The sequence below is a fragment of the Podarcis raffonei genome, chromosome Z (assembly GCF_027172205.1).
Source record: "Podarcis raffonei isolate rPodRaf1 chromosome Z, rPodRaf1.pri, whole genome shotgun sequence".
Taxonomy (NCBI): Eukaryota; Metazoa; Chordata; class Lepidosauria; order Squamata; family Lacertidae; genus Podarcis; species Podarcis raffonei.
The window spans coordinates 44,915,562-44,987,650 of record NC_070621.1 but is presented as its reverse complement, the minus strand read 5'-3'; the positions used below and the strand labels follow the sequence as shown (position 1 = coordinate 44,987,650).

General features: G+C 43.4%; 1 protein-coding gene and 1 long non-coding RNA gene across 4 annotated transcripts; both read right to left on the bottom strand.

Annotated features, from left to right (window-relative positions):
- Positions 1 to 24,110: 24,110 nt before the first annotated feature.
- Positions 24,111 to 32,095, bottom strand: LOC128406635 (uncharacterized). The gene is made up of 2 exons (XR_008328560.1): positions 27,531 to 32,095; positions 24,111 to 24,659 (listed from the first exon to the last, which is right to left on the bottom strand). It is a non-coding gene; the product is annotated as an uncharacterized LOC128406635 (long non-coding RNA).
- Positions 32,096 to 38,035: 5,940 nt separating this feature from the next.
- SLITRK4 (SLIT and NTRK like family member 4) lies at positions 38,036 to 45,939 on the bottom strand. 3 transcript variants are annotated; one of them, XM_053373898.1, is made up of 2 exons: positions 45,451 to 45,939; positions 38,036 to 41,759 (listed from the first exon to the last, which is right to left on the bottom strand). In XM_053373898.1, the coding sequence occupies exon 2, from the start codon at positions 41,695 to 41,697 to the stop codon at positions 39,190 to 39,192; it is 2,508 nt and encodes an 835-aa protein (XP_053229873.1). In that variant the 5' UTR covers positions 41,698 to 41,759; positions 45,451 to 45,939; the 3' UTR covers positions 38,036 to 39,189. The 3 variants fall into 3 exon arrangements, with proteins under 3 accessions (XP_053229873.1, XP_053229874.1, XP_053229872.1); XM_053373899.1 differs by lacking the exon at positions 45,451 to 45,939 and adding an exon at positions 45,285 to 45,366; XM_053373897.1 differs by lacking the exon at positions 45,451 to 45,939 and adding an exon at positions 44,191 to 45,183.
- Positions 45,940 to 72,089: the final 26,150 nt, after the last annotated feature.

The following is a 72,089-nucleotide window of genomic DNA, read 5'->3' as shown; positions in this document are numbered from 1 at the left end:
GTGCTTTCACTGAAAACTAAAGAGCCAATGTTGTGCAGTGGCGAGAATGCTGGACCAGGGAGACCAGGGCTCAAATACCTATTCATCCATGGTTACTATGGCCTAGTCATTATATCATACCTTCCAATATTTATCTGGCGAAAACAGGGGTGTCCTATTCAACAAAAACAACAACAATTCTATTATTTATACCCTGTCCATCTGACTGGCTTACCCCAGGAACTCTGGGCGGCTTCCAACATACATAAAAACATAACAAAACATTGTGTTTTAAATATTAAAGACATTTTAAAAATTCCCCATACTGGGCTGCCTTCAGATGTCTCCTAAAAGTTGTATAGTTACATATTTCCTTGAATCAGGGATCACATAACTCCATACCCTCCAACATTTATCCGATGAAAATAGGGACATCCTAAGGAAAAGCAGGACATTCTGGGATCAAATCAGAAACTGGGACAGCTTCTGTAAATTTGGGTCTGTCCCTGGAAAATAGGGACACTTGGAGGGTCTGTTGTTAATGGAGATAACATAAAAATAGATGCTATATTAGGGGAAATAGCTTGTAGAAATGTATATGTAGGCAAAACTACATATTTAAAAGTGTGTCTCTTAGGAGAAATGTGCTTGAAATGCATATGGGTTTAAATGGATTTTGTAGGTGGAGGGGAATCTCAAACTGATTCTGAAATGGGATGAACTGAATGTAAATTTTGAAACTTAAGAAACTAAAATCATCAGATCCATCCACCCCTGGCCTCAAACAGAGCATACAGAAAATCCCCTTATCCTCACTTTAGTACCACAAACACAGCAAAAACAACACGGGAGGCAGCAGTTATGTGTGTTATTGCTACCCGACTGCTGCTTTTCAGAGGCCTATTCATATATTAGGTGTGGAGAACCTTTGGCCATCCAGAAGTTGCTGAACTACAACTCCCATTATCCCAGATCATTTCCCTGCTGAAGGGAGCTGCAGCCCATCAACATCTGGAGGGTCAAGTGGTCCCCACAAGTGTTGTACAGGTAATTCTCAGGGTTGTGATTCTGGTCATTGCATGTATAAGCAAAAGTTGTAAAGCCAGAGCACCCTTCATAATATATTTTTTAAAAAACCAATAGAAAACAATTTTTAAAATGTTTTTTTAAAAGCTCTGGTTACAAATGTACTCTTGCTGGATGCTGCTGCAGATGACATGAGGACCAGGGGGTTGACAGGTAGCCAGAAGAAGTGCCTGTCTGTGGTTCATATCCAGAAGCAGGTTGCCCAGGCACATCTGTTCCTGCTGCTGCTGGTTTCTATGTGAGTAACATGGTGATTGGCAGCTGCTGCTGTTGCCTCTTGAGTTCATCAAACATTTCTTTGTACGGCCTCAGAGTGTCTGTAATCCCATGGATGATATTGAGGCTGTGTTCTATGGAGGGCTCAAACTCTGCAACCAGTCATAAAGCACACAAATTGTGTGCTTTATGACTTGGAAGAGCTGAGACAATTGCTGCATGTTCCAGCTATCTTGCTCATGCTCGTCGTCCTCATCCACATCCTTGCATTCTGCACTTTATCTGACCAGATCTTCAAAAGCCACCATCCACTGGCCTTCAATCAGCTCTTCCACTTCTTCCTAGATGAGGGCAACAAAACCACCACCACCTACTTGCCTGGCCATATGTAAAATATCCTCTACCTCAGTGGCAATGCTTAGAAATCCCTTGAAATTGTGTATGCATTCCTTTCACAAGTTTAGCCAGCATACACTCACTGTTTCAGCCTTGATCGTATCATCTTCTGCACCCAAGGCTTCTGCCCATTTCCCCCCTGCTCTCACAGCCACCCCTTTTCCTGTGCTTGCCATTTTTTGCACTATTTTTGCATCATGAAAAAAAGAGAGAATAAGATCTGGCAATGCATATAAAACTGTAAGTTGCAAGTTACCTGTACAGTGGTACCTTGCGTTAAGAACTTAATTCGTTCTGGAGGTCTGTTCTTAACCTAAAACTGTTCTTAACCTGAAGCACCACTTTAGCTAATGGGGCCTCCTGCTACTGCCGTGCCACCGGAGCACTATTTCTGTTCTCATCCTGAAGCAAAGTTCTTAACCCGAGGTACAATTTCTGGGTTAGCGGTCTGTAACCTGAAGCGTATGTAACCTGAACCTTATGTAACCCGAGGTACCACTGTATATGAATTCATCTAATATTCTTCTAAAGCTATCAAACAGAGTGGCCCATAAGTAAAGTCATGACAAATATAGTTATGCATACTTTAACAGCTGGTTGTTTTCTCTGCTTAAATTCTCTAGCCCACTATAGTTCTCTATAGAGCCCAAGTCCCTCCTCCACCTTGAGCAAGAGATTGGCTGCCAAGCCAAGTTAAATTTGCAGCATGGCTAACTAAACTTTAAGATTTCAGCCACCAGGTTTCAGGGCCATTTTGTAAATCTAGTGCATGTAGTGCAGGCCTTGACCAACATTAGTAACCATGAGAGAGATGATTGGAAAATGAGACATAGAGTGAAACTGTTTTGTGATAGATCTGCACATCATGACAGACCCTCCAAGTGTCCCTATTTTCCAGGGACATACCTGATTTAGAAAAGTTTCTGATTTGATCTTGGAATAACCCACCTTTCCTCAGGATGTCCCTATTTTCATTGGAGAAATGTTGGAGGGTGTGGAGTCATCTGACGCCTGAGCCATCTGAAGGCAATCCTGTATAAGGAAGGGGTTTTTTTAAATGTTTTATCATGTTTTTATATAAATTGGAAGCTGCCCAGAGTGGTAAACCAGTAAAATGTGTTGGGTATAAATAGCAAAATTATCATTATGGAATTGGACGTCCCTATTTCATTGGAGAAATGTTGGAGGGTATATCATGATTTCCTCACAAGTGAAATTGACAAGTTATTTAGTAGATCAGCTTTGTTCTGGGAATGCCTGCCCTACTGCTTCTTTCTGCTTCCTCTGCTCAATGTCACTTTTAAGTGATCAAGAAAGCTTAGCAGTCAGAATGCCAATTGAGTGCTTTGAGGAGCAGGCCATACATGATTAAAAGGGAAGGCAGATTTAGTAAGCACAATGTGTGATGTGAGGGGTGCTTTTCTCCCCCTCTCTCTTTTCTTTTTTTAGCTCTTGCCTTATTGCTTCTTATTTCTAAATCCCTAAATTATCCACCCTGTTTCACGTTGAGATAACATTCTCTCCCAACACTGCTACTGTAGAAATGTTTGGCATGGCAGGATTCAAACTTTCTAGTTTCAGGGATTCTTTCCATTTCAGCATGTCTGCTAAGGACCCACTGCAGGCTGCAAAGGATTCTGGAAAGTGCTCAAAGGCACAGGCTCCATTTATGTTTCACATTGAGCAGGAGTCCTAGAGCACACTCAACACTCCCCTGAGATGGCACATTTTTTAAAATTCAGCACTGTCTGCTTAAAGAAAACCTGGCCTCAGGTGGAGGACTGCCAAGAAGTGATACAAGAGGAGCATCTGTGCTGGGCCCAGACCCAGCAGGGCCCTGGATTCTGAACTTTAGTTGTTGTTGTTTTAAAAAGTAAATCTTTTTAGAACAAAAGTTATGAAGCAAAATGTGCAGACACCATTCAGTATGATTGCTTTGTGAGACATGAGCCTACACCTGCCTTTCATTGTTTTTAGCTTATGGATGAATCACTTAGCTTATGGATGAATTAAAGCTGTGATTGCCTAGTGCTACAAAGGGAAGACCCCAAACCAGCTTAAAACTGATCTAGGAAGTGTCATTTCCAGAAGGTGAAGAAATAACTCCCAGGTTCATTTTAAGTGTGATTTTGGGTCTTCCTTGATGCATGAGTCACTCTAGATATTATCTCTAGATTCAGAAAATTGAGAAGGGAAACCTGGTTCATTTAGGACAAAAAATTGCAAGCTTTCTGCAAATTTGTCTTCTCTTTTGCATGGAGTGGGGTTAGAAGCCTCAATTTGTATATGGCATAGCAAACACAAAATCCTATTAGCACACCTCTATGTTATTCTTTGGGACGCGGGTGGCGCTGTGGGTAAAACCTCAGTGCCTAGGGCTTGCCGATCGCAAGGTCGGCTGTTCGAATCCCCGCAGTGGGGTGAGCTCCCGTCTTTCAGTCCCAGCTCCTGCCCACCTAAGCAGTTTGAAAGCACCCCTAAGTGCAAGTAGATAAATAGGTACCACTTTATAGTGGGAAAGTAAACGGCATTTCTGTGTGCTGTGCTGGTGCTGGCTCGCCAGAGCAGCTTCGTCACGCTGGCCACATGACCCGGAAGTGTCTGCGGACAGCGCTGGCCCTCGGCCTCTTAAGTGAGATGGGTGCACAACCCTAGAGTCAGACACGACTGGCCCGTACGGGCAGGGGTACCTTTACCTTTATGTTATTCTTTGGATTTTGTTCTTTGAAGTTTGCAAGAGAGTTCAATAGTAAAAAAAAATGCGGGGGAAGTACCAAAATAATTTTTATTTTTTATTTTTTTAAAAAGCTAGTTATCTTTAAATAAAATACATTTAGAGATGCATATATGTAGATAAAAATGTATTTTTAGATTTGTATTTTGTGATAAAAATACATATTTATGTACATATTTAAACATGCATTTTGTAATTAAAAACAAATAACTTAGTATTAATTCAGGGAGTGAACTTATGAAAAATTGCTTTGTTTTTAAATTTTTAAATATGTTTCAGTTCTTGTTTTTAATTGCATTGTTTCTACTTTCTGGTTTGTCGTCCTCAGCTCCTTTGGTAATAAAAGTGTTTTTAGAATAATGATGATGATGATGATGATAATGACGACGACACGGACTAGGAACACAGTGATCTGTCCATCCATACTTGGAACTAGGGATGTAAGCAGGTGTCACTTTATGTCCTGCCCGGTATTTGTCACATGCGGCATTGTTTCCATGCCGCTGCAGTTCACCTTTTTCCAAATACTATGTCATATAGCTCACTGTCTGTGGTGGCAAAATCACATAATTTATGTAATCAATTAATTACACATTTTAACATATTTATGTAATTAATTAATTAAATGCATTGCATTGTCATTACACTATTCAACCCCATTCATCTTGATGCCAAGGAAACAAAATGCAAATGTAATCAATCATGCATTGTTTGTGAACTGAAAGGAATGACAATAGCCAACACATTTCATATTCACTGGATTGATTCTGTTCTGGACATGGGATGAATAAGCCAACACCAGCCATTCCCACCCTGTTTCCATTTTTGTTGGAAATCCCTACTTAGAACGCAGTTTGTAAAGCTTTTCCCTTTCTTACCTACAAAACCTCCATTGATTCCTCCTCCTATTCTATAATGCCAATGCAAACATTAACGAAAGAATAATAATTCCAAGATCTTGGTGGTTAACTTTGTTTTTGTCTATGTTTTTTGAGTTGTTGAGCTTCTTTGGCAAAATCATCCAAAAATGCCATTTTTGAGCTATTTTTAAGGGAAACTGGCAACAACAACACTGCCAACATGGGTTGCCATACGTTTGGATTTTCCCAGACATTTTGCTGATTTCCACCCGGACACTGCTTCCGACCACAGTATTCTGGGTATGTCCAGGAAATTCCGGACGTACGGCAACCCTAGAGGGCCAGCCCAAAGATCACAGCCCAATATCTAAATACCAATGCCCTTAGCAATGATCGTAACAGCTTTGTTGTTTAAAAAGAAAATCATCTGATAGCCACTGGTGTTGTGTAACCTGTATTCTATGTAGTTTCCCTATGCAGCACTACAAATCCTCCAATGGGGCTGTGTGGTGACAGTCTGGCATTTCATGTTAATGGGAATATAAACACACAGTTGTGGGAAGAGCTGTAAAACACTAAGGTCAGAGGGAAGGAAAATGCAGAAAATACAAACAGTGATGATCACAGTATTAACAGTGGTCATTCGCAAAACATTCTGACACTGGCAAGTTAATTAACACCTTTAGTGAAACTTTAAAAAGAGAAGCACTTTATCCAAATTCAAGGCAGAGGTGATAGAACAGAATGTTTTGATGAATTGTAATTCATCGGTTTCACCCTGGAGTCTCTCTTTTAAGTTGTTGTGTTCAAGAATGGGCACCTTCAATATTATTTATTTATTTATTCCATTTATGGATCACTTCCCGTGAGACATTCCTAAAGTGATTACTAAATATAATTACATAGTAAAGGTAAAGGGACACCTGACGTTAGGTCTAGTCGTGGATGACTCTGGGGTTGCGGCGCTCATCTCGCTCTATAGGCCGAGGGGGCTGGCATTTGTCTGCAAACAGCTTCCGGGTCATGTGGCCAGCATGACTGAGTTGCTTCTGGCAAACCAGAGCAGCACACGGAAACGCCGTTTACCTTCCTTTTGGAGTGGTACCTATTTATCTACTTGCACTTTGACGTGCTTTTGAATTGCTAGGTGGGCAGGAGCAGGGACCGAACAACGGGAGCTCACCCCGTTGTGGAGATTCAAACCGCCGACCTTCTGATTGGCAAGCCCTAGGCTCTGTGTTAAAACAATTGTGCATATATAAGCAAAAATTATATTTAAAAACCAAAAATTATTACAAAAGCAGTTTCAAACATCAGCAGCAAAGTTCAGTTCAGATGCCAACTGGAATAAATATGTTAGAAGGTTTGCTGAAGGAAGAAAATGTTTAGCAGGCACTGAGACCAGACAGAGGGAGCCTCTCTGTTCCACAGTGGGAGGGCGCTCCAAAAGATAGGTGCCCCTACACTTAAGGCCCGTCATTTCTGAAACCATGCAGGAGGGACCTCCTTGGAGGATGGCATCTGCAGGAAGTCCTCTCCTGCATAACACAGTGATTTTCTGGCTGTGTAGATGATGATGATTATATACAGAGCATCCTGGGAAGCAGAAACGTCCTCCCACGTGTTCCTGAACAGTGCCAGATTTATGTATAAGCTAAACAAGCTAGGGTCCCACTCTCTTGGGGCCCCCCAAAAAATTTAAAGGAAGAACAATAGCTGGATGTATGTTTCCAAAATATGAGATAAAAAACAAATAAAATAAAACCTAGATACAGCAAGTGTTTTGTGTTGTGTAGGTCCATAAATTACCATATAGCATATATTCAACACAAAAAACAGTGACAATTTGTTTTTGACAAAGGACAGCTGGACATATAAAGGGCCCCATTACTTCAGTAGCTTAGGGCCTCATCAAACCTAAATCCGGCCCTGAGAATAGTGCCATTTCTGGTGTCAGATTTGTGTCCATTTAACCCAGAGGCGGGGTAACTTTTTTGATCCCATGGTCACATTCCCTTGTGGGTAGCTTTTTAGAGGCCACATGCTGGGCGGGGTGTGTGTGGCAGTGGGCAGGGCCAGAGGCAAAAATGAGCAGGTAAATGGATGTGATACTTCTTTTTAAATGCCAAGGTGCAAAGCATAGGAGCCAACTCCTAGGGGTCAGAGGGTGTCTGGTGCATCACATCAAATCAAATATCTTTAATACGGTCAATGACCAGCAAGCAGTGCATCACATCATTTGATCTTACTTCCCCCTCCTCAATATTTTATTCAAGTTGGCACCCCTGGTGCAAAGTCACATACAGTAGTACTTAATTCATTCAGGAGGTCCATTCTTAACCTGAAACTGTTCTTAACCTGAGGTACCACTTTCGCTAATGGGACCTCTCGCTGCTGCCGTGCCGCCGTCGTGTGATTTCTGTTCTCGTCCTGAAGCAAAGTTTTTAATCCGAGGTACTTTTTCTGGGTTAGCAGAGTCTGTAACCTGAAGCGTCTGTAACCCGAGGTACCACTGTACACAGAAAGAAATCCATTCAGGCAAGCCAGTTCATAGGCACATTGTAGTCAGGCAAAAGCACTCACAAGGAGTGTGTAACAGGACTAGTGGAGGTGGCTAGCCACAGGATAGGCAACACGTAGACATTTCTCCCCACTTAGTATACTAAGACTACTATTACTTCTAGAATACTTTAGTGAAATTAATATAGAGAAATGCCATGGGTTTGCCCTTCTTATAATTGTGTCACAGGAGTTAAAGCACTATGCTAGGACATCAAATCCTTACCAACCATGAAACTCACTAGCTGGTCACTATCACACCCAGTCTGTTGCTGGGTTGTTGTTGTTGATATAACTGCTGTTAAAAATAAATCCAAACATACATGCCAGCAACACATAATCACTTAGGCTTTTGTAAGCAAATGTTCTAAGAGTCAAGGCAAATTTACATACCCTCCAACATTTCTCCTATTCAACAACAACAACAACAACTTTACTACTTGTATCCTGTCTATCTGATTGTGTTGCCCCAGCTACTCTGTGAAGCTTCCAACATATATAAAAACACAATAAAACATTAAACATTAAAATACCTTCCCTATACAGGACTGCCTTCAGAGGCTAGGAGTCAGATAACTCCATACCCTCCAACATTTCTTCAATGAAAACAGGAACATCCTGAGGAAAAGTGGTACATTCTGGGATCAAATCAGAAACCAGGACTGCTTCTGTAAATTCGGTACTTCCCCTGGAAAATAGGGACACTTGGAGAGTCTGCATTTATGCAAACATATCCAAAAGGGTCCTTTAAACTGGGGCAATTGAGCTCTGTTCTTCACAATTAACCTGCAACAGTAATTAGGTATAGCAAATGAAAAACCCTTCCTTGGAAGCTGAAGCAAGTTCCAGAAGAGAATGGAATCTGGAGGTGAAACAATGGCAGTGTATACACACATAGCAGCGTGTTCCTGATCAGTTGGGATTAGAAATGAGAAGTATTGTGGTTATCTGTGGAAGCAGGATGAAATTAGTGAGGTCTGAAACCTGCAGGAGATGTTTTCTTTCTATTTCCATGTTCCAAACCCTGAAGCAGATGTATCTTCCTGTGAACAAACAATCTGCCTATCTGAGCATTCAGTGTTTAAATTCAGTGTTTCTACCATCCTTTCCACATTGTCCATTCCTCATTTCAATTAAAGGTCCTCGGTGTTTGAGCAGATAGCAATGTTATTCTCAGACACATTGTATCATGAGGTTTGTTGCTTTTAAGACGATATGCCCACTTTCAGTCCCACACATGTATGTTTTGCTTCAGGTCGCACTGCATCATGGTTGTGGCAGATTTAATACTTCACTATATTCCTGCCAACCTAGCAGTTCGAAAGCACGTCAAAGTGCAAGTAGATAAATAGTACCGCTCTGGCGGGAAGGTAAACAGCATTTCCGTGCGCTGCTCTGGTTCACCAGAAGCAGCTTAGTCATGCTGGCCACGTGACCCGGAAGCTGTTCGCCGGCTCCCTCGGCCAATAAAGCGAGATGAGCGCCGCAACCCCAGAGTCGGTCTCAACTGGACCTAATGGTCAGGGGTCCCTTTACCTTTACTTATACCTCTATTGGCATGCATGTACACTTCACTCTATGTGAAGCTTGATATTTTTCTGTTTGATGAACTGCAAGATCACAGTTTGGTGTCACATGTCTTTGGCCAAGACCCTAGAGCCCACCACCATGATTTGAGAGGTACAGGCCAAAGTTTCAATTGGGTTTAGCACTGATCTTGCTCTGGACCCCTAGAATGCTTTGTTTATTTATTTTCTCGGCTGGAAGGCATTCTTGAGCTATGATTTTGAGCTATGTTCTTTGGACTACAGGCAGACAAGATGTATCATGTTCATGGGTGGTGGTGTAAAAGTCTATGGCTTTTGCATGGATGCAATGTAGCCTATCACACAAAAGAATGAATCACATCTACTGCTCTCTCCACATTTGCCTGTGGCCCTGCCCATCCTGCAGGTTCTAGAATATTGTTCATGAACGAATGTGGCATTCACCCTGAAAAGCATTCCCCACCCCTAAAATAGATGGGCCTGACGCTCAATTCTCCTGCTATATGATGGATGATAGGCAGGTTTTCCATCAATGGGTTTGTGACTTTTCCTTTCCTTTTAAAACCAAGAAGTCTTTTCAGATAAATCTGATCTGTGGGCGTAAGCGCTGGGGAATTCAAAAGCTCTTTATTTATTTTTTTAATGCTCAAATGCATTCCAGGAGGTTGGCATTCTGATATGTGCTCATTTTGTTTTACAATAGTGTTTTGAGAGGAAGAAGCTGTAATAAAGGAACCTCCTGGATTTATTGCCTGCGCTCCTGAGACAGCATCTCTTGTAACAAAGAGTTCGACCTATTTGCTGCAATGACTCAGGGTGCTGGGGAGGAAGAAGAATGAAGGCACCTTGGATCCTGTTTAATGACATGACTTGAAGTCATGGTTACTTCTGCTCTGCTGCTTCTCTGGTGACATGGAGCAGAAAAACCCAAGCCCCCCCCAAAAAAAAGATTCTCTGAGAGCAGGTGTAGTAGGATATGTCTATTTCCAGACCATATCCATTTCACGTGTGTTCTTCTTAAGTCTGCGCCATCCCTGTTTCTCCGTTACTGAAAATATTTCAGTATACATTTTAGTTAGGGATGGAGGACAAATCTGCATAACTCAGATCATGAACTCACTTTTATCTGCTATAGAATCTGCAGTCCTGTAGATCCCATTGTGAAGCAGTCTGAGGGTTCCCGTGCTCCAGCCTCTGTCCATTAACAAAAATCATTTTTTAAAGCCTCAGAAATTATACATCCACTCATAGCTGGCACACAGTTCTTGCCATTGCACATTTTGAATAGAATAGAGCAAGTCTCCTTGGGAGCAACAAGACCTGATGCAATTATATTGTTTTCGTGAGGAATTGTATGGTGAGCGTGGGCAGCGTGGTTTTTCTTCCACTCCAAGTTTTAGGCTTGTCCCTATGCAAAACTTTGGCAGACTGGATGGTAATGTGTTCAGGCATCCCCAACTTTTTCAGTGAGGAATTTGTGTGCATTTTAATATAAATCTCCATTTTAGAAAACATATTTTTGGTAGGCTTCTTCTTGAGTTGACATATGCAACACAAAATTGTGTGTTGTCTTGCAAAAACAAACAGAAAAAAGGATAAGGTCCATGTAGATCAGGTCAGTTTGCTAAAAAAAAAAAGTGGACTGAAAAAGAACTATCAAGTATATCTAGGTAAAGGTAAAGGGACCCCTGACCATTAGGTCCAGTCATGACCGACTCTGGAGTTGTGGCGCTCATCTTGCTTTATTGGCCAAGGGAGCCAGCGTACAGCTTCCGGGTCATGTGGCCAGCATGACCAAGCCGCATCTGGTGAACCAGAGCAGCGCACGGAAACGCCGTTTACCTTCCTGCCGGAGCGGTACCTATTTATCTACTTGCACTTTGACTTGCTTTCGAACTGCTATGTTGGCAGGAGCAGGGACCGAACAACGGGAGCTCACCCCATTGCAGGGATTCAAACTGCCAGCCTTCTGATCGGCAAGCCCTAGGCTCTGTGGTTTAACCCACAGCACCACCCGCGTCCCAAGTATGTCTACTTAATGACAAAAAGTGGAGTGCTCACAAGAGACTTTTAATTCTATACGTATTTGGTTTGCAACTGTGAAACAGAATGCTGGACTAGATGGGCCTTTGAGCCAGATAGCCTCTTCCTATATTCTTATAATTCGGAAAAGAGAGAAGCACATTTTGGGTTGTATCTAAGAAAGCACCAAGTCACATTCCCATGAGCACAATGATTCCACTTGCACAACAGGATCCCCCCCCCTACCCCAAACCCGGCAACTCTATTCAAGGGTTTCCCCCAATCCTCTGGATTTGGGGAGGTTTTCAGGATGCGCATATGGTGGAGGAGAGGGAGGAGAAGCAGAAATACTTGCACTAATGGGGCACATTAGTTGGATACCACCCACTGTCCCAGGATCAGGAACCATGTGCAGTGATTTTTTTCCCAATTTGAAAAAAAGAGACTAAATAGAGGATGTTTGAGAGCTTGGAGCAGGAGTCAAAAAAGAACAACCATTGCAACTTGGAGGCTGAAGTGCCTTCCCTTCAAAGAAAGACAACAATATTATATATTATTGTTTTTTTAAGCTTTTGGGAAAGGAGGAGACTTGAAAGAGGTAGAAGCTGATAAATTCTGAATGCTGTAGAACACACACACACACACACACACACACACACACACACACCCTTCTGTAATTAGAACAGCCCCACTGGATTATGCCAAAAGTCAACCTAGTGCATTACTTTGTTCATAAAGGCCAGTCAGATGCCTCTGGGAAGCCCATAAGCATGAGCAAAGGACACGCCCCCTACTTGTGATTTACTGCATCTGACAGTGGAGGTAGAAGTATGACAGCTTCATGCCCTACAGAGTAAATATTATACATAATTCAATAGGATGTGTGATGACCAGGTTCTTACTTTTTGTGTATTTGGGGTTTTTATCCATCAACCTAAAAAAGAAGAAAAAGAAGATGGAGACGGAGACAGTGGTGGACATACATTTGGGGGCCCCTGAATCTTGAACTGTCATGGGGACTGCTTTGTAACCAGCAGTGAGGTTTGGGTAACTGCTGTTATCTTTTTTCAAATCGGTTGTTCCACAACAGATCACCACACCTTTACAACATCTGTGCTGCTGACTGTCAAACTTTAAGATTGTTGAAATATATAAATAATAATAATAATAATATCAATTTGATTAACAAAAAATGAATCAAATTGGGTCTACTAGATCCAAAAAATTTAAGCAATGTGGACTACAGTTACTTCTAGGGTCCCTCTGAGATTAGGCGCCCTCAAGCGTAAGCTTCATTAGTTTCATAGTAGATCTGCCCCTGGCCATAGAGAGAAGAGGAAGAGGAGGAGGAGGACTTTGGATTTGATATCCTGCTTTATCACTACCCAAAGGAGTCTCAAAGCAGCTAACATTCTCCTTTCCCTTCCTCCCCCACAACAAACACTCTGTGAGGACTGGTGTTTTGCAGATATTAGACCAGACATGTGGACAGAAAAAACAATCATTTGAGGGAAGACATGGGTTCCTTGAGCACTCACAGATGGTCTGTCTCCTGATGAAGACAGAGAAGTCTTTATTTCAGTGTTGGTCCTTAAATTTTGTTTTAATTTGTTGGAAGCCACCCAGAGTAGCTGGGGCAACCAAGTTAGATGGGCAGCATATAAACAACAACAACAATTATTATTATTATTATTTACACTGATTGGCAGCAGCGGTCCATGATTTCAGACAGGGAATCCTTAACCATTCTCCCCCTCTCTGTTTTATTCTCACAGCAACTCTGCAAGGTAGGTTAGGCTGTGAGTCAGTGATTGGTCACCCACGGAACTTCACAGCTAAATGGGGATTTGAGCCCTGGTCTCCCTAACCAATGTCTAAAACTCTAATTATTACACACCCTGGCTCCCAGTTTAGGTTGATGCGTCAGATGCAGCCACTCCTGAGAAGGTCAGATCTGGCCATGGTGGTGCATACCTTGGTTACATCCACTTCTAGATGGGCACAATTTCAAGTGATTGCAATTATATTTAAAGTTCTATCTGGCTTCCGCTCAGGCCAACTAAAACAAACTAACCTTCTTCACTTCCAGCTTGTTTGCTCTTCTCTCTGCCTCTCCGCCAACCTAGACATAACTGTTTGGGATGCTAGAGAAGACCTTGGGCTGTATTCAAATAAGGGTTACAAAGTCTCAAAATCAATATGTCATGCACATCAGTTTGAATGGGTAAGCTCTGTGTAGAACATTGGCTGCAACCCATAATCAGTAGCCATGCGTAGATTATGGAACCCCTTGCTTTGGTAGATTCATTTCCCCCTTCTCTCCATGCCTTCTAGCTATTACATTTTCATTCTAGAATTTGAATTTAGAACTGAGTGCTTCCGAACGGAAAACAAGAAGCATAGAAGCTGTTTCAACCTTCTGTACCTATTTCTGTTTTGCCGCTTTTTAATTATTTCCTTCCTGTTTCAAAAATAATGCACCACACATATTTATTGTGGTTGCTGTTATTAATTATTTTGTAACTACTGCATATGGGGTGGTATAAGCTGCCCTGAGCACTGTGAGTACTTAAGGCATTTCCTTAAATAAACACAAAAGGAACTGTCGTCATTGGCAACTATTCCTGCGGGCTGTGCACACACCATAATTTAAAGTACATTTAAAGCACATTACTTCCCCCACATGCTACGGGTGCTGGGAATTGTAGCTCTGTTAGGTGTAAACTGTATTTTAAATTCATGGTGTGCACACAGCCTTGTTTTCTTTATAATGAAACAGGTGCCCAGCTGCAGGTGTTGGTTGGTAGGTAAAAAAAAGGTAGAGGACCCCTGGACAGTTAAGTCCAGTAAAAAGTGCATCATATACATGGATCAGACCACTACACAGTTAACAAAACATAGTAGGAGATATTTTAGGATAAAACTGTCCAAACGTTATGAGGTATGAAAATGGCTTTTAGGACCTATGGTGACATAATTTCATAGCGTCAGTCAAAAATCTTGCCACATTCTCCACAATGTCATTCCTACAATTGTTCAGCAGATAAGACACCCTGGAAGAGTCAGTGTGATAAATCCCCTCCTTCAATAAGGAGGCCAAATATTTGCATGTTCAGACCCAAAGACCTCCCCCTTAAATAAACACACATTTGACTCAAATTTTAGTTTTGGTTTGGTTTTTTGGCAGAATTTAGGCCACAACTTTATTGATTACAGAAAGTGAGTGGTTGCATAGTGTCAGGGAACTGCCATCGGTTCAGGAGGGAGAGAGGAAAAGTCGGATGGATTACAGAGAGCCCCCAAAGATCATGGGAAGCAGCTCCTCCTCAGCGGAGGAGAGTAACCATGCCTCCAGTGGAGAGGAGCTGCAGGGTTCGGAGGAGGTGAGGTGCTGCCAGGACACCTTGCCTGGGCAAAGCGGGGAGGGGAGAGGTCCACCGTTACCCACGCCCTACTTGCGCAGTAAGGTTTCATGCAGAGAGGGGAGGCGCAGACTGGGCGTCAAGAAATTACTTTGCTGGGGAAAGTTTAAGCCCCGCCCACTCACGGATTCTGCCAGTGAATGAGTCAGCCATGGGAGAGTGGCACTCCAGACAGATAAAGCTTATTTTGCATCAAAAGCAAGGCTTCACAGCCGAGCAGGGAGGTACTTGCCTGCTTGCTCTCGAGCAACCCCTTGGAAACCTAACACATAGGCTCTGGTTCGACTAGCTCCCTGCACCCTTGCAGGTAGTGCTGACCCAGAGCTCTTATCATAGGTCTGCCAAGGGTGAACACCTGAGGTAGGTGGGAAGCCCAGGAACGGACTATGCCCACACCCAAGATGCCCCCCTGGACACAGGCACGGGCACAGCCCCCTCTCAGGGGTTGACCAAACCAAGCTGAGTCCCTGGATTCCTTTAACAGAATACCCTTCACATAGGGATGGCGAGACCGCTCTCCCATCCCTATCACCTGAACCAGAGCCTATCCACAACCTTACAAGATGTGACAATTTGCTATGCGGCAGGCAAAACCCAAATGGCAGCAGCCAATCAGCCAAGTGGGGAAATTCCTGCCGTGCCCCAGTCCCAACGACAGACAACACACGACGGCATAGCAAGGTCAATCACAAAATGCCCTAAATATAGGGAGAGGTGGGCGGGTGTTCTGATGCATGAGCCGAAAGAGGAAGCTCTGGGTCACATGCATATAAAGGTCCCTCAGCCCATCTAGACAGCTCCCCATTAGCCAGATTAAACCCAGCAACGAGGAACCTACCAGTCGGGTGTTGTGGCTGTCCAATATATCCACCCACAACCAGAAGGTCAGTCTCCAGGTCTCGACACAACACATGCCCTCTTCTAGGGAGGACACATTGTATCATATATTTTTTTCATAAAATGGGCAATAAAATAAAATGTGTGTTATGGATTCGACCTGATTTGTGCCACAAGGGCAGTGTGTTTCAGAATATGGTGTGGTTTTTTTTATAATCTTACTTGCAAAACTGCAGATGGTAAGACGTTAAATCTTGCTTGAGAAAGAGCTCTGCGTAGATGGGGATCATAAAGCTCTTGCAAATATGGAGTGTCCTGGCCTAACGAGGGTAAGTCCAGTCAAATTCGACTATGGGGTTGTGGTGCTCATCTTGCTTTTCAGGCTGAGAGAGTCGGCATTTGTCCACAGACAGCTTTCAAGGTCATGTGGCCAGCATGACTAAACCGCTTCTGGTGCAACAAGACACCGTGACGGAAATCAGAGAGCATGGAAACACCATTTACCTTCCCTCCACAGCAGTACCTTTTTACCTTCTTGTACTGGTATGCTTTCGAACTGCTAGCTTGGCAGGAGCTGGGACAAAGTGACAGGAGCTCACCCCATCAGGCAGATTCCAACTGTTGACCTTACCAGCTTAATGGACTTGGTGGTTTAGACCACAGTGCCACCCATGTCCCACGGTTGGTTGGTACCTTATAGTGGCATGAGGTGTGAAGTGTTCACTTATCCTCAGTGCTCTGTTCTATAATTAGTATCATTGTAGTTGTAATATGGTTGGCTGGAGGTACACTGGAGAGAGCAGAGTAGTAAGTACAGTGGTACCTCAGGTTAAGAACTTAATTCGTTCTGGAGGTCTGTTCTTAACCTGAAACTGTTCTTAACCTGAAGCACCACTTTAGCTAATGGGGCCTCCTGCTGCCACTGCGCCGCCGCTGCACAATTTCTGTTCTCATCCTGAAGCAAAGTTCTTAACCCATGATAATATTTCTGGGTTAGCAGAGTCTGTAACCTGAAGCGTATGTAACCTGAAGTGTATGTAACCTGAGGTACCACTGTATTTTGCATTTTTGTTTCATGAATCCTGGGCTTCCACCAGAGAGGTGACTGGGGTAGAAGTGAAGGGAGTCATGGGGAGGTATGAGTCTTTCATGAATGTAAAGCAAAGCAAAAACCCACATGACTCAGTTGGTAGAACATGAGACTCTTAATCTTTGCCCCAAGTCCAGGGGGTTGGATTTGATGATCCGTGTGGTCCCTTCCAACTCAACAGCTCTAAGATTCTATGATAATGACCAGCCACATGTGAGAGTCAGTAGGAAAGGCCTTGAAGAAACATAATGCATTTTCCCAAAGGAAAATAAAACAGGGTTAGGCCTTGCGTAATCTTATTGTGTTCATTAGAATAAATTTGCACTAAAATGCTAATGAATTTTCATGAGCATTTTTTAAATGCAAATTCCTGCAGATATCTGGTGAAATGAATTTTAGGTTGGGGGGGAAATGAAACAGAGAGGATTGAAACTGATTGATACTTTCACCCTTAGACTCTGGATCATACCACTTCAAACAGCAGGTGAAGAGGTTTAAAATCTGGATGCTTCTCTATACAAAATAAAAATAAAATACATGGAATTCTAGTGTATTGGGAATGCTTGCACAATCTCCTTGACATGCTAGCTGCCTGTGCACCTGAAATTACTATTGCAATTATTATTATTATTATTATTATTATTATTATTATTATTATTACTACTATTATTATTAATTTTGCTTTAATAGAGGAACATTCAGTGGCAGGAGCCCCTATATAGAGTTGGAAGTGGAATAGACCAGGCAGAACTTGACCATTGCATTTCCTGTTTCAAGCAATTAGGCCATAGACTCCACCAGGAGAACAGCATTTTCTTTGTGTTTTAAATACATAATAATCTGGGTACTAAATTAAATCAATGCGATCAGCTAATCTGTATAGAAATACAGGACGGGGCTGCATCAGCCTTGTGCACTGAATTAAATAAAACCCACATCAATGCATCCTTAATTATACTACCAACATTGGTTGATGCTACACTAAAAACTGACCTTCAGTATCACATTTTGCTGAAGAAAATAAATGCATTTTAAAACTCTAGGTCCTAGAAACAAACGTTGGCATCTTGTAGCCATTTTAAGGGAGAAGTTGTTACTGCAGTGCCATCTTCAGAGCATTATACAAAGTAGATTTTGATTCTCCCTCCCGCCCATAACATTGGAGGTTTATTGTTGTTAGTAGTAGTTGTGTATTTAAGATTCTGAGCTGTAACCCCAGGAAGAAATGAAAATCCAGAATCTGTCCCATTTGATTGTAAATGGAATACCAAACTGTTCCAGTGGTGGCAGGGAGGGGATAACTGGATGTATCACAGACATCTGCAGAAATATAGTCTATAAAAAGTGGTGGTAGCCATTCTAGAAGAGAGGATGGAATCAATTTTCAGTGACAACTTTTCTTGCATTTGATGAAAAGGAAGGATGATGTGGTCTGCATTTAATTGCATTCCCCATTTAGCTGAACAGTTAAGGGCAGAGGAATTCTGTTTCTATTCTTTGCACCAGTCTTTATCAATACATCAGAGTGCTTTAAGAAAAGAACAACAGGACCAAGCGTGCTTACTAAAGTATTGAACAGTGAGAACTGGGTTAAGAAAACCATTAGCTTATGGAAACCAGTATGGAAGTTTATGTTTCCCATAGCAAAACTATTTTGAGGGGGTGAATTGTACAGTATAACCGCTCACCTTCCCAGGGGGGCGGAGTTGCAGGCTGGCCACGAGCACTCCCCGTGTACAGTGGGGGTGTGTGGCAATGCCGCCTATGTCATTGAGAGTCCCGGCTGCATCACGCCCCATGGTTGACCAATCTGGTCGACTAGAGGGCGAGGCTTACCTGATTTAAACATCCGCGTGGCCAGGGGCTCAGTCTGTACTAATAACAAACTTGTTCTCAGAATATGGATTCTTACTTAGTCAAACCCAAACAACACTATCTACATGCATAAGAAGTGGGTTTAAGCAGACCATGGTGGATCCCAAGGGTGGCAGTAGGAAAATAGAACTTGTTAAAAGGTAAAGGGTAAAGGGACCCCTGACCATTAGGTCCAGTCATGACCAACTCTGGGGTTGCGGTGCTCATCTCGCTTTATTGGCCGAGGGAGCCGGCGTACATGTGGCCAGCATGACTAAGCCACTTCTGGCAACCAGAGCAGCTGACGGAAACACCGTTTACCTTCCCGCCGGAGCGGTACCTATTTATCTACTTGCACTTTAACGTGCTTTCGAACTGCTAGGTTGACAGGCACTGGGACTGAGCAACGGGAGCTCACCCTGTCACGGGGATTCGAACCACTGACCTTCTGATCAGCAAGTCCTAGGCTCTGTGGTTTAACCCACAGCACCCCCCACTTGTTAGGGAGTCATTAAAGAGGTGCAGTCTGAAAAATGCCCATTGCAGATGCTCAGCAGGCACAGAACACTGACTTTTGGGGTGGTCATGGAAATATATAGGGAGGGGAATGGAATGGCGAATTCTGAAAAAGAGCATGGATGGGTTGCATCCTGAGCAGGACCACTCCACATTGTAATGTGTTGTCACAGGTACCAAGGCTTTTGCAAAAAACAAACTTGGGGAAGGGCTGGAGCTCTGTTAGCAGAACATCTGGCTTGCACACAGAAGGTCAAGTTTCAGTCCCTGGCAGCATCTCCAGGTAGGGCTGGGCAACACTCCTTACTTGAAACCCTGGAGAGCTGCTGCCAGTCAGTGTAAATGTTACTGAGCTAGGTGTACCAACGACCCAACTCAGTATAAGGCAGCTTCCTCTGTTCCTAGATGAGCCTGTTCACAGCTGCAGTGCAGAAAGCAGGTCACATATACACATATTCTGGTAGGGATACTTGTGAATTTGTAAGCTCTTGTAACTCACACCAATAATTTCTACCCATTCCATTTTAGACTACATTGAAAGATCTTCTCTATTTATTCAGTTAATCTACACTGTACAAGTTTGTTCTGCACTGCCTTCTGAAGCAAGATATGTTAGTAAACTCACTGATGGCTGTTGCCTAATGATTTTTCATTACAAAATAATAACCTCCTCACAAGTGATCTGCGCGGAGTAATATTCTTACTATTTGGGTCTGCAAGTCAGATCTGCAAAATGATGTCAGTCACACTCTGGAGTCTTCCATGTGGCTCCATCCCATTCCCCTTCCAGTTTTCATTCTCACCCACCAGTCCATGTTCATAGACCATGCTCATTTCTCACTGGGCTGTTTTCCCCCATAGACTTTTTTTTTGCATCCCCCCACTTTTTTGTTAATTATTTGGAACCTTATTATTGTTCTATCATATTGCAAAGCTGTTTTGTACTGATTGAGAGAATGGATGGATTAATTTTGACTTTCTCTGAGTCTGCTGGTGCCTGCCTCCACTGCACTGTCTGGACAGCACCATTTCAACTATGTAAGTAACTGCAGTCAGACTTGCATGTTGGAAAGAGCAGGGAACTCATGAGGCAAGAGAGGGAGAATGTTAATGTATGTGCATGCAATAGAGGATTTGGAACCTATTCAGAAAAATAAAAACATAATGTGAATCCTGCTATATCAGACCAAGTATCCATCCACTCCAGTATTCTCATATTGACCAAGAGGATGTTTTCAAGAAGCTCAAGAACACAATATGAATGCAATAGCACCCTCCTGTCTCCCTCCCACCTCCAAATAAAATCATCTTTAATGGATTTTGAATCTTAAAGTTCCATTAACTTACCATGGCGATAGCTGGAAATTAGACATCTTCTTCCCCTATGAATTTGTCTTATCCATTTTAAAGCCCTCCAAACCATAGCCACCAGTACATCTTGTGAATAAGTCATTTATTTAGTCAGACCTAAATCTGCAGCTGATCAGTGTAGATCTTGGAGAAATCTGACTCAAAACAGATTTGGTTGAGATGCATTTGGAATTGCCCAAAGTTTGTTGGATAGAGTTACCAACTTTTGCAACAGCTTGCTAGTTGTTTGGAATTAGAAGTACAGAGGCTGCTATTACACTCAGGACTTGTTTGCAGGCCTCATGCAGGCTCACCACTGTCAGAATAGGATGTTGAACTAGAGTGAGCCTATGACTTGATCCAGCAAGTCTCTTCTTTTGTTCTTGGCTCCTGGAGATGTATCTTTACCATACATTAGTTGGTGGGAATATTTACCCTCTTGTGGAAAACAGTAACCTGTTGATTTCTCTGTACATCATATTGCTGCTAAAGGAAATGAAATTCCTTTTGTATCCCATTGACAATGCTGTCCAGTTGGCAGTATCATTGTCTGTGGTCTGTTGGATCTCCTATGGGAAACTACCTTATACAGAGTCATTGGACCCTTTGGCTCAGTATTGTCTATACTGATTGGCAGCAGCTTTCTGAGGTTTCAGACTGGAGTCTCTCCCAGCCCTACCTGGACGGATTGACCTTGTGGGATAACCAGCTTCAGATAACCAACGTGCTTAAGTCTAATTAATGCATGAAGCGGTTAAAACCATAGAGTAAGCTGATCTGCCAGGCTTAGTGATGTCCATTGCCCTTACCTTGGGAGGAAATAGGTAATCAGGCCTATTGTTATCCTTCAGTTTAACTGAGAAGCTCAGCGTGTGAAGAGGTTTGAATTTGGTTGGTGCACCTCAGACCTTATTGCTCCCACAAGCCACTCGAGCTCCAATACCAATAATATAGTAACTTTTGCCACTTTGGAATTAAGTTTTACTGCCTGTGCAGTTTTTCTGAATGCTGTATGGAAAAGCACATGAATCTGACCTTTGTAGAGTTTGTAAGCAAACCATTTTTAACTTACCAAATGTATGGTCTTTTTCTATGCTAGGGGAAAATGGAAACTTTTGAAAGAACTTGAAAGGGCATATTATTCCCATGCTTTACTTTGCTGCATACTTTGTGATTTTAAATCTCTGCTGGGGTTCTTTCAGCAAAGAGTACTTGCCCCAACACTTGAATCTCAACATCCAGGAATTCTCCTTTTATACCTATATTTTCCTCACCATGAACAGAACCTGGGACCTTCTGCATGCAGGTGCTCTAACACTGAGTTACAGTCTTTCTGAATCTGGCTCAACTGTATTCTTCTCTCACTTGGTGATTATGCAAAAGTAAATGTTCATGGGAGAGTCCTTCCTTCCTTCCTTCCTTCCTTCCTTCCTTCCTTCCTTCCTTCCTTCCTGTGATAGCTGATTATCCAAAACCACCTTCACCCATAAACCTTCAGCAGCATGGCTGGAAGCCCCTGTCATCTAATCTGATGGAAGAGAAACTGATGTGATGTTGATATGCTGCCAGTGGGATAGTAGTGCCAATCAAATAGAACAGACTTCCAAATACATCAAATTCCATGCAAAGTGAAGACAATTATGTTCAAAGTGCCCTAATTGTTAAGGACAGATGCTTTGCCACCCAACAAAATATTGTTGTTGTGTGTTCTCCCTGGGGTGGTGGGGAAAAGGTACAGGATCAGAACAACCCAGTTTTGTTTTCCCATTGGTAGGCAAAGCACTGGAAACACAACATTTGTTTGCTTTATTTACAGCTACTGGCCAATCATGCATTTATTGATTGATAGGTAGCTACTGGCTGCCATTCAGCCACTGGAGTGACACCAACTGGCCATTGTTGGCTATTGGCATACAGTCCCCCTTTTAAAGGAATAGTTGACCAGCAACTCTAAGGCTACAATCCTAACCTGACTTACCTGGGAGTACGCTCCATTCAGTTCAGTTGGACTTATTTCTGAGTAGACATGGTTTGGATTGCATTATTGCATGCTCTTCTTTACTCAATTCAGGCTAGTTCAAGCATATACATTTCCCTCTTCCTGACAGGGAACATTGTCAGTTTTCGTGGCTAAACCCCGAGAAGAAAAGAAAATGTGCATAGCAAGAATGGGCTGAGGACATCCATTCATCTCCTGTGCCTAATCTGTTTATGAACAAGCAAATGCTCTCACACAAGCCAGTGGTATCCCTATTGTGAAACTGACTGGTTGCCAATAATATTTATGATTTGCATAGAGCTTTCATCTCAAAAAGCATATTACAAATATAAATGAGGCCTCACAACACCCTCTTTCAAGCATTTGAGCATTATTATCCTTGTTTTTCAGATAGGAAAATCGATGTCGGATGTTTCTGCCGGCTTCCTCAAAGCTACAGAGAGAAAGAATATGTGTCAGAGACAGGATTAGAAGAGAGCGGAGATGGATATTCACAACAAAGTTTGCAGCTATTAAATTTAATGGATTTTGAAGGCAAAAAGAAAAAATCCATGCGCAAAGTCCTGTTTGATTTTCTGAGTCTTGAAGGTGAAGGTTGAATGAGGATTTCCCATACACAAGGGCAGAAGAAGCTGCAAATTCTACAGGAATAGCCTTGAATGGTTGGAATGAAATCATCCACCATATGCTGAGTAATTAACACTGTACATGTCAATCAACTCTCCATGTCAGTGACTTTCTTACAAAACCACCATTATTGGAAATACATCTATTTGTTTATTTTGCTTCCAACAAAGATATTTCAAAGTCTGGAGAATACAAGGAACATAGGAAGGTGCCTTATACCGAGTCAGACTATTGGACCTTCAATCTCAGGAGTGGCTACATTTACTGGCAGCAGCTCTCCAGGGTTTCAGATTGGGGTCTCTTGCAGCTCTACTAGGAGGTGGCAAGGATTGAACGTGGGACATTCTGGCTGCAAATCAAATGTTCCACCACTGAACTACACCCTTCCCTGAAGCTGAAAGAGAAAGGTTTGCTTGAAGGCTCAAAATATATATACAGTGCTGACTACCGTTCAATGGGCAGTCTGGGTATGCTTAAGGACTTGATTATGTTTGGCAGGAGTTTTTAATCTAAGGAAAAGAAAAGCAGACCCAACCCAATATCCATGCCATCTCCTTTTAGTGCCTTTCTGTTGGGTGGGTGTGGGGTGTGGGGGTACTGAGAATGTTTTCACCCAAATATCTTCCTTGATAGAGATCACATGTATGATTCCTTGTGACAGAGCTTTCCCAGTGGTGATGGGACATGGAATTTCATTTCATTTAGCAAATAAGTGCATGGAGAAAGGCAAAATCTGAAGGGTAATTATGTTCCTAACCACACATTAATCTAGGGGATACAGATCAGGTGAGTTCATTTCATATCAGAATTCATGAAGATCTAATTCCTCAAGTATTCCTAGGGATACTTCTTAAATTCTTATCTGAAATGCTCCCTGGATTTTGGAGCTCTGAATTATCCATTCTTGCTTCCAAAGCAGAGGACTCTGTTGCATGATGATGATATAAGAACTCAAGAAGATCTTGCTTGGTCAGGACAGTGACTCATCTAATCCAGCATCCTTTTCTCACCATGGCCAACCAGCTTTCTGTGAGAAACTTACAAGTAGGATTTAAACCCTCTCTCCTCCTGCTGAGCACCCTTGCAATTTCTAGCAATTGGCAGTTTCTGCAACCACACTACTGCAATTTCTAGCATTACTGCCTCCAGCCATCAAGGCAGAGCATAGTCACCATGTATTGGTCTAAAATTTTAAAGCTATACAAGGTACCGGCCATTACTATAGAATATGTGCTGTATAAAGAAGAGTTTAATGATGATTTCCCAGTGTTGTCCAGAGTGCCCTATGCACAATTCAGCTCAGGCTTCCGTTCCTTCCGTTCATTTCTGTCTTCATTTCCCCTCTACTTCAATGTACCCTTTGGTATAAAGCACTGCAGAAAAGCAGTCTGGGGGCAGGGGGTACATAAAATTGCCACAATGTTATTTTGTTCTGGTGCTTTAGTAACAAACATCTGCAAACATAAGCTATTGCCGAAGGATCCTTCATTCTGCTGCTGCTGGTCCTATTGGGTTTGCCATTTGGCTGGAGCAGGGAGGGCTGCTGCTTGTGGGAAGAAGGTCCCCTGTTAAAACTGGAGAATTAGTTGTGCAATAATAGCAAACATTTATTCAAGCGTCTGGAGGACTAATGCCATTTTGTTTTATTGCTTACTTCAATTTATGGGCCACTTTTTAATTTTATTCTTCCTCAAATGGCTTATAATCAGTGTTAAAACATACTGTATTATGTTTTATGGCATCCTGATATCAGGCTGTAGGAAGGGAGATTTCTGTACGAACAGTGGGGTTCTATAGATATTATTTGGTCTTTGCTTGTGACCTAGCAAATTTCTAAAAGCATTTTCCTTCCACCCAAAAATGTGCAATAGCTTAGTGTATGTTTCAGGTTTAAATATGGGGAAAGACATTTGAACTCTGAGTTGTCTAAACATATAGGCATATTCCCTTCCTTCCCTCTTTTTTGCCCAATTATTATTGGGTAGAATCAACTTAAAAAAAAACTAATCCCTTGAAACCTTGTGTTTGCTGTTCAATAACAAAGGGTATCATGCTATGATGGGATTGCAGAATTCTTGCCGTTCTGCCAAGGAGCAGGGAGATAGGCTTCATGCAGGTTTTTCCCATTGAGTTATCTGCAAAATCTGTCAGGGAGCCCTATGTTTTGCTTATCTACCCAGTAAGAAGTGTTTATACACCTGTGGTGCCTGCTCATACAGGTCTGAATGCGAAAGAGACTAGATAAGCAACGCCAAGTCAAGGGACATTAAAGACCTTTGCTGAGCCATATGCTGGCTCCCTCGTCTTGAATTCACAAGGCATAAAACCATTGCATCAAACAATAAATGAGAACACTTGGAATTCAGGCTGTCAAGTACTGAGAATTGCCTGGACTGAGCGGTGCAACTATGTTTTATCTTCAACATAAGATTCTTAAATAAGCAAGAAATTTGAGATACTAAAATTTGTGAAGAAATTAGAATCAGAATTTAAGCATAACAAAGAGGTCCTGGGACCCCGATTCCCCAAGTCACTACTTCCACTGCTAGCACCATCAAAGATTAGAGCAGGCATAGGCAAATTCGGCCCTCCAGATGTTTTGGGACTACAACTCCCATCATCCCTAGCTAGCAGGACCAGTGGTCAGTGATGATGGGAATTGTCTCAAAACATCTGGAGGGCCGAGTTTGCCTATGCCTGGACTAGGGTAACCAATCTGAGCTCCTGATAAAGCTGGGAGAGATATTTGTTTGCTTTGCAAGCCTGCCTAACTTGCTCTGAAACAGCTGTCCCTTGAAATCAACATTTTTTCCAACCATGAATTTGTGCAGAAAGGCATGTATTAGGAGAAAGTGTGCCTGGAAATGCAAGTACCAGGAAGAATAAGCATACAAAATGCATTCCATTAGGGGAAACTGATCACAAAAAAATTGGGGAGGGGGAGGTTGCATTAAAAAAAAAAACACCATACAGCTTTGCATGCAGATTTTGCAAGCTGATGTGGACATTGGGTGAATTTAAGACTGGGAGAAAAAAGACACCAAGAGACACCAACACAAAGAGATTATTCCATCCCTTCTCCAAGAGCTGAACAGTAAGTACAGTAGAACAGCATATTGAATGCTCTACCTCAAATTATTTGGTCATTCATATTTATTGCTCTCTGCATGTAGGGCAATAAATATTAGAATATCTGCATTACATTCTTTTCTGGAATGATTTTGTTGTTGCTGCACAGATCAATATTTAACTGCTCAGCTTTGTAAAAAAAGAAAAGCAGCAGCAGCAGCTTGGCATTCAGACCATGTTCAATACATATCTCATTAAAACAAAAAGATAAAAACACTTTCCCCAGCTTTGGCAGAGCTGCAGTGGTATTTCCAGCTCATGATATTTTTTTGCTACAGACAGTGATGCTAGTGTTAGATGTTCACTTAGGACTGCTAATGTTCCAGCTTAGGGTTGTGGAAATTTAAGGCCTGAAGCCAAATCTAGCCCTTCAAGCCTCTCTTGCTAGTCCTTAGGACTTTCCTCATGCCAAACCTCTAAAATTACCTTGCTTTGAACACCCCTTGAATATTTTTTGCCTTTCTGGAATGTGTCCTCAAACTCTGATAACACCTTTTGCTTGCCTGGTGGATTTGTGAAATATTTGAGTGTGACAGGTTCCAGTGGATTGAGTGGATGAGACCAATAGTGGGTCTGATGTTCAAGAAGGCAGATTCTGCATGGGCTGTAGAGGGAAGTCAGGAGCAGGTGGACCTTGTCAACCTGGGAAGATAGCCCATTTGGGAGAAAGAAAACTCTGATCCTAAACCTCTGCTGCCTTGTGGGATATCTTCAGGAGAAGAAAATGCTAAGGAGTAAACCCTACACAAATCCAGAGTAGAGTCCCTAAGACAGTTGGATGGCACATTGTATGCTTCCTTCTGGCAATTCCTGCCATCAAGCCAAGCTGGTGCCAGATGTATTGCTCTGCTTTCCTTTGGACCACATCAGCAAGGTGGAGATGAGGGTCATGTCCATCTGGGCAGCTTTCAGTCTGATGAGGTCAATTTGGTGTTGGTAACACCGTAGTTTGACTTCACCCCTGGAGATGCACTCCATTTTCTTTTGTGACCAACAGATGCCAACAAGAAGAGTTGGGTTTGTGGGTAGGCATAGAAAACTAGTCTATTGTACACAGGTAAAATATGCATTTGTTGCTCCATCCACCCCTGCCTCTGGACCTACCCAGAACTGGAATGTACCCCCAAGAAGGTATCTCAGAAAGGGTTGTGGCCCTTGGATTGAAAAAACATTCCCCAACCCTGTTCTCACTAGTGAATGTCAACAGTTAAAAAAGAAACCCAAGACTTCTTGGATTTTGAGAAAAATCCCATCACAGAGGATGTTCTAGCTGATCAAATTTATGTTTCTTTCCTATGTACACTCACCTGTCAGTATGCTGCCTTGAGCTCAATGGAGTTTATTTCTCAGTAGACATCTAGGATTGCCCTGTTGATGAAACTGAGGGCAAATGAAGGCACAGTGAAGGCTAATGAGGCCAACGGCAGTAAAGGTGAAGAAGAAAAATAATGTCAGGAAGTAGCAGCAGCAGCCAGGGAAACAGAAGGGTATCAAAACAACACAGAAACAACCAGAATGTTCAGAAATTTGTTTTGTCAGCAATTAATTCAGATGAATCAGATAACCTAATTGCAAAGAAGATGTTGAAATTAGCAATTATCCAGTGCCTGCAATACAATGTTGAGCTCGTTTTGATTGTCATAGTCTCTCCAAAGGAATACTTTAGTGATGGGATCCTCAACCTTTTGGGGGTCCAGGGGCTCAACTGGATATCTGAAAAAATATGTGGTTGGCACCAGCAAATACTCATTTCACAGAAGAAAAACAGTAAATGCTCAAATCTCCCCCCGCCCCCGCCAAGAAGCACCCAGGTAGAACACCTATACACACCCCGACACAAATAGAACATACACAAAATAAAAGCAGGCAACATCACTGAACCAAGAACGAAAAAAGAAAGAAAAAAGCCACAACCCACTAAGGGGCAGGGGGGGCCTTCAGGAGAGGTCTACAACATCCAATGTATGCTGAGATGCCCTCTCAGGGACCCACAGAGTTGCACCCTAAACCTGCCATTTTCTCCCACACTCCACCTTGAGACATTGACTCAATTCAGACTTTTTGGTTTGGGTTTCAAACCAGCATTCTTCCCCCATCTTATCCTTAACATTTGCTTAGCAGGAACATAGGCATCTCAGTGACTCAGATCACTGGTCCATCTAGCTCAGTATTGTCTACTCTGATGGGCAGTGACTCACTGAGATTTCAAATGGGATATTCCCTGCTAGTCCCATCAGGGCTTGAATTGGGGACTCTCTGCATGCAAAGCAGGCCCTTTGCCTCAGAGCTACGGTCCTTCAACATATTCTCACTATTTTGCAATGTTTTGCTTGCTATTTTGCAACATTTTGATTAGTCCTAATAAAGGCATTGCCTGAGCATGGATTTTAAATGGAAGCATTTAACACAACACAACACTTATAGAATTCACTGCCCCATGATATAGTGGTTGCTACTAGGCTTTAACACTTGGTGCATGCTAAATACCATGTTCCCCTTGCCCCATCTTTCCTAGAACAGCTGTTGGTCATGCATTTTACTGTATCTGATCACAGCAAAGTTTGAACTGTATTCTAAGCTGATTTAATTTGCTGGCAGCCATTGCATGCCTTATATCCATTTGTACACCACTTAAAGATTTTTAGATGTTCAACGGCCTATGAATATAGTTAATATAATAAATAGATGCTATCAACAGCAAAAGAAGGATGGGGAACTTGTGGCCCACCAGATGTGGAGGAGGAGGAGGAGGAGGAGGAGGAGGAAAAAAAGAGGATTGTATTTCTGTTCGGCAAGCTCATATAAAATATATATTTATGCAACGTGCAAGATCTCAGCGAAAATGAAAAAGAACACAGCAAGCAACATCACAGCAAAAATACACCAAAGAAACAGAAGTACTGAATGGTCATCTGCCAAGCAGATTATAAAAACAGTAAATCTGTTTTCATAAAAAGCCTTGTTGAAATAACCCAACCTCAACTTGATGTGTAAAACTCATTACCGACAGCCCCAGCTTGATTCCATCAGGTAAAGAGTTCCATAACACCAGTGTCACTGCACTAAGCAGACCATTTCTTGTTCAGGATAGCCAGAGGCTGCCGGGCATGATCAGACATGCCTCAGTGGCACTATGCAAAAGCTGTTCAGAATAAGGTGATCTTTTAAAAATATACTGATCCCAGGTTGTTTAGAGCTTGGTAGTGTGCTGGCAGCCAGAGCAGTCCCTCAACACAGTTGTTATATGTTGATGGCAGCCAGCACTTAAGAGTTTTTTCTGCATTATAGCACTCTGTCTTGAGACTGCCAGTGCATGAACCACCGGCAACAGTCACAGCTGGCTCACCAGCTGAAGGCAGTCCAAGCCACAAGGAGCAAAGTCAGATGCAGAAGTAGACACAGATTGCATACTTGCTCTTTCAATCAGAGTGCAACCCTGTCCAGAAAAGGCATCTAACCTATCCCCCAACATGAGAACCACTCATTCACAGTGTTTCCCTCTAGCCAAGCTATGTAATTTTAATTGCTGGCCATCATCAAGCAGTCCTCTGCATCTAGGCACCAGCCCAGATGCTGCATGGTCTAATCTCACTCTGATGTAATGGGGAAATAAGAGCTCTGTGTAATCAGCATACTTGTTATACCTTGTCCCCAAACTCCTAATGACCACTCCCAGTGCCTTCATATAAATGTTACATCTCATCCTGTTATACCCCATGACACAAATGCCATTGGGCCAAGAGGCACACACTCAATAATGCTGCCCTCTGGACCCAACCCCATAGGCAGGATTGGAGCTACTGCAAAAGAGTGCCTCCAAAATCCACCCGAGAGAGGCTGTCCGGAGGTATACCATGACTGAGGGTATCAAAAGCCATTGTGAGGTTGACAAAAAGTAACATGGTCACTCACCCCTGGTCTCTTCCCATACAAATTTCATCCTTCAGGATGACAAAAGCTGATTTGCTTCTGAAACCTGAACCTAAACCAAAATGGTACTAAATCATGGTAGACTCCCATTATCTATAACCATTGGTCATGCTGTCTGCTTGGATTACTGGGAGTTTGAATCCAGAAACATCTGAAGAAGCACAGCAGGTTTCCCTTCTCTGTTTCAGAAGGACTGGATGGATTCGCAAGATAACAAGCCTATCAAAGGCTATTAGACATGACAGCTAAATTAAACCTCCCTCTTCAGACACAGCATATATCCTAAGTATCAAAAATTGGGGGCAGATAGCAAAAGGAGAGCTTCTGCCTTCAAGCCCACCTAGGATTTTCTAACTTGGCTACTTTGAGAAGCAGCATGCTGGACTAGCACGGACTTCTTGCTCTTCTGCGGCAAGACTCTTCTAAATGCTGGCTTTCTGCCCAGGACCATCCCAGAAACATATATTTCCAGCAATATCTGAAAACTCGGAAATTAGCAGTTGATCATGGAGAAAAAGCTGACATAGCCACAACAAATTTAGCCTTCACTGGCATATTTTCTGTTTGAAATTCATAAATTGGATTAAAGGTTGATTTTCTATTGCAATTCGATCTATCTAGCTATCTAGCTATCACTGTAATAAGGTCACCTAGGTCTCTAGTTGATTAACCACCACATAATAAAAACTAAAAATAACATTAAAACAATACAAATAAACTCTCGAGGCAGAGATCTTTATCCCCCTCACTTCCTCCTTCAGATGGAAAAATGTTGAAACAAAAATGTCTTCAATTGTTTCCAGAAACTTCAAATAGTCAAAGCCTGTCATATCTCAACAGGGATGCCGTTCCACAAAACAGAGGCAGCCACACTGAAAGTCTTTGCCTGAGTTGCTGTGGAGACAGCTTCTGATATTTTAGTGCCTTCAAGGAGAGTCTCCCTGGAAGAACACAGAGACCTTCTGAGCATATAAGGAGCAAGGTGGCCTCTCAGGTTACCTGGTCCCAAACTATATGGGGTGTTGTATGTTAGTATACTGACCCCATAGAAATGTCTACAAGACTCCCATGAAACATAAATACATTACACTAGAATACAAATTCCAGCCATTTCAGGCCCTGTACGTTATATTGTCCAAAGAACAATGAGACATCAGGAAAATATATTCAAAGTCTAAGCCTAAAAGTAGCAAGAGACCCTCAGCAGTTGCCTCAGTTCAGGCTTTAAAATCCCCACAAAGAAATATAAATGCTGTGTTGGGAATTTATGACTGATTTGCTGCAGTGGGGATGTCAAATCTGACCAAATCTTGGTGGCAGACTATTAGTAAAGGGAAGGTAGTTGTTTACACGGAAAATGAAGGTTCCTAATTCAGTTTTGATTTATACCAACAAAATTCCAAAATTTTCCAAACTTCCCCTGCCAAAGCAAGTGATATAAAGGAAGTCAAGCACCCATTTTTTGGCCTCTTTTACATTTCTTAACAGCTGGCTAGCAAAAAGAGTTATAACCCTGTATGGGGCTGGAGGGTTAAGTTCATGAGACCAATGTAAACAAATTATATTAAATGCCATATCTCTGAATGCTGGGTATACAGTGGTACCTCGGGTTAAAATCTTAATTCATTCTGGAAGTCCGTTCTCAACCTGAAACTGTTCTTAACCTGAGGTACCACTTTAGCTAATGGGGCCTCCCGCCGCCGCTGCCGTGCCACCACCATGCGATTTCTGTTCTCATCCTGAAGCAAAGTTCTTAACCTGAGGTACTATTTCTTGGTTAGTGGAGTCTGTAACCTGAAGCGTCTGTAACCTGAAGCATCTGTAACCCGAGGTACCACTGTATTTAGATTTCCCCTTCCAAAAGTGCTGAGAGTGGGCACCTGTTTCACTTCTGTTTCAGTGTATCTGAAGAAGTGTGCATGCACACGAAAGCTCATTCTAATAATAATAATAATAATAATAATAATAATAATATTTTTTTATTTATACCCCGCCCTCCCCAGCCAAGGCCGGGCTCAGAGCGGCTTACAAGCAATAATAAAAACAAGATGAATGATTACAACTTAAAAACAAAAATAAAAAACAACATTAAAATAATGGAACATCAAAATATTAAAATGTAGCCTCATCGCAGGAGGAGAAGGAAAAGAAAAAAGAAAGAGAGGGAGGGAGGGAATCAAACTGGCTCCAAGCCAAAGGCCAGGCGGAACAACTCTGTCTTACAGGCCCTGCGGAAAGAAATCAGATCCTGCAGGGCCCTGGTCTCATGAGGCAGAGCGTTCCACCAGGCCGGAGCCAGAGTTGAAAAGGCCCTGGCTCTGGTTGAGGCCAATCTAACTTCCTTAGGGCGTTTAACAAACTTAGTTGGTCTCTAAGCTGCTACTGGAAGGATTTTTATTTTTATTTTGTTTTCACTGTTGTATCTTGGCAGCAATGTTGTTCCACAGAACATGAGCAGCCATACTGAAAGCCTTGCTCCAAGTTATTGTGAAAAGGGCTTCTGATATCTTTGGAACTTGCAGAAGTTCTTCTGCAGGCTTCAGTGACCCTACTAGGTATCTAAGGGATAAGGTGGTCTCTCACATAACATGGTCTTGAGCTGTACATGTTAGTGCCAACATCTTGAACTAGGTCTGGGAGCAAACTGGCAGCAAATGCAAATCCCATGCTGGCTGTAGGTTGACACCACAAGCAGCCTAGCCACTGCATTCTGCACTTCCTGAATATTCCATGAGGAATGATTCCACGAGCAACAGATACAACAAGACACTATGCTGGATGAACATCTACAAAGCCTGAGCCGAAATCCATTGAAATTCATTTAAACTGTTGGTGGCTATAGGTTTTTCTTCAACCTACAATGGATTTTCTGTTGGGATTGATTTACTTCTTTAGATCTATTCATTTGAGATATAATCTCTTTCATGCACATCAAAGGGGATCTATTCTTTTTCCATTTCTTATACAACATATATTTTTTCTAATATTTATATTTTGCTATGTACATGGCTGTGGTACATTTCAACATTAGACTTTAGAGCATATGACATGATTCAAAGTGTTGGTGCTGACCTTTAAAGCCCTAGACGGCCTTGGTCCAGTATACCTGAAGGAGCATCTCCACCCCCATCGTTCTATCCAGACACTGAGGTCCAGCGCTGAGGGCCTTCTGGCGGTTCCCTCACTGCGAGAAGCCAAGTTACAGGAAACCAGGCAGAGGGCCTTCATGGTAGTGGCGCCCGCCCTGTGGAACGCCCTCCCACCAAATGCCAAAGGGAACAACAACAACTACCAGACTTTTAGAAGACATCTGAAGGCAGCCCTGTTTAGGGAAGCTTTTGATGTCTGATAGATTACTGTATTTTAATATTTTGTTGGAAGCCGCCAAGAGTGGGCCAAGAAGCCCAGCCAGATGGGTGGGGTATGAATAATAAATTATCATCATCATCATCATCATCATCATCATCATCATCATCATCTCCCCTACTCATATGGATAAATCAAAATGAAGACAAAATATAAATTCTGTCTCAGAAACTAATCTGAAAAACTTTCGTTTGTACCATCTATTGTTCAAAAAGTGTACAGTGAAACTCATGCATTTATCAAGTGGGATTCAGTCCTGCTTTATATACACATGCTGATTTCTTGATGTCTGCAACATCAAGTGATGATTTTCATGTGTGAATGGGCCATCAGATCAGTCAGAATCTCAAAAACTGCCTTATTCCAAATCAAACTAATTAGTCCACCTAGCTCAGTATTCTCAACACTGACTTGCAATGGTTCTCCAGGGTTTCATTCAGAAACCCTACCTGGAGATGTTGGGGAACTGAGCCTAAGATCCTTTGCATACAAAGCATGTATCAGATCAACTTGCACAAAATGTCCATACCCCTACAGTTGGAAAAACCACCAAGTAGCAAACAATAAAGTAACAGATGTGTACATGCATAAAGCAGTCCATTGATAGGGATTAGGATTATATACTCTAAAATTCTCCATGAAGAGAGGAACATTGCTTGCTCCAGGATTTGTAAACAATTGCCCTAATCTCCACTGCCCCAATGCCTTCACTCTCCATTTGCTTGCCCTCTCCCTCTAGGCCTCACCTGGGGGGGGGGGTGAGGGCAAGGTGTTCCTGCTCCATCTCTTCCTTGTTCTCACTGCATGCTCAGAGATGCAAACGGAAACCAAAGAGCAGAAACAGCATGAAAGAGAGGGGTTTTGGGGGTGGGGTCAGCAGAGGGCATCCTATAAGGGTGTGGGCCTTGTCAAGTGCCTAGTGATACCCAACCACTGGAGCCAACCCCTGATGCAGAACAGCCTGGTTCTGGAGAAGCGATAACTGGAGAAGGTTATGGAGAAGCGATCTAGGAGCTCAGAGAAATGTGGACTGACCCCTGACACGTATGCAAGTGAGGAGGATGGAAAATGCCTTTCAATGTGAGTGCACCAGCTCATCTGTTGCTTCCTCCATGGGCCCCTCTGTGTGAAGGATCACAGAGAATATGAAGCAGTACTATCTATGTACTGTTTCACGTTCACCTTTAATCATTTGATTCCTCTGGATCACTCAACTGTTGATGACTTTCCCATCTTTCCGCAACCTGGTGCCCTGTGGACATTTTGCAATTGCAACACTCACCAGTTCCATCCATCATGGCTAATGCTCAGGGGTGAAACAGTCTTAAAACATCTGGAGGGATCCAGGCTGTGGAGAGCTCTGCTAAAGCAAAAATCAAGGCCAGTTTCATTAAGATGTGGTGGTAGGGAGGTCCAGGAAACCCACAAACACATATTCAAGTTACAGATCATCTACTTTGTCTTCTCTTTTTCACATAATCACCAGAAAATAGCTCTGTGTAGACCTAATCCCCACAAATAGCTGATGGAGTTTTAATGCTGTGTCTGGAGGGTACCACTTGTTTGATGGGATGCTCCTTCACATACACTTTTAAAATCAAAATTGCTGCATATAGTAGATGAGATGCCAGAAGAAAGAGATCTAGCAAAGCCTTCATCCTGGAATTCTAAGGTTCTGGCTTTGTGGGCTGCCACCTGCATTTTGAAGGCATATAGGCCAGTCACAGGTTTATTGTCATTCCATCTACTGTTTGTGACAACCCGGTCATCAACGAGCCATCTGCTCAAACCTTTTCTCCAAAGATAGGACCTTCCTTGCATCAACATGCATTCTTCTAATCTGCACTCTCCACACCATAATGTGACACCAGAAGAAATTCAAAAGATGTGTTAAAAAGATGGTGTGTGCTACAATGCAAGACAGTCTCTCTTCTGTAGACACACGAATACCTGTTTACTGGCTATCAAAAACATCTTTTAACATTTCTACAGCTCTTTGCTCAGTCTGTTATGCTAATACAATTTAAGCACAGAGGAAAAATCAACAGAAAATTTGCATTATCTCTTCTGCCCCATCCGTCCAAAATATGATTCAAATTTTACTACCTCAACTAGGCCTGAGACATCACAGGGACTAAAAGCAGGTTCAGGAATAGATTGAGCTGAAACATATCTGACCAAAAGTGTGACAGTACTTTAAACTTGTAGACTGTCGACTCCAACTGTACACTGGTTGCACATTTCATGCCTTCTATGTGGCTTTAGGCATAGAATTAAAATGTCATTCATTCTTAAGGAACACAGCTGATGGGATGGAGCCCACGCCATGAGAAGCCTACTAAGGAACCTGAGTGAAGCTGACCAACTACATTTGGTTGCTCAATGCAAAGGCCCAGATAGCAACCCATTCCACATACAGAAGCTGAGCAGATGAGCAGTTAAATCAGGCTTCCTCAACCTCAGCCCTCCAGATTTTTTGAGACAGCAGTTCCCTGCATCCATGACCACCGGTCCTGCTAGCTAGGGATCATGGGAGTTGTAGGCCAAAAACATCTGGAGGGCCGAGGTTGAGGAAGCCTGAGTTAAATGTTGACCAAAACAACACGAAAGCTGAAAGCTAGCTTAACACTGTAGTCCAAACTGCCTGAAACATACACAGCTCTGTCCTCCAATACTTCACTGTCAGTCGTTCACTGCTCCACCTGGCACCTGCATGCTACACTATCAAGCTAATTCTGCAAGCTGGTGGCAATAGCAGCATACATTGCATGAGCAGAGTAGTGCATGTACATGTACAATGTGTGATAGACTGCATGGCCTGGGCTGTCTGTCTTTCCTCTTGCTTGCTCCATTCAAGGGTCTGTCTCTCTGCTTAATGGTGGAGCAGGCCCTGTGTGTTACAAAATTATCATTAAAACCCACTGCATATCACCAACTCTGCTAAGTTAGTGATATCTCAAAACTCAGCCTGCACAAATGGCGGCCTACCAAGTGGAATGTGACCCACATGGGATGCACAGAAAACTGCATATCCTTCAACAATTCCATGGAGAAAAGATCAGTACCTAAGAACTGCCCCAACACAAACACAAAAACTGCACATTGGTCTTCACCAATTGCTTGACTTCGGGATTGAGCAAATTGTGTTTCAAAGGATGATGTTGGACTTCATCTCCCATCAACTCCAGTCCAGGCAGCATGATCAGTTCTCAAGGGTGATAGGACTGGTAGTCCAGCAACATGTGGAGGGTAACAAGTTCCCAGTCCCTCATCTAACCCGACTTTCTTTTTCATTTTGCAAACAGTGGCTAGCTAAATAATGGGCTCAGTGTGTCTCAGCAATCCTCCTAGACCATAGGTAGCCAGCATTGTGGTGCCTTTGGGATATTATTGGACAACAGCATGGCCAATGGCCAGAGATGATGGGAGATAGAGACCAACAACATTGCATGGCTACAGTTGCTCCATCCCATCTCTGTCAGTTTATGCCCCACTGATTTGAAAGCCAATTGTCCTTTGCATTAAGTGCATGCTAAAAGGCTGTCCTAAACTAGGTTATCAACAGTTCAAAACATACCTTGGTAGCTGCATTGTGCAGTGGTTAATGATGCACACACACACATACATGAATGTGCACTAGAGGCAAAAAGTATCCCCCTTCCACTTACAGAACTTTACTTGTTAGAGACCAGGATAGGTTGCAGAACCCTGAACATATCTAGCAACTGACACTAACTAAAGGTTTAAGAAAGCACCACCAAATGACATAAAAATAGGAACACAGACATGCCAAGTGATTCTCGGGAACTGGAAAACAGAGTAGCACTGTCCCTGGGAAATTGCTGCGCACACCCACTGTACATTTAAAGCACACCCACCCAGGAATCTTGGGGACTGTAGTTTACCCCTCACAGAACCCAGCACCATGAACAACTACAGTTCATGGGATTATTTGACCTATGTGCACACGATTTACATGTATGGTTGTGTGCAACCCTCCGAGTAAATCTTGGAAAACCTCCTGTTGTTGGTTCCAGCCTGAAGCTGGAAAAAAACAACCAGTGATGGTTTACAGACATCTGACAAACTACAATCAACATTACACACTTTATAATAGGGATGGGGAAGTCATGGCCCTCCTTTGTTTGATTCCAGATGTTTTCATCATCCCTGTGGGTTTGGTAAATGGTTAGGGATGATGAGAGTAAGTCCAACAACGTCTGGAGGGCCACATCTTCCCCATCTGCCTGCAAATCTTCATACTGTATACATGGTCAATGGCCAGGGATGATGGGAGTCATAGTTCAGCAACATCTGCAGGGCTAAAGTTCCCCAACACCCAATCTGAGTAGACTTAAGAACAAAATGAAAACCTAATGGAGTCCGGGTGTTTCAAAACCACTAGCGGCAACCAGAAGCATATGATATATCAAAAGGTTTAGAGCAAATCTACCTAACTCTGTACAATTCTCTTGGAACAAATCTTAAGTAAGATCACCTGCTAATTTCACAAGCGTAGTACAGAACATAATTTTATTATCATTATTATTATTATTTGTCTTAGACCTGATCACATTGACTTTCAAATAAATCTATACATTTCATCAACAGTTTCTGTTTGGTATATTGTTCTTTTTTTAAATTATACTGAATGATTAATGCACCTTTGTGACCAGGAAAACAAATCAGGCATATTTAAATACATATTGAGGAGTACATAATTTTTTTCCTATTTAGTATACAAAGTATTTCATAAATATGAATTATATTACAAAAATAATTTCTGAAACGCTCACACAGCAAGCAATCTTTTTGAAAATTTTGGATAACCTCTAGGGGTTTGAAAGGAGTTTCACATCACTGAGAATGGGTTAACAGGGGTTGAGAAGCCACAGAGTAGTCCCACATCAAGTATTTTCTTCCAATTGTGTACACCACCATTTTTGTTTTGTTCATCAGCTTGGGTTGAGTTGGTTCCATCTTATGCCAATTTGTGGTATGCGTCAGATGGTCAAATTGATTTGTAGGGATGCAATGCATGGTATATTTTAAACAAAGATCTCTGCACAATTTAACATTATAAATCCAGCGGTTTCAAGATGCAGGCCATAAAGGTAACCAATTTTACACATACTATCGACTGTTCTTTCTTTTGCATGCTTTTTAAAAGTTTTTTGTTTTGTAAAAACTTTTTTTTCAGGTATTCTCTAAAACAGTGCTGCTTACAACATCACACACCATAGGGAATGGTTATTTCCAGTTCCTCCACCAACTTTTTAATCCATGTGCAGATGGATGACTCAGCTGAGTACACTAACAGCGGTACCAGTTTCGTTCCTGTTCACTTTTGCATTTGCTTTAACAAATCACAAAGTGATGAAGAGTTTTGCAACTAGGGTACAAAACATATATGCCTCTTGAGGTTAAATTCAGTGTAATACGTGTATAAAGCAACACTTTGGCAATAGAGTTTTGCAGTAAACCCCTACAGGATTCCACAGCGCAAGAGTTTCATGAAATAATATCTGTTTGGAGCAAGTTTTATCACACACCCATAAGATCACCTGCCTCTATGCCTACTGGTTGAATATCTATATGGAAATTAAAAGTCAACAAAAGGCACTTGCATCATTAAATACAGGTCCTCTGCAGGATATAAGATTGCATGACCTACATTTTATTCAGTGCTGTTTGTTCTTCAAGGACTTGCAAGTAGTCTGGTGAGCTCTGAAGTTTCGCTTTCAGCTCAAAATATTCGCTCTTTCTTTGCTCAACGACTATTTTGCTGTGATTACCCCCTATTAAAGATTTCTTGTTTTTTCTGTCTTGCTGTTTCTCTGGATACCGTATTTCAAAGCCACTGACCCCTATACTGTTGTATTCTTTTTTACTTTCAAGAAAATTTTGAATAAAGACATTGGAATCCCGTCCTGGGAATAACTCATCGAGTTCGTCAATTGTGCTAAGTCTTTTCCTGCTATCCATGTGCAATAAATCTTTATCCTTCTCACTGTTGTTTCGCAGGATGACCTTCTGCCCTGATGGCTCGGCAAACATGAAGCCTGTTTCTGTTTCCGTTAAGCCACAGGCATGGCTTTTGCTCATCTGCTCAATGGTTTGGGGGATGAAGGCCTCTGCCCCCAGAGTGTCCTTCTTGTTTGACATGTGATCATGCTTCCGAAGTTGAAGTTGCATGGAGCTGCATTCTGGATTCCCCAGACCTTCGTGCTTCACTGACGGTTTCTTGTTGCGACGGAGGACAAAGACGAGAAGACAGAAAGCTACAAAGACAGTCAAAATGAGCACTACCAGTATGCTTAAGATGAGGATAGACAATGGAACAGGACCACCTGGAGGACTACGAATGGGGCCCAATGGTGTTGTAAATGTGACAGAGGGTGCAGGACTAGTGAAAACAGCAGACTTCAGAAGTTTGGGGCACAGGATCTCATTTTTTAGTGTCTTCAGCTCCATGTTAGCAAACTGCACAGGCGTCTCACATCTCAGTTCCTTCACCACGATGCCGTCATTGAGCTTCTCCAGCCACAGCTTCAAAGCAACCAAATCACAAGTGCAGTCCCACGGATTCCCTTCCAGATCAATCTGTGTCAGGGATTTCAGATGATCAAGCACACCACTTACAGGCAGGTACATGAAATGGTTGTTTCTCAAGTTCAACCGAGCAAGGGGAGCCCCAGAAAAAATGTAGGCTGGCAGACTCCGTAGCAGGTTGTTGTTCAGGTAGAGAAGCTGCAAGTTTGGCATGAGGTCAAAAGTGCCTGCTAAAATTTCCTTGATGACATTGTATTCCAAATACAGGTACTGGAGATTGTGGAGGCCAGCAAACATTTCGGGACTCAGCCTCTCAATCTGATTGCCATTTAGATACAATCTCCGCAAGTTTGTAAGGTTGCGGAAAACCTCCCCTTTAATGGTCATTATCCTATTGCTGCCCAGGTGGAGTAAATCCAGCCCTTCAAACTCTGCAAAATCAGAAGTATCCACATCCTTAATATAATTGCCATTGACATGGAGTTTCTTAGCATTCAGCGGCTTGGGGGTAAGCTCAGCCAGTGACTGAATATTTCTTTCCTGACAGTTGACACTTAATCCCAAATCTGAAGGATGTGTTTTGCAAGTGCAGGGGTGTGGGCAAGGTGTCAGAGGTGGCACTCTGGTCTGAAAATTTACTATTTGACTGAGATTACGGTTGGAGAGTGATTTCCCAGCGACTATCCCTGAGATCTTGGAAGGGTTTGTCGTCTTGGGAGGCTTGGTTACCAATCTGTGCATGGATGTTTGTGTTGCATGGCCATTAGGTGTGCTGTAACCAGGTTCAAGCTGTGATGGAGGCAGGATGCGCACATCAAAATCACTCCCTGTTCCCATGGAGCACAGCTCTTGCTTGTTGGTTTCTTTCAAAAGCCTCCCATACAAATCGCTGGGAGTCTCGCAGATGGCTTCCCCGATGTAGATGTTATAGGGCATGTTCTCCAGCCATGCCTTCAAAGGCAACAGATCACAAGTACAATTCCATGGGTTGTCCTCCAGCTGCAGCTCGACGATGCGGCCAATGTGCTCCAGAACTCCAATGTACGGCAGCTTCTGTATTCTATTCCCACGTATATCTAGGTGGGTTAGAGAAGCAAAACGGAAAATATTATCAGGAAGGAAGGCAATCAGATTGTCATTAAGGATGAGGACTTTCAGCTTGTGAAGCTTATTGAAGGCTCCTCTTTCAATATATTTGATTAAATTGTAGTCAGCTTGGAGATACTCCAAGTTCTCGATGCCAAGGAAGGTGTCAGCTCGGAGGATCTTTAATTCGTTGTTGTTCAAGTGCAACTGCTTTAACGCACTGAGACCTAAGAAAGCTCCTCCCTCAATGTTCTGTAATTTATTGTTACCCAGCTGCAGGGACACAGCATGAGTAAAGTTAAGAAATGTATTTGGATACAGGAGGAGGAGGAGGTTGTTCTGAAAATTGAGGTGATAGAAATTAGACCAAGGTGGTTTCAGCTGGTTTGGTCTGTAGACTGCAACCTTTTCACAGTTGACATAAAGTACATTCTCCACCGACACACAGGAGCAAACATTGCAAATTTCCACAGATGAGTCAGTCTCTGGATCCGTAGAAGAAGCTGGGCTGGACAACACCAGAAAGAACCACAGAAGCATCTTTTTTGTTTTGTTTTAGGATCAGCAATCAAGCCTACTGCTCCTGAACAAAGACAGATAATCTACAAAAGAAGGAGGACAAAGATAGAATATGTTTCAGTAGTAATAATTCCAGGAATAAAAAATAAAAATAGTACTAATAGTAAATAGGTGAACATTGAGCTACTGTTGCTGAACAAGAATAGGTACAGTACAAGGACAACATAAAATGTATTGCGGCAATTCAAAAAAGGGCACAGATGTACCTTGCATTTGAAATTATAACTCTGATCAGTGTCTATCCATCCATAGCTTCAGCCTCTCTTTTTCAAACACACACAATACATGGATACAGTGCATTACTCTGCCTTGTGTACGGCGTGAATACCAAAACAGAATGAGCCCCCGCTAAACTGCATTTCCATTGTAATGTATGCTTAGCATTCCAGTGCCGGTCATTTTGCACACAGTGAGAAGGATTTGGACCACGTATTTGGAAGCAATGCATAATCCATTCCAAAGGCAGGAGAAAGAGAGGCAGTGTGTGGGGTGCGGGAGAGACAATCTTGCACAGAAAGGCAAAGATGCAAGCGGGAGTGTGCAAGGAATGAATCTAGGGAAGAGAAGATGGTCATCTGCTCTTACACAATGCTCATTGCAAATGCATGCTGTCCCCCTATTGATTCTGAGTTCTGTGCCAGCCATTGATATGTGCCTCCTGTTCTTTTTTTAGATTTATGCTAAAAAGCCCCCCCCCAAAAAAATGCAACCCAGGAACATTAACTACTCCCCCTCATAACCCAGAGGCTACAGCTCTCTACATTTACAAATTAACAGTGCTTATTATCGGGGGGGTGTGTGTGCGTGCGTGCGCGAGCATCCACCATCCCAAAAGGGCACCTTAATCGGCAGAGCAAACCAAAGTCATAATTCACTAGGCTGAAATCCATCCAAACTGTCCAGCAACTTTTATCATGCAGAACCTTATATAATTTGCCCCAAACCTCTGCATTCTCACAGGAGGTGGATTCCATGAATCTTACACATACACAAACACACACATCTATGGCCTAATCTGGCAGCAGATGTGCATTCAAGTTTTATTTCAACACAGGACCCTGCCTGACCTCCTGGGGGAAGAAGTTGCTGAACCGCATTTGTGACATTTAAACATTTGGGTTGCCTTCTTTATGAAGGAGAGGGAGAGGGAGAGGGAGAGAAGAGAAGAAAAATGAGTTGCAATAAAATAAAATAAAATAAAATAAAATAAAATAAAATGGGTTGCTAAGGAAGTCCAGGAGTTGTCTTGGAGAACAATGAAGATCACAGAATGGAACTTGGGGCGGGCGGTGTTAGAAAAAGAAGGAAGGCGAAGGAGAAGAAATGGGGGAGGAAGGGAAGGCCAAGGAGAATTTGAAGGATGAAAAGGATGCAGAAATCTGTGTCCGGTGGGGAAGAAAGGAAAGTATATGTGTGATTAGACCAAGACAGGAGTGTGTAAGGAAAGTGAGTAAGGAAAAAATGAGCCTGGAGAGAAGGTGGAGGTCATGGGAGACCAGAAGGGAAGAAAAATGGAGAGGAGGGTTGGAATCGGGGATGAATAGGGGTAGAGTGTGGCAGACGGAAGCGGGGGTAAGAGAATCAGAAAGAAGAGTAGAAAAGTCAGGATAGAAGAGGGAGGAACATGCAGGCTCGGATCTTTTGGGGGCGACGGATACAGCCAGGACTGGGCAACGTGGGAGAGGTTGAGGGAGCGTCGGGATTCTTTGGAAGAGAAAGTGGTGGCGTGGGGAAGATGGATGATGTACGGAGGTACGAAAAATTCGTAGAAGGACCCTTCCCATGGCACTGAAGGAGGCCTCTAGGGCAGGATCGAGGAACGGAGAAGCTGACTGCTATGAGATGGAAGAGGGAGGCTATGACTTGAGGAGGAAGAACCCACAGCTGGGCTGCCTTCCGCCTCCCCCCACCCCCATCCGAAGCTGGCGGGCTCCCTGCCCGGTTTCTCCCTAGGGACGGCGGCAGCGGTGCGGTGCGGGGGGTGCTCCACCGCAATGCTTTGCCGCAGCCTCGCCGCTCCCGGATCGTCTGCCTCCGGCGTGCGGGCAGCTCCCTCGGGGCGCTCGGAAGAGGGTCTCTCTTTCCACCTCCTCCTCTCTTTCATACCCTCGCGGCCCGCCCGGGAGATAGATAGATAGATATATCGGAGCGGAGGGCCGGCGGGAAAACGGGTGGGTGGAAGACAGTGTCAAGCGCCCCCACCCCGTCGCTCCCAAAATCAGTTCTCTCTTTCTCACCAAACAAACCCCTTTCACGTGGATCTCCAGAGGAAATAGGGAGGGGGTGAGACAGAACTGCAAGCGAAAGATCCATTTGCAAAGGAGAAACCGTCCCTCTGCACACACTCCCCCCATTGCTGAAATGCATGCAATCTCCATCCCCCGCGCGCTTTTCTTATCTTGGGCAAAAGCCTACCCCTTTTCTCTCAACCCCCCCCCCCCCGCCCATCCTTACCTTGCTTAGCCGGCTCAAGCTACCCAAACGCGGCTTCTGGTTCCTCTCTCTTTCTCTCCCTTTCTCTGCTATGCAGTTTCTGGGGTTGTCTCTCTACGTGATGGGGACTTGTGTGTGTGTGTGCTTGCTTTCTCTTCTCTTCTCTTCCCACCCCAAAACACACACACACATACACACACACACACACACAGGAGACCCAAGCAGGCTACGGAGCCCCGTACTCAGCGCCAGCTCTCCATGCGACACAACGCAGGGCACACAGAGAAAGAATCGCACGAGCGCGCACCCGCACCCGCACCCGCGCACACACACACACACACACACACACGGATCAGGAAAGGAACCAGCTAAACACACACACACCAGCAGGCAGGGAGAACAGAAGGTGCGCAAAGGCGTGCGCGCGCGCGCACACACACACAAGCGCCCGGCGTCCAAAACGCACTTGAGAGACGCAGCCCAGAGATGCGCTTAAGATGCGCGCGAGCCACAGGATACAGCCTCAGTGCAAGAGAAGATACGCGTACGCACAGAAACAGGACCGACAGTCCTCCATGCAAAACTCTCACATATACGCCGAGCTAATGCAGGGACCCGAACCGTGGAGGGGAGGCGAGAAGACATTGGCGCACGCGCGCACACACATACCCCCCAAGGTTACACCGGCAAAAATATATATTCACACGTTGCACGGGAGGATCGCGCGTTCTCACGACCGCACGGCCTGGAGAGAAGGGCGCACGGCGAGCCACACGCCGCTGGAGGTCGTGCACACACACTGCCACCCCCTGCACACTCTCTCTCTCACACACAAAAGCCGCTTATCAGCAGGTCCACCTAGACGGCAGCCCGCGGCTCTAGGTCCCTCAGTCCAACCGCAGGAGAGTTTCACTCACTCTCCCTCTGCGCTTTGAGTAATCCTCTTTTGCATAAAGTCCAGAGAAACCTCAAGACCCAGAGACCTCGTCCACGCAACCGAATATACTTCTTATACTCCTAATAATAATAATAACATTAATAATAATAATAATAACTCCACTCCCCCACACCAGACACCTCTCTCTATCCCTTAATACACGAAAAAAGACGAATACCTAGTTTGGCGGGGAGGGAGAAGCAAAAGAATCACAGGCACAGATCCACCCCCGTCCTCCATACCAGTAAGAAATACGCGCCGCTAAACCACCCCACCAACCGCGCCGTTCCTAGCTTGGGTGCTTTTTTGGCGGGGGAGGGAGGGAGGGAGAAGTGCCACCGTACCTTCGTCCAGTTTCCTACTCAGCCAGCTGGAGATGGTGGAAATAAAAATAAATAGGAAGAAGATGTGGGTGCGGGAAAGCCCTTCCGGAGCCCACCGCTTGCCTCCTAAACGAAGCTGCCTTTAAGCGAGGAGTTGGGATCCCTGTCGCGTCATCCCGAGATGGATCACTCGAGGTTCTGATGGAGCTGGACACCCCCCCCCCCACGCACAGAGAGCGAGCGATGCTCAGCGTCCAGGTAATGCAGAGAAGAGTGGAAGGCAGGCGAGGCGGGGGGCGAACGAGGAGAAGGAGAAAACGCTTCTAGCAGTCCTTCTGACCTAGGTTGACTAGTCCGTCTTGTTCTCGGGGGACATTTCTTGAGCTTTAAGGCTTAGTGTCTGCACCGCATCTCACTAGAAAACGAGGCGGGATCAGTAGTGATACTGGGGGAGAGAGGAGGAAAGGAGAGCGTGAAGCCTCTGCTCCCATTCCCAGTGCTCAAGAATTTAACACCCCTTCCAACAAGCTGAGAAGGGCGGAGCAATTCTGCAGACTTCGGTTCGCTGAGAATACCAGCCGCTTTCCTATTTCCCAATAATAACTTTTTGAAAAATCTCTCTCTCTCCCTTTAAGAGAGAGGTTATCTGTGCAAGGAGGAATATATATACACACACAATATCAACACACACACACACACATATTCATATATATATCTCTCTCTCTATCTCCCACCTCTAGCTCTGCTCTTTATGCCTAGGCAACAGCTGCAATATGATGGTGGGGGGGCGGGAAACCAATTATATATTATTTTTAACACACATAAATATACAGCTTCTCACTCTCCCCCTTCCTTAGTATTCTTCTTCCCCTTGATGCAAAGTACAGTCAGCTCATTAAGAGACCACTGGTTTATTTTTATTTATTCTTCCCCTCCACCCCACATATTTTTGCTTTGCACGCTGTAATATGATTTAAAGTGGCAATGAATATCTCCCGGAGCACCGGGACAGATTTTTCCCAAGGCAGGAGAAGAGGCAACTAGTCCAAGCAGAGAGTTTTTATTTAGAGATGTCAGATTGGAGAAGGGAGGGGAGGGAGGGGGGTTCTGAAGATGCAAATGTGCACTTAAGCCAGGCAAGGGGAAAATTGAGGGTTTTAAAGGAGCAGAGCAACCTTCCTTAACTATTTAGCCTTGCAATCAGCTCCACACTGACAAATGGGTTCATGTAACTGATATAATTTTGGGATGCTGGTTTGCATTAGGCAGGGTGGCCTGAGAAAACTACCACTGTTTGGCATAAATAATCTGCATAGTATTGTAAATCCGCCAGTGTTTTCTTAGCACGTAAAAGCATAAGAATGCCATACCAGGCCAAACCAAAGGCCTATCCTTTTCTACGTGCTTCCAGAGTCTCTTACAAGGCAAGCTGTTTATTGGGCATTCATCCTGATTTCCTTGTGCAAAAGCTCAAATGGGGTTAGGCTATGTCCATGCTTTACTGAGCATTTGTAGGAAGGTAATACAAATTGCTGGAAACCAGGAAGAGGGGAGTACTCTTGTACTCAGGTTTCCCATGGGCATCTGGTTGGGATCTGTAAAGAAAGGAGGGTGGACTAGAAGTGCCATTGGGCTCATCCATCCTGATCTTCTTATGTTCGCTATGACACTGAGCATGCATACTGATTTGCCTGTGTTGTGTCTACATATCTTCTAGTTCATCATACTTCCATTCCACATTTGCTCACTGCATTTCCCTGTTGCATTCCTAGCTACGAAAGGTGCATTGCTGTGGATTTGTTCTGAATGTGCAACAGATCACTGCAATCCACCTTAATTGTGCAAACCTAAGTTTTCAGTATCACATCACTTCCACAGTATACTGACTTCAGGGAAGCCTACAAGCCTCACAGTATGGAACTAACCCACCTAGGCTAGTTGTCAGTTTCCAGCATCCAATACTCATAGATATACTGCTACTGATCATGTATCACTTTTGACAGCTGTTAATAAACTCTTCTTTTGAATTTCCAGGGGAGGAGCTGCATTAGTCCATTGTAGCAAAACAACAACAAAGCACCTCGGGGCACCCTAAAGGTTAGCAAACTTATGGTGGGTTATGGTTTTGTGGATTAGGGCTATGCATACTCATAGGGTTTGAAATACACAGGGTTGAGGTTTGTGACAGAACAGTTTTGTGCAGAGCCTTTGAAATTGAGCATATCTTCATGCAAGGAAGTTGCCTACAGTGCATTGTTCCAATACATGTACATGGGCATGTTTATGAAGTAGTGCATCAGCGTCACCTCCACACCCTGTAAACATTGGTAGAAATGACATAATACCTCACTGCACATGCACATATGTAGTTCCTTTCTTCCTTTCTTTTAAATGTGCACCTTTGGATATTCTAAGTACTCAGGGTAGCATCAAGGCAGACTTGAGGGGAAGGTAGGCAGAGTTTCTGTGTTCTATAGAGATTCTCTCTGTGTGTCCAGTTTGGGATGGGATCTAGAGTGTGTGTTCTTGGTGCTAGGCAATCGGGGCAGATTAGGGATTCTGCTGGTTCACCACCCACCCCACTGCCCAGCAGTCTCCCTGACAGAGCTGACAGAGCTGATCTTGGAGGCAGTGTTGAGGACCCCCAGACTGCTGGTGTTGGGGGACTTAGCATCCAAGCTGAAGGCCCAAAGTGGTTAGCTCTGGGGTGGTTCAGGACTTCATGGCTGCCATGATGACCATGGGGCTGTCCCAACATCATCAGCCTAACGCATGTGACAGGTTACACTCTGGATGTGTTTTCTCAGCTGGACAGGAAGAAGGTGGCGGGATATTAACATCAGTCCCTTGTCATGGTCAGATCACTTCCTGCTGAGATCTAGCCTTTCAGCAACTTCCCCCCTATGTAGAGGCAGGAGACCTATTAGGATGATGCACTCTCAAAGGCTGCCTCTTGGCAAATTGGGGGTGCTGCTCTTCTCCTCCCACTCCATGGAAGGAAATAGTGGGCACTGCCCTCTGGGGTCTCCTGGAGTCTACACCTGCCTGGCATGATTCAGAGTAGCTCCCCCCACCCCCACCCTGCTGCCATGGCCTTTGATTTCCAGTTCAACCATTGAACATGGTTGATTTGATTTCCCTCCCCCACTTCTTCCTGATGCAGTGGTGGGCCTACATTTTGGGGGCCCTGAAATTTAAATGGTTATGAGGGCCCCTTCACAACCAGCAACAAGATCTGGGCAACCACTTTTTCTCTTCTTCAGTGGGTTTTTTACAACAAGCTTTACAGCATCTGTGCTATTGACTCTCATACTTTGGCACTGTTGAAATATATATATAAAAAATAAATAAATAAAAATTGAGTTGTACAACTCAAATGGGGCCTCCTAGATGGCAAAATGTTAAGTAGTGTGGGGATGACTAAAATTGCTTCTGGAGCCCCTGAAGCAGGGATTAGGAGCCCTGAAGCTCACGTTTTATTATTTCATAGTAGATCTGCCCTGTCCTGATGTAGAGCTTCACTCACCTCTTATTCCCTGGCAGGGAGGTGCCACTTTGTGGTTTGCCTTAGGTGCTGAAATGTCTTCTGCCAACCCTGCACCAGGCTCATGACCCTTACTTGCAGGTCACAAACAGGGCTTCTTAAGGATCAGACAGGCTTGTGTATGTTTGACCCATATCTATGGCCAACCAATGGGTGCATTCAGACATATTGCATTAATTTTCCTGATTATAATGCTAGCGCTTTTGTCCCATTTTTCAATGTTCCTTTCACAATGCGGTACCCGTTGTGTTACAGAACTGTGGCTTTTTAAAGCCAATATACTGGCATGTTGTGCTAAATTTCATTCACATCAGTGGGTGTCGTGCAACACAACAAAGTCCTTTGGGCAATGTCACTATTCCCCCACCCATTCCATACATGTCTGCTTCTGTTCTCCCATGATTAAAGCAAGAGGAAAGAACCATATGCTAATATACTGCCCCACATTTCATCACTTTACTCCTGTTATTTTCTGAGTAAAGAAGGCTGAAAATGATTTTTTCCCCTAGCATCAACAGTGAAATGAGCACTAAACATGCATGATATTCCATTAGTATTTTCAGAAGTGGCTTTTATGGAAACTCCAATAAAATGCAGGAAAAAAGAGGGAAATGGAATGTGAATGCAACCAATGATTCATGGTAACCAATTTTTTGTATTATGGGACAGAGAGGATACTACAGAATCATAGAGTTTGAAGGGATCCTGAGGGTCATCTAGTCCAACCCTCTGGGATTCAGGAATCTCAACTAAAGCATCCACGACAGCTGGCTGTCCAACCTCTGCTTATAAACTTCCATTGAGAGAGAGCCTGCCACCTTCCAAGGGAGATGGTTCAAAGGTCAAATAGCTCTTACTGTCAGAAAGTTTTTCCTGATGTTTTGGCGGAATCTTCTTTCTTGTAACTTGAAACCATTGATTTGAGACCTACCCTCCAAAGCAGGAGAAAACAAACTTGTTCTGTCTTCCATGTGACAGCCCTTCATATATTTGAAGATGGCTATCATATCTCTTCTCAGACTAAAAATAACCAGTTCCATCAACCACTCCTCATCAGGCTTAGTTTCCAGATCTTTGATTATCTTGGTTGCCCTCCTCTGTCCACATTCTAGCTTGTCAATGTCCTTCTTAAATTCTGGTGACCAGAACTGGAGACAGTGTTGCAGGTGTTGTCTGACCAAGGCAAAAAAGAGTGATGCTATTACCGCTGTAGCCCTCCTGTTGCTGGTGTGTGTGTGCATATCCTCAACCATCAGGTGGAGATGATGGACTATGAAAGATTACACTACAGGAACATCTCCAACTTCCTGAACACTGGGCATTGTTGTTGAATCAAAATAGCTATGGAACTTGCAGTGATAGCCACCAACTTGAATGACTTTAAAAGAGGGTTCGGCAAATTCATACAGGACAAAGTGATCAACGGCTACTAGTTATGCTAACTATGCTCCAACTCCACAGTCAGAGGCATAAATGCTTCTGAATACCAGTTACTGGAAAGCACAGGAGGTGAGTGCTCTCAGGTTTGACTCTGCTTGAGGGTTTCCTACAAGAATCAAGGTGGCCACTGTGAGAACATAGGGCCAATGGCCTGATCCAGCAGGCTCTTCTTATGTTCTTACAGTCGGATTGGTCAATACATGAATTTAGGAAGAGCTCTGCATCTCATTCAGACTCCTGTTCTTACAGTGGCCAACCATATGCCTATGGGAATCCCACAAGTGGAACCTGAATGAAACAGCACTCTCCTCACTTGTGATACCCGGGAAATGTTTTGCTGGGCCATCGTGCTTCTTTCAGTGGAGGCACGACATAGCTATCATGGCTGTTATCCCTTAACAACCTTTAACCTCTGTGCATTTCTGCAATGCTCTTTTAAAGCTGTCCATGTTGGTAGCTGTCACTACATCTGGTTTGTTGTGAAGCAAAGCATATATGCTGCCCTGAGCCTAGCTGAATCCTGGAACATCCATGACAAAATAATTTATAGTTAACAAGTCTGTAACATCTTCTTCCTGCCAGACGGAGCAGTAACAACTGCTCTCCTCCACAAGCAGCATCTGATATTACAAAACTCAAAATGCCTGTACAGAAAAGTCTTGTCATGATTCTTCAGATGACTGGGCATGTCCTTTCTTAAGGCAGCGAGGGAATGGTCGCCCCGCCTCCCAGCCCTTCGCTGGATATGTCAAGTCAACTGCCTGTCGGAGTTGTAGAATGAAGGAGGGAGGGGGAGAGAGAGAGAAAGCCAGCACAGAATCTGTCTTTGCATAGGCAACCGTTTTGAAGAACCGATGTGAGGGGAAGCAGCATGAAGCTGTAAATACACGGAAGGCAGAGCTGCTGCAACCGAGCACTGTGCCAAATAAAGCAGAAGAAATGCCGTCAAATCTGCGTCTCCGCATGGTTCCAGATTACTTCCAGCTAGCTTCCTCCAGTTTATCCAGGAGACCTCTCCAAGCTACTGCGAGTAACCTACCGCCTGCATCAGGGAGGCACGCGTCAGCCAAGAGCACATTTCTCACTGCAGTCTCCGAAGGCTGAGGCTGGTTCCTTGTATAGCATCCATTATTCACAACAAGTTGTTTCCTTTGAAGTCGGATACAATTTGACAAACAGAAACTGCCATTTATGGGCATTTCCCGCTTCCTGTAAACATAACCTCAGGATTTCTTAGGCCTAGAAGGACTCAATCTACCCTACCTGGGTTGTTCCAGTACTGCATCAATTTCATTTTTTTTAAAAAAAAAGCTACACAGAATGTGCACAAGAGCCAATGTGGCTGCTTGAAACCAGACACTGCAAAACCAGCATTAGGTGTTGGCACTATCTGGCATGTAGGGTCCTTGCTGTCAGTCTCCAAAGCCCCTTAATCCTGCTACTTCTCTTCCTCTCAGTTGCCTCCTCTTTGCACTCCTTCTTCATACAATTAAGGAAGGAGTGAGGACCAAAGTCCTGAACCTGACAAGCTGCATTCCCTTCTCTCCTCGTTTGGCTATGTAAGCTTCTTAACCGGAAACCTACAGGGCTCCCTGATCATTAACATCTACCCTGCTACCTCCACCTTCCTTCCTACCACCCCTTGCCCCCTGGGCTGATTGGAATGCTTTTTTTTTTTTTTTACATCTGTAGTATCATTTCAAGAGATGATTGGCAAGTGTTAGTCATCACACCCTCTCCTGTGATTGGGCAGTGTTGCAAATAAGATTGGTTGGGCCTCAGATATCTGGCTGTAGCTCAGTGGAAAAGCTCAGGATTGTTGGTTTTTTGCATGCTGAAAATCTCTGATTCAGGGTCCAGGATCTCCAGGCAGAGGTGGACAAAAAGGCTGACATCTGGAATCTGAAGGTCAGGTGCCAGTAGGGATGGGCAAATTAACAGAGGCTAGGTCTATTAATAGTTATTAGTTAAGTGGAGCTTCCCTATTCAGACCCAAGTTACCTCTGAGTCATGGGTTAGTCATTCTTGTCAAAGTTGTCTAAACTAGCCACTAGCGATGAGTGAAGCTGAAAATTTAAGTTTCTCTCAGTTTCTTATTTTTTCTAGTCATAGGTTTAGCTCAACACACTTCAACATCAGCTTGTGAATTAATTTTCTCATGAAAATTCACCACATTCTCTCATAATGTACACAAATGAGTATATTATTTTCCCTAATATAATGCATTTTTGTATGTTACCTTCACCATTAATTGCATTTGTATGCACGCTTTACCCTAGATTATGCGTTTTTGTAATGCATTGCTTGACTGGAAAACTGCATTGCAGAATTTGGAGAAGTGTGAATTTCAAGTGAGAATTTTGGTTCTCATATTATGTTGGATGATGTGAGATAGGTTCACTTTTAAATGTTAAATAATTTTAAGATGTATTTTAATTAATTGATGTCTGTTTTTATGTATATTGTGTTGTTTTTATGATGTTAGCCACTCTGAGCCAGGCCTCGGCTGGGGAGGGCGGGATACAAATAAAAAATAATTATTATATATTATTATTAAATGGATTGAATTTCTCCCCCATCTCAAGGCCAGTGGAAGGAGACACAACCTAGCAAGATAGACCGATTGTAATAATAATAATAATAATAATAATAATAATAATAATAATAATAATATTTTTTTATTTATACCCCGCCCTCCCCAGCCAAGGCCGGGCTCAGAGCGGCTTACAAGCAATAATAAAAACAAGATGAATGATTACAACTTAAAAACAAAAATAAAAAACAACATTAAAATAATGGAACATCAAAATATTAAAATGTAGCCTCATCGCAGGAGGAGAAGGAAAAGAAAAAAGAAAGAGAGGGAGGGAATCAAATTGGCTCCAAGCCAAAGGCCAGGCGGAACAACTCTGTCTTACAGGCCCTGCGGAAAGAAATCAGATCCTGCAGGGCCCTGGTCTCATGAGGCAGAGCGTTCCACCAGGCCAGAGTCAGAGTTGAAAAGGCCCTGGCTCTGGTTGAGGCCAATCTAACTTCCTTAGGGCCTGGGACCACTAGGGTGTTGTTATTGTTGCAGAGTGCCCTAGTTCAGCCAGAACTCTGTACATGCCAAAGAACTGTGTGTGGTTTAGCTTTTCTTCGAGCAGCAAGAGTGTCATGGAGGTGGGAGAGAGAAAACCTCTGTGGTGGAATCCAGTGATGATTTCAGCATGTGCTAACAACCACGATCAGAAAGGTGCAACCCATACACCTGGGTAGAGAAATTTTGTTTTGTCCTCGGGGCCTGATTCTGTGTGTGTGTCACATGCTAGTGGTGGGTGGGGCCATAGGTAAAGTGAATCATAGAACTGTAGAGTTGGAAGTGACCCCAAGGGTTATTTAATCCAACCCCCTGCAATGCAGGAATCTCAACTAAATCATTCATGAAACCTTAGATATGTAATGAAGGTGCCAGGTGAGCCTGCTTGGGGAGAGCATTCCACAAAAAGGGAGCCACTGCAGAAAAGTCCTGTTCTCCTGATGCTGCTGCCCTTGGGACCTATTGTGGAGGAGGCACATGAAGAAGGGCCTCAGATGCTGATCCCAGGGTCTGGGAATGAAATAAATAGAAATGAGATCATTTAACAGACCTTATTTGAAAGCTTAAAACTGAACAAGATATAGAACAATGCTTATAACAGAAGGGAAAAAAATAGTATACAAAACACCCATACACTCCAAATCCATCTATTCTCAATAGTTTGGACCCCAAGATCAGTTTTCAGACATTCAGGGCTCCCATTCCACCTCTGCAGACACTCCTACTCTGGCTCTCACCCAGACAGCAGCGTACATTCATTCTGGCTGAGGACTGCAAATAAACCTTCAGAGAGCAAGAGAGATGGCACCCTTGCCCTTGGGGCGACTTCTGAATTGGGGACCTTTATAGCCTTTTCTGCAAGCTAAAGATAAGGGGTATAGGGGAGAAACTTGCATTTCAAAGGGCATGTTTTAGAAAGAAAGAAACAGTTTTAGCATAGAACTGGTGCTATGTTCTAAAATAAATAAATAAATAATAATAATAAAATAACAACCAGAGTGTAAGGAAATATTCCAGGCAGGCAAAAGCATGCAAAGGGAGTGCAAAGCAAGAATAGTGAGGTGTGGGAGGGGGGAAAAGAGAGTGCTGAGGAGAGGGTGCAAACTGGAGGGTGAGACAGAGAGGCATTCAGGGCCACATTTGCCCATTGCACCTGAGGTTTCTGACCTCTGCACTAACAGATCTGGTAGCAGAAAAAAAGGGAAAGACTGTTGCTCAGTGCCAGACCATTTGCCTTGCATGCACAAGGTTCCAGGTTCAATTCCCAACATCTCCACGTAGGGCTGGGAGACCTTCCTGAAACCCTGGAGAACCATCACCAGCAGAGGCATTTTAGGAGCAGCAAAAATGATGTAGAATGGAGCACTAGAGGTGTCACCTCTTCCAAATATTAGCATCACACTGCTGAAATTTGAGAGCCCAAAGTCTGCCACTGCTGCCGGCCTGTGTAGACAATGGTGTGCTAGACAAACCAACAGGTTTGTCTCAGTATAAGGCCTCTTCCTATGTTGCTAGTATGAGACACCTTCCAATGTGGTGTTCTAAAGCACTCTTAGTAACGTAAGCCAGACTCATGTGCTTCATTAAACCTGCTGTTTTCAACCAGACTTGTCAACTGACATGTTTGCTATGATAATCTGCTTGGAAAATATACTGTGAGCCTGAGACTTGTTGCTTCCTTTAAGGGGAATTAATGTTGCAGGGATAATATTCACAGAAAAAAAGTAAGATTACTGCCAGGGCTGTTTGTACATTGCTCTGCTTTAATCTTTTCCTCTCTTGCTTCTGGGTTTGGGAGAGGTTTTTTTATTTTATTTTTTCAAGTTGCCCTAATTTTGTCAATTTTACATTCTCTATCAGTTACAGTTAGGTCCTCTAAAATCTCTTATATTTGGCAACATATTTTATACTCCTTTCTTTTTAAGTGCAGTTTTGCTCTCCGAGTGAATTTTGCTAATGCATCCTTAGGGGTGATATTTTTAAAATCTGTTTCCAGCAGACTGAAGAAACTCCTCTACCCCACCAATGACCTTTCCAAGAGGGGTCAAAAGAATCTCCCTAGTCAGGGATAATTGACTTAGCTTTGAATTTGCTTTGAATGCCCTCAGCAATATTCTCATGTTCCTAAATCTGACTGGCTGCATAGTGTGGTGGCATCATCCAGTCTGATTGTCTAGCCTATTAATCATGCCATTCTTGACTGGCTAGGTTTACCTATGCCTAGAAGTTTGTTTTATTTATTAAATGTCTGTATCACCTTTCTTCAAATGACCACAGGGCAGTTTACAACATAGAACACAAATGTCCACTGCATATCATAATAACTATACAACATAAAGATCAAAACAATCATAATAAGGTGAAGTACATAATAATATGTAGATTCTCTAACAAGAGCAGAAAAAATAAAGGGAGGGGGAAATCAGTTTCAGGGTGTCTTAGAATACAGAAAAACAGTGCAGAAATATAGAACCTTCTTTCTGTCCAAAGCCAGCTCTCAGTACCAGCCAATGACAGGCCCAACCAGTTCTCACCTGAGAGCTTGCTTTTCCCCACCTGGATCTTCACTTCTCTGCCTCTCACTTGGGTCCTTTCTCCATCTATCAGCCCCATGCACAAGAGTGCAGTCCCTGGCCCCCAATGGCTAGAAGGAACAAAGGACAATGTCCTTTGATGTCTCCCCCAAGAAGTGACTCCCATCACTGGGCCAAATAGCTTAGTCGGTGGCAGAGCATGAGACTCTTAACCTCTGTGTTGTGAGTTCGAGCCTCATGTTAGGCCAAAGATTCCTGCGTTGCAGGGGGATTGGACTAGAGGATCTTCATGGTCCCTTCCAACTCTACTATTCTGCGATTCTGTGATCCCGCTGCCTGCAGCAATGCCCAGCTTTTCTCTCCCCACCCTTCAATGCATCCTTAGTGTGAATCAAATCCAGTTTGCCTGTTTCTATGCAGCATCAGCCAATTAACACTGTTCTAAAATGAGGGTAATGATGGCAACTGAAAGAAGTGAAGAAACGGGGTTATTCACCCCCAGTGCTGAGAGACTGACTGCTGCTAACTCTCCCGTTCCATTAAAGCTGTGGAGCAGAGGGAGAGAAGTGAGGCAGGGCTGTTTCACCAGCTCTGCTGGGAGACCAGCTGCCTCTGGCCTTCCCTCAACTGTCACATAGTGGCAACCATTCCAGCAGGCTACTGGAAGCACTTCCATACAGAGCTCAGTTGGTAGAGCATGAGACTAGATGACCCTCGTGGATTAGATGACCCTCGTGGACTAGATGACCCTCGTGGTCCCTTACAACTCTATGATTCTATAATTCTAAATTTCATCATAAGTGTCATTATGAGACTTTAAGAAGTGGTGCCAAAGCTTCCACTTTTTCCTACTTTCTACCAAACTTTTGTTCCTTGTGTGTTATGCCTGAGTGCAGGGACTGTCTTATTACTAATTTTATTGATTTATAATGATGATGATGACACATTTGTAAGGGGCAGATGGGGCTCGTCCACCTGGGAAGTTAGCCCATCTAGTTGAAGGAAAACTCTGATCCTGAATCTCCACTGCCATGCGGGATATCTTCGGGAGAATAAAAGCCTTAGAACTAAACCTTACAGAAATCCAGGGTGCCTACCTAACGGTGCCTTGTTAATGCCTCCTTCTGGCAACTCCTTCAGCCAGTCTGGTGCCAGACATCTTGCTCTGCTTTCCTTTGGACCCCGTCAGCAAGGCCAAGAGGGCTGTCTTGTCATCCAGACAGCCCAGGACCTCCATACAGACTGTCCAGGCTTGTGCCCCAAGCCTGCTTACACAGCAGTTTGGCTTCACCCTCAGAGGCGTACTCCATTGTCTCTCTCGAGACAGGTGGATGCCAACATTTCTATCCCGTCGTTTGGCCAACCTGGGCTTACGATGTTTGAAAACATGATTATAAAATACATAGTAATAAAAACAAACATGTTAAAAGCAATTGTCAAAACACAGTAAAACACATTTAAACCAGTGTTAAGGAATAACAGCCTAGTGGTCAGCTTTGCAGCTTAGCTTTCAAAGCTGAATAATGTTCATAGTAGAACCAGTGATATTAATGGACCTGGCTATCAGGTCCTTTCATTTCAGTGGGCCTACTCAGTGTAAAACGCTTTTGGTTACAGCCATCTATATTCAGAGACTGTATGCTTCTGAACACTGACCGCTTGGCGAGAATGACAGAGAAGAGTTATTGTCTTCATGCTTTTTCAATGGGCTTACTAGAAATATTTGGATGGTTTGAAGTAGAAATATGGGAGAAATCTGGTAAAATTTCACATTTAAAGCTAAACTTGCCACATCTGTAGCATTGTCTCCACTGACTGGCAGCAGAGGAGGAAAGCAGCAGAGAGGGAAAGCAATGGCAGGGAAAGTGACTGGTTACCTGTTTTCCTGCTCCTCATTTGTGGAATGCTCTCCCCAGGGAGGCTAGCCTGGCACCTTCACTACATATCGATCAAATAGCCACAGTTCCATCAACACAACAGGGGTTAGAATTCAAGACAGAAGCACTATCCCTGCATTCAGGAAAGCTAAGATGATAATCCTCATATCTGAATACACCTTTAGTGAGTTTCATGTATGCAAACTGAGTGGGAATTTGAACCCTGAGCTCCCACATCCTCGTAGTCCAACACTTTAAACACTGGCTGCTGTGGCAGTGAACTTTGTGAATCAATTCTACATTGTTTGTATGTGTTGGGGAAATGCCTTTTTCTTCTCCACATCACCTTCATTGGCATCTGAAAAGGTTTGTGCGCAGTGGTCCTGCAGTGACAGTATTTACTCCCAGTGTTCATATCAGAAAGGAGTTTTTCTTCATAAGAAAATGTAGAGAAGGAGGCCTCATATTTTTCAGAGAGAGATGGGGAAAATAGAGGATCTCTTTCTATCATTTCTGTTCTTCTTTAGTAGGTCAAAGCAGGCAGCCGATTACCTTCCAGTGCTGCCTTTGCCTTGGGAGTCTACTGAGGTCTGACAGTGATGTCTTCTAATTGTTGTTTATAGATGACACAAGACATCACACTCCTTTCCCCCTCCTCATCCTAGTTTTGTTCTGAAAACCTGCTCATTGTGCTTACTCCTCTCTTTCCTTATTTTATTCCCTGTAAAATGTCTTCCCACCAAAAGGAGGAAAGACAGAAAATCCTTTCATGTGGGTTTGAGGAAATGTCACTGTATTGACAATGCTCTATGATGCTTGTTTTTGTTTTTGTTTTAATAGGGCAGAACCCAACAACAGTTTCTTACACAAGACTGGCTGGCTCATGCAGTGGACACGCAGGAGAATGGAAGGTACCTGAAGCAAAGAAAGAAAGAAAGAAAGAAAGAAAGAAAGAAAGGGAATTTCCCATTACTTTCTGGTCCCAATCTGGGAAGCCTGACTTGTGCACATGTAAGACCAGTTCTGTATTCCCCCACCTCTTTAAATAAAGAACTAGGTGTAAGAGGCCACATCTGCACCATGGATTTAAAACACTGTGACACCACTTTGATTGCCATGGCTTCCCCTAAAGAACTGTGGGAACTGTAGTTTGTAAGGGGTGCTGAGAGTTATTAGGAGACCAACATTCCCCTCACAGATCTTCAAATCTCAGAGTTCCCTGGGAAGAGGAACTGATTGTTAGTGCTTTGAAGGGAATAAGTTCCCATAATTCTTTAGGAAAAGCCATGATTGTTAAAGTGGTATCATGGTGGTTTAAATGCACAGCGTGGATGTGGCCCGTTTAAACATCAGAACGCTTGCTGCTGTAAAGGGAATGAATTTTGATGTATTTATTCATACAGTATAAGCACACTTAAATATTTGATATTTAGATTTTAAAGATGATATGTATATATTTTTAAAAGAAAAACAGACTGATATTTAGCATGTTTTTTCCCAAAAAAAAGATAAGATGGAACAGAACATTAAAGTTTCATTTTAGAAACTTTGAAAGGTTTATATGAAGTGATATGGTGCAATATATGATAGTTTTTCTAGTACTTACTATGGCACATGTATGTGTACTGGCCCCAAATTTTGAAATTTGAACGCTTTCAGAATTCTGCAATGCAAACTGTTTTTGGTATTTTAAAAAGGACTAAATGTTGCTCTTGAACAGGGGTGGGGGACTTTTAAGAGCAGCGCTTAAGACTTGGTGAATTCTAAGCCAGTAATATCAAGCATCATTTTGCTAAATTACAGAGCAATCCAAAAAGCGACGGGAAAGGGTGGATGGAAGCTACAGGAACTGCCAAAAATCCTAAGCTCTACTGGGCTCATGCTGGCACAGAAGAAGGGAAGGAAGGATGCAATTTCTTTATTCTCTCCTTCCCTGCTTTGCTCCCCCCATTCTTCTTTAAGTTTTCCTTTCCATAGGTCTGTTTGCCAGCCCCGGGCCTGGCATATACCCTCCTTTTGCCTATTATGGGAGCTAGTTGAGGGAATGGTTGTTGGCAGTTACTAACAAGGATGACTAGATTCTCGATTCACTGGTAGTTTGCCTCTGAGTACTAACTGTTGGGAATCACTAGTGTGAACCATGCTGTGGACGCAGGTTCTTAACTTCCTCTTAATAACATAAGAACATCCTGCTAGATCAAGCCAATGGCCCATCTATGTCAGCATCTTGTTTTCACAGAGTCTTTGGTATATTGGTAAGCATGATCCAAGCAGCTGGACATCTGGTTGATCACTGTGAGAAAAGGATTTAGGACAGACATCTCATTGGCCTGATCCAGTCCATTCACTGATGTTCTTATAAACAGGAGGACTCAAAACTTCTTCCAGTATTCCCATGGAACCTCTCCTTTCTGTTTTCTCAGTTGACAACAAGGACGTCTCTGTTGGCAAACCTCCTTCACCTTCTGTGGAGATGAAGATGCATAGAATCCACAGGAGCCAACTCCTAGCGGCAGAGGGGTCTTTGGGGGCCCCAACAAAATATTTCATCCCCCCTGCAGTTGATTGGCATTGCCATTCAAATGGTGTACATGCACTTCATCATGTGATCAATTATATGGAGTGGAACTTACCACCGCTCCGCCCCCCCATATTTTATTCAAGTTGGCACCCCTGTCAGAATCCTATGATCCCATGAAGTCAGGGAGAAGCAAAATATTAAACAGCTCATATGCCCATGTGTACAGACAAAGGGGGGGGACACCCCAATGGGTTTTAAGATTCCTTCTTCCTGTGCATGTAGCTGTGTCCGTGTGGGGTAGATCACCCCATTATGGTTTTCTAAGGCATTGTTTAAAATTTAATGATTCCAGCTCTTGAATTTAGACAACGCAGTAATAGTTTATTAATGCTTGGGCCATGGGCCATTCACATGTCAGATAAATAGGTGTAATACAGGAACCAACAGTATAAAATACTGCATAAGATCACATTGCTACCTAGAATCATATATAAAACCTACATCTTAAAAATACTACATAAATCACATGTAACTTGTATTATTAAAAGGGTGAAACTGAATACAGATAAGAAACATTAGTTATTAAAAGATATAATGGTTAAATAAGAGCACCCCCAAAGCAGTTGACTGCAATCTCATTAATAACTCTTGCCTGGATTTTCTTTGCTGCTAGGGCAAAGAGAGAGACCTTGTGGGTTGCCCTACAATTGGTGTTCGACAGAAGGTAAAAAGCCGTTTCTGGAATGGTATTGGAATATAGATGAGGCAGAATAGATCCCAGAAATTTAGTTCTTGGTTCAGAGTAAAGTGAACAAAAGAACAAATAGTGAGGCAGATCCTCGGTTTCTGGGCCCCTGGAAATACAAAAGTGGAACACCAAGGGAGTATGAGAGTATCTGCTGTCAATCATAGCTGTAGGCATCATTTGGAAGTGAAGGGCTGTAAATACTGAATTCTAACAATAAGGAGGTTTTTGCAAAAATTTAGCTCTAAGGGATGTGTATTTCGGCTTAATATATAGGTTTATCATTGCCCCTACTAAATCACCTGCACCAAAGCTACCTAGCAAATCACGTTCTCCCATCCAGTGGGAAATAGATATAATTCAGAACTTAGCTAAACATTTGGACCAGTGGCGCTGTTGGAGAGAGACAAAACAGAAACACATTTGTGCTTGCTCTCACAGGGTATACTTAATTGAAAAAAAACATTATTTTTAAGAAAGAATTTCTCGTCTCTTGCTTAATTCGCAAGCATGGCTGATTCAGAAGTGTTCATGGGTATTCCTGAGGCAGGAGCTAAGAGAAGCAAATGAACCAAAAAATAAATTACACTTTGAGAAATCTCTGCGCTTAGAACATCAACCTTAGGGATAGGGTTTTTGGAGGCATGCAAATGATAGTTCTGCATAAACATGTGCACAGCACAGAATACTGGTAGATTTTTTAAAAGTAGCTACCTGACTGATGGTGGTTCAGAACTCTTATATCTGCAGGTTGGAATGACCCCACCCCCCGCTCTTTTTCTTTTATGCATCTCTCTCATGCATATTCAGTTTAAATTAGAGTTAAGGTTGAGCTGAATTTTCCTTCTAAACTTTTTAAAAAGTTTTTAAACTCTCAAGAAGCATTCTTCCCCACATAAAATAAAGCCTGAATCTGAAAATAAACATCACTTCTCTGGGCATGATCTCTCTCTCTCTCTCTCCCTCTCTCTTAAAAAAGAGAGCCAAGGTTGCCTTATTTCCCCATCAGCTTGTTAGTTGTTTTTTTTTTTTAAAGAAAACAAGTCCTCACAGAAAATTGTCAGTGTTTTAATGTGCATTTCTCCTAATGCACAATTTACCAGTATTGTATGCAGTTCTTTCTAACACTTTCTTTGCAAGCAATTTGCCCTAACATTATAAACTTTTGTATGTTATGTTCACTAACATATACATTTTAAAGCACACTCTCCCCTACTGTATGCTTTGTAAAACAATTTATAATGATTTTAAGAATGAGATAATGTTTTTTGTAGAACAACGACTGCAATCAGATTTTTATCAAACTTTTATTTAAAAGAACGACAACAACAACAACAACAACAAAAATCCCACACCCCAATCCCTATATAATTCCAAATCTGTAGACCTGGTACAATATAAGATCATTATGTACAATGGAAAATGCATTTTTGCAGTTGATTGTATTGGATTGTATGACAATCAGCAGGTACTATCGTGAGAAAAATATCAAAAGTATTAAAATCGTTGAAAGATTATTTAAAATACCAAATTGTGAACTTCTAGAAAGGCAACTTAAGTATAATGCAATACAAACCATCATTTAATTGTAAAAACAATTTAAGTATTCCAAATTGCTGTATATTGGGGTGGGAACCTATTTCATTATTCTTGTCCTGTAGATATGCTATGAAATTTAACCAAACCCATATGAATTTATCAGGGTTTTTTTGTATAATTCTAGGTTTGTGCAATATCCCCCCCATAACAGCTATATACCAAGATTTTTGATGCCAATGTTTTAAGGTTGCTCCTTGTAAGTTATTCCAAGTGATATGTAAAACCATTAAGAGATGTCCTCTTAAGTTCATTTCATTGAGTAGGATATCTGCATTTTGATTAAGGTTTAACAAAAGGAAGTGTGGGGAGCTGTCCACTGGTGGTTTTACAGTTTTCTGTATTTCATTTTTTTAAAAACCAAGGTTCCAAAATTTACACACATGTCCGCAGGTCCACCACCTATGATAGGATGTGTCAGGTAGGGCCAGCCCACCCATGAGACAAGGCGAGGTGACCTCAGGTGGTAGGATCCACAGGGGCAGCAGATCCAGCCTCCAGTGAATGTGTCACCCACTGCTGCTGCCCCAGTAGGAGCAACAGCTGCAACACATTCCTTGGGGGCTCTTTATGCCACCTCCATGGCAACTCCCTCCCCCAATACCCTCTAAAGTGGCCTATTGACAAATAGGAAGCACAGCAGGTCTCTTCCCACCCCAGGGAGGAAATGGGCAGGAGATGCCCTCTGGGGTCTCTTGGGTTCTGCACTTGGCCAGTGTGATTCAGAACAGGTCTTGATTTCCCTTCCACTGTTGGGTAAGGTTGATTTGATTCTCTCCCTTGTTTCCAAAGTAGATCTTTATTCCTCCATGGAAGGAGGTGGCGAGACATCATTCTGTGGTTCACCTCAGGTGCCAAAATGTTTTGGGACTGCCCTGGTGGCAGGATCTGTACAGCCACTTGAGCACCTTGGATATAATTCAGCATTCATTCCAGACAATTGATCTGGAATTATGTAGCACCGATGGGCAAGTTTTAACTTAGACTCTTTAATCTGCTTAGAATCCCTACTAATTATCAGTCTATTCCAATGTATTTTCCCTTCTGTTGCCTCGTCTAGATCTCCCTCCTACATTGTTTTCAATCCCACCAGATTCCCCCTGTTTACTGCAATTAAAGCAGGATATGGCTTTGATGCGACCCCACCCCAGTCCATCCTAGAAAAAAAGCCCGGCGCTTCGGGAACACATCCGCAGCCTAGGCAACCCTGCGGGAGGTCCCGCAGGGATGTCTAGGCCGCAGATAGCAGCCTGCTTCCCGGAGCGTCGGGCGCCCTGAAAGCAGAGCGCCCGGCGCTTCGGGAACACATCCGCAGCCTAGGCAACCCTGCGGGACGTCCCGCAGGGATGTCTAGGCTGCGGATAGCAGCCTGCTTCCCGGAGCGTTGGGCGCCCTGAAAGCAGAGCGCCCGGCACTTTGGGATCACATCCGCAGCCTAGGCAACCCTGCGGGAGATCCCGCAGGGATGTCTAGGCTGCGGATAGCAGCCTGCTTCCCGGAGCGTCGGGCGCCCTGAAAGCAGAGCGCCTGGCGCTTCGGGAACACATCCGCAGCCTAGGCAACCCTGCGGGAGATCCCGCAGGGATGTCTAGGCCACGGATAGCAGCCTGCTTCCCGGAGCGTCGGGCGCCCTGAAAGCAGAGCGCCCGGCGCTTCGGGAACACATCCGCAGCCTAGGCAACCCTGCGGGAGGTCCCGCAGGGATGTCTAGACTGCGGATAGCAGCCTGCCGCCCGGCGCGAGGGGCGCCCTGAAGCAGAGCGCCCCTCACGCCGGGCATACATCCGCAGCATGGGGAGCCCTGCAGGAGTTCCCCACAAGGCTCCCCAAGCTGCAGATAGCAGCCTGCCGCCCGGCGGGCAGGGCGCCCTGAATCAGAGCGCCCCTCGCGCCGGGCAGACATCCGCAGCGTGGGGAGCCCTGCAGGAGTTCCCCGCAAGGCTCCCCAAGCTGCGGATAGCAGCCTGCCGCCCGGAGGGCGGGGCGCCCTGAAGCAGAGCGCCCCGCGCGCCAGGCAGACATCAGCCAGCCCCACAAGCTCGGGGGACAGCAGGGAGGCGCAGCGCCACTATCCCGCTGTTCCTCGACCTGGTTCGGTTTCCCTGACCTGCTTTTGGGGGGGAAATAAAGGGAAATTTTTTTCCTTTATTTCCCCCCAAAAAAACTAGGTGCGCCCTATGGTCCGGTGCGTCCAATCGTGCGAAAAATACGGTACATATCCAGTCATCTTTTGTGGGAATCATCTCCCCTTTCCATTTACTAGCAAGGGCTATTCTGGCAGCTGCCATGGCGTATAGAAAAATTGTTTTCTTTTCCTGTGGGAAACCTAATTAATACGCCTCTCCTTTCTTTTCTATGGGGATTTTAAGCATCTTTTTCAACTCTTCATGTATGATACCCCCCAATTTTTAAAATCTTTTCGCAGCTCCACCAAGCATCAATCATTGTACCTTCTGCTTTAGCACATTTCTAACACAGATTGGACTTTAATTTATAGATCTTTGCAAGTTGTGATGGTGTTGGATACCACCTGAAGAACATTTTCATAAAGTTCTCTTTAATGGTATAAAGGTAAAGGGACCCCTGACCATTAGGTCCAGTCGTGGCCGACTCTGGGGTTGCTTTATTGGCCGAGGGTCATGTGGCCAGCATGACTAAGCCACTTCTGGCGAACCAGAGCAGCGCACCAAAACGCCGTTTACCTTCCCGCTGGAGCGATCCCTATTTATCTACTTGCACTTTCACGTGCTCTCGAACTGCTAGGTTGGCAGGAGCAGGGACCAAGCAACGGGAGCTCACCCCTTCACGGGGATTCGAACAGCCGACCTTCTGATCAGCAAGTCCTAGGCTCTGTGGTTTAACCCACAGCGCCACCTGCTTCCCCCTTTAATGGTATAGCAGGCGGTAAACCTGATATCCACTCGCCAGAGCCTCTCCCACTGTTCTAGGTAAATCGTATGGCCAATGTCCTGTGCCTATTTGACCATTACCTCCTTTACTACTTCATCTTTCAAGTCCCACTCTAGAAGTAAGTCATAAATTTTAGATAACAATTTCTTATCATTTTTAAGCAATACAGTATGTAATTGTTAAGCTGATGATATTGAAGCCAATCAGATACATATTGTCTTATTTCCTCAAACAGTTTCAACCTTAATTGGCCTTGATCTTCCCACAATATCTGGCTGTAAGTTGCCCAATTACTTTCCATATTTATTTTTTTAACAGCATGGGCTTCTAATGGGGGCAACCACCATGGGATCTGTGGTTCTAGTAGTGGTTGATATTTAATCCAGACTTTATATAGAGCTTTTCTAAGGATATAGTTAGGGAATCCTCTATGGACTTTTGCCTTGTTGTATCCGAGATAGGCGTGCTACCCGTATCTATTACTATAACTCTCAAGGTCCAAAATGTCTGTTCTTTCTAATGTAATCCAGTCTTTAAACCAAATTAAACACTCCGCCTCAAAATATAATTTTAAATTTTGATTCTCTGATTCTTTTTTGTATTATGTTTTGTTGGATATAGAAGCCTTGAATAAATGCCTTGCTGGCATCCCAAATTGTTCTAATATCCTTATCATGAGACATGAAAAAACTCTTTTAGTGATTCTTGGGCTTTTAAAAATATTTTTTCATCATTCAATATTCTTTCACTCATTCCCCAGCTTTATTTTTCTTCTTGTTGTAGGGGCAGAACTAAGTTTAATTCGCACTCTAATGGAGAGTCGGGGTGGTGGCACTGGTGTTACAGTATGCACTCCCTCCTGAATCTGCATTGGCTTTCAAAGATACAGCTGCCCTTGGGAGCTCCACCTGAGTTTCCTGTTGCTTGTGTTGTTTTAATGGAATTATTTAATTGCATATTTTAATTGTGGATATTCTCTTATATTGATGGTTTCATGAGATTGTTCTATTGCATATTTTAATTACAGCTGATTATATTTTAATGCTTGTGCCATTGGTTTTTATACCTGCAAACTGCTTAAAAGCCTAATTTGGCATTAAATGCTAAATAACGATGATGCCTAGGCCCCTTCTCTCTTGCAGCAGACACCACCCTCTTCTCGGTGACATCTCTTTCCTACCTCCACTTTTTCAGTCACCTGTGGCTCAGTGTTCAGGAACATGAAGCAGGTGCCAGCAGCCACGTGTTGTGGCAAAGTGTTGAGAGATACACAGAAGAAAAGGGACCGTCATATGCTTGTCTCAGAAATATGTGCCTTTCCATGCCTGATCCTCACACTGCAATTCAGAAGCAGCCACTGTAAGAATAAACATGCATATGAATAGCAAACAGTGTAGAACTCTCAAAATACATTATCCCCCAGTCCCACACAGTGTTCACAGATGGTGCTTGCAACAGACAGTGCACTTGTGATGTTCAAAGGAGCTTTGACTATTTCTCCCATGCAGATGTAAAAGGACAGCTACACATTCAAACAGCCAACGGCACTTAAGTTAGTTTGAAGAATAGGATCCAGCCCTTGCTAATTTGTTTGTTTGTTTAGTACATCTGTTAGCCACTAGGTGGCAGTATCTTTGCCATTTATGGACAAAACAGACATGGTATTGTGTAGCATAATGCATTTTATTTTATTTTTAAAATGACAAGGAAGCTATGCCAATGCTACTGAGTGGGGAAGAAAAGCAACAGCACTCAGGATGGGAAGAAATGCTTTAGATGTGTGTACCTAAGTGTTTCAAAAGTAGGGCTTCCATAGTACTCCTGGTTTTTCTGCTGCAATTTTTTTTTTAAAATCTATTTGCATTCATTCACTGCTGGTGAAATTCAGGCATGGCTTGGAGTTACCAAGGATGGGAGGAATCTAACATGGGAAACAAGAAAAGAGATCCATGTTAGATTCTCCTTCCCCTGGTAACTCCAAGCCATGTCTCACCTGCAGATGTTGTTAGATGACAATTTCCATCCTTCCTGGCCACTGGCCATGCCAGCTAGGGCTAATGGGAAGTGATTATTTTGCTGTTAGGCTGTCTGTCAGTGTGCTTTTTACTATGTTTTTATTATTTTTATAATTGATGTCTTGTAATGCGTTTCTGAGGGACGTGGGTGGCGCTGGGGGTAAAACCTCAGTGCCTAGGACTTGCTGATCGCAAGGTCGGCGGTTCGAATCCCCACGCCGGGGTGAGCTCCCGTCTTTCGGTTCCAGCTCCTGCCCACCTAGCAGTTCAAAAGCACCCCTAAGCACAAGTAGATAAATAGGTACCGCTTTATAGCAGGAAGGTAAACGGCGTTTCCGTGTGCTGCGCTGGTGCTGGCTCGCCAGAGCAGCTTCGTCACGCTGGCCACATGACCCGGAAGTGTCTCCGGACAGCGCTGGCCCCCGGCCTCTTAAGTGAGATGGGCGTACAACCCTAGAGTCGGACACGACTGGCCCATATGGGCAGGGGTACCTTTACCTTTAATGCGTTTCTGATGTTGCACACCACCCTAAGATCTTTTGATGAATGGTGGTACAGTGGTACCTCGGGTTAAGAACTTAATTCGTTCTGGAGGTCTGTTCTTAACCTGAAACTGTTCTTAACCTGAAGACCACTTTAGCTAATGGGGGCTCCGGGGCCTCCTGCTGCCGCCACGCTGCCAGAGCACGATTTCTGTTCTTATCCTGAAGCAAAGTTCTTAACCTGAGGTACTATTTCTGGGTTAGTGGACTATGTAACCTGAAGCGTATGTAACCTGAGGTACCACTGTATAAAAATCGAATAAACAGGAACACCTAGAAGTGTTAGCCATCTCTACTTTAAACCACAACCTCCTGAGTGAGACCCGTTCCACTGTCGAACGGCTCTTACTGTGAGAAGAATTTTGTGATGTTTAGTCAGAAACTCCTTTCTTGTAACTTAAAGCCACTTATTTGAGTTCTACCCTCCAGAGCAGGAGAAAACAAGCTCGCTCCATCTTCCATGGGACAGTGCTTGAGATATTTGAAGATGGCTATCCTATCGCCTTTCAGTCTCCTCTTTTGCAGACTAAACATACCCAGCTCCTTTAAGCGCTTAGTTTCCAGACTCTTAATCATCTTGGTTGCTCTCCTCTGCACATGCTCCTGCTTGTCAACATCCTTCTTAAATGTTCATGTTTACCTTTGTATGGTAGGGTACTTTTTAGACACCACTCTGTATTGTTCATCCAGGCAAGCAAGAGGCATTATCAAGTGTTCAAGGACACGTGCCAGCCAGGCAAAAAAATGGCCAAGGAGAATGAAAAACTGTGTGCGTATGTGTTTTGTGTATTGTGTGGCCTTCAAAGAGTTCCAAGGGACAGATAAAGAGGCCTGGAGGGCTATGTTTACCCCTGTACTGGAGGCTTCTCACTGCACTATAGACACTGATGGATCACTCTGTTGCCAACAATCCATATAACTTTTTCACATTTTCTTCCAAAAGTCTGTTTCCACATCAATCTACATGTATGTGTGTGTGTGTGTGTGTATGATTAAAGGTATATTCATGCACACACACAATACAACCTCACTGCACACATTCTGAATGCATTTCATTCCAAAATGCACATTTCAGAGTGCATTTAGATCCTGTTTTAGGTTCTTTTTTGTCTCTTTTTTGAGTCAAGAATGGTATTGCAAAATTCAGAGAAATTCTGAAAGCACAGTGGATTCTGAGTAGGTGGGCCAAGCCAGGCTCAGGAACAATGACTGAGTCAACCCACCATCCCCCACATGCCAAAGTGGTCCATGAGGATGAAAGTAATCAGGATCGAGCACACCAGTCACATCCTGTTCCCCAACCCCTGGCTATAGGAAGCACATCATTGTTGGTTGAGTTGGGTTTAATTGCATCTCATATATTTTGCATGCATCTTTCCATTGGCCCACTGGTCTGTGATACATTGTGGCTCCATTTTATCATTTTTATGTAAGGCCATTTGCACTGACTTCATTTCATTTCCAGATTGGTCTTAGTTAATGTGCCCAGCCTTGAAACTTCTGAACTTTTCATTAAGGCAGCAAAGCACCATTATTCCAACTGCAGCCTGTGAAGCTCACTCACCTAATTTGTGGATTAGAGGATAAATGAAAAGGCTGCATTATTGCTAATCATGCCAAAATGAATCTGACATTTACCAAACTGCCGACAGATCAAAATTCAAAAAAGGCAGAAGTCAACTTTTTCCAGTTTAGATACTATTTTACAATTCGGATTAGACAACATTTCTTTGTCACCACAAAGTAAAACAGCACTAACTAGTCTGTTTATGTTTGCTTGGTTTTTGTTTTGTTTTTTATTTAAAGATAATTAAGAAGAAGAGTGGGAAGGCTTTTTCAGCCTGAAGCCCAAATCTTCACCACCATCACTGATTTATTAATTGCCTTCTGAATTGCCGTATGAAGGTGATTTAAACACAAGATAATTAAAAACAGTTAAAAACACAATATATTTAAAACAAGACTAAAAGCCTAACAAGTGGCCACTCATGTTAACGACCCTTTATGCAGCTGGGAAAACCTGTCTGAACAAAAATGTCTTCATTTTTTCTCCTGGAAAAGGCAGATAGAGGACATTGTTTCTTGACAGAAATGCTTTTCCATAGAACAGGAGCGGCCATGCTAACAGCCCTGCTCTAAGTTACTGCAGAGCAGGCTCCTGAGATCTTCAGAACTTGCAGGAGAACATCTCTTTCAGAACTCAGCAACCTTTAGGGTTTATAAGGGGTGAGGCGGTCTTTTGATCTACTTGGTTCTGAGCTACTGCACAGGGGACTTACATGTTAGTACCAACACTTTGAGATTGGAAAACTAGCAGAGTGGCAGCCAATGCAAACAGGTAATCAAATTGCCTCTGGGGACCACATGCCAGTAGAGGGCATAACTAGAGGCAAAAGTGGGTAGACACCTCCAATTTCACATTCCTGGTGGCGGTGGCTCTGGCTCTCCTCATTGGCACCCTTTCTTCCACAAGGGGTATCTGAATGAGGGTAGCAGGCTTTGTTTAACCACGGATTGGTATTTTGACCACATTCATAACACACATTTAAAGCACAACGATACTACTTTAAACATCCTGGCTTCCACCCAAAGAATCATGGGAGCTGTAGTTTGTTAAGGGGCCTGAGCCTCTGTGTCCTTTCACAGAGTTACAGTTCCCAGGGTGGTTTAGCGATCCATTCCTTGTCACAGGGATTCTGGAGATTATAGCTCTGCAAGGGGAATAGAGGTCACCCCAAAAACTCTCAGACAGTTTCTTGTGTCGGGTGACCAGCCTCATATAACCTGTATGCTTGAAGCTAATTAATGCATGTATGGGTTAATGCCATAGAATAGGCTGTCCTGCCAGGCTTAGCTTATGTCATTTCCCCTCATTTTGGGAGGAAATGGACAACCATGGAAAAGGTTGGCCTTTGGAGTGTTTGTAAGTACACAGTTTTTATAGCTTACCAAACACATTGTCTATATGCGTGCTAGGGGAAATGGAAGCTTTGGAAGGGGATTTTAAAGTGGGAAACTTTGGAACTCACTGGAAATGGCACATTTCACAGCCTATATATCTAAGCTTTTCTCTGCTGCATATTTTGTCATGTTAAATCTCTGCTGAGGTTGTCTCACCAAAGCGTATTTGCCCCAAACTTGGATCTTGGCTTCCAGGAATATTTCCAACATCCTGCTATTAATATATTTAAACAACTTCTTCTAGTTGGTCTTAATTTTTTAAGCAAAGTGTTCCTCGATTTCTTTTTTTAAAAACATCCCTTATGGTCTGCATGCACTTCTGTTTTTGGCCAAACTTTGTGTTCCTTTTCATTCCCCTTATCTAGAAAAGGCTTTAGTTTTTTTGAAGGAAGACCTTATGGCTCTAATACAGTGGTACCTCTGGTTACGTACTTAATTTGTTCCAGAGGTCCGTTCTTAACCTGAAAATGTTCTTAACCTGAAGCACCACTTTAGCTAATGGGGCCTTCTGCTGCTGCAGCCACCGGGAGATTTCTGTTCTCATCCTGAAGCAAAGTTCTTAACCCGAGGTACTATTTCTGGGTTAGCGGAGTCTGTAACCTGAAGCGTATGTAACCTGAAGCGTATTTAACCCGAGGTACCACTGTACCTTCTTTGACTCTGCTCATTAACCATTATGACCCTGAGATTAAGAATCTCATGCTCTACCAACACATTTTTGAGTGATTTTACTGGAACCTTCTGGATGCAAAGCAGGTGCTCTAGACACTGACCTGCAGCCTTCCCAACAGTAAGTCAGCTTAGTGCTGAGAGAGAGATTTATTTATTTACACCATTTGCAGGTGTGGGGGAGCCCCCTGAGTTTGAAATTGTTCCAACCCCCCTCCTCTCCTATG

Excerpts from the sequence above, each read along its gene's own strand:
- SLITRK4 (XM_053373898.1), bottom strand. The coding sequence starts at position 41,697 with ATGCTTCTGTGGTTCTTTCTGGTGTTGTCCAGCCCAGCTTCTTCTACG.